Below are 72,089 nucleotides of genomic sequence, written 5' to 3' on the forward strand. Positions count from 1 at the left end.
CGCTTCGTATAAGAGATTCCAACGAACCGTCGGCGTCGTCCCGCCGTGTCTATTTGAGCCTGGCGAAATTCGGCATGAAAGTTCGCTCCATGTATCCTGGGCTTAAGGCGTCAGAGGCGCGTTTTAAAAGAGAAGGCGAAAGGAGGTTTGTGGCTTTGTTTCGCCTTTTTTGCATGCGCATGATGAAAACGGCAGGCAGCGTTAGTCTTTTATCGCGTGCCTCTCGTGTGTGCTTCTCCCGTAAACCACTGGCTTGTTCACGCTGGAGTTTCGTGCAGAGTTGCCGTTGGGTAGTAATTTTTTGTTTGTACGACGTTCTGAGCCATACCGAAAACAACGTTACCTTCCCGTACAAAAATGACTGTTGATTAATCATTGATATATTGTTGGGCAATTGTTGAAACAACGGACTTAACAAATTTTCAAGAGCAATTGAGTTCACTCAACCCTTGCACAACAATATTACCCTTGAGTGTTCTCAATAAACAATTTATTGGGTAATTTATGTTGATTTTTCTAGTTGTTTTTTTTTTGTTGTGTAACAGTTGAGTCCAGTATGCAATAATTAGGACTCGCATATGAAGACATTCCAAACATTTATTGCGATGCGTTCCAACCTCATTCCTGTCACTTTGCGGCAGGTAGGTTCTTCTTTCGCCTCGCTTTCATTAAAAGAAAATGATGTGTCACCGATGAGGTGGAATCGAACGTCGGCCGTCGAGCCCGGTACTCTAACCAATAGGCCACGAGCGCGCGCATACTCCTCTCATTCGAAAGCCAGTAAGCTCTGAAATGCTTGGCTCGTGCTCCGCGTGCCACTTCCTGGTGCTGTCGCTACAGCTGGCGCTTTAAGCGCCTATCTCCGGGACCGCCCCACTTTCGTAGCCATTTTCGCTACGTAAAAACTGCAACGTTAGACTAGATTCATGACCCCCCAAGTTCATAACGATTTATTTCTTCGGCGGTGTACAAATGCCATCGTCATTTTAACAAACACTAGATGACATAACAATTGGTACGATCCGAAATCAGCACGTTTCGGGGAGCAGAAGAATGCGAAATTCACTTGCAAACACGGTGACTACGCGCATGTGGAGTTCCCCAAAAGTAGATATGGCGGCAGCGCGGCCGGCGATAAGACAGGTGCCGACAGGCGACGACGCTACCTTCGAGAATCGGACGCGCTGTGGGAACTGTAGGATGCAAGCGCGCACACGCTACAAACATACGCGGGTGACGTCTTCGAATTTCCTGCGACGTACCCTCTGTCCGTAAAGCAAATATAGTTTTTTATCCAATGTCCGTGGTACTAGAGATTAAAGAACGGACGCGCTTTGAGATCGCAGCGCGCAGCCGCTATAACCACTGACTTCAAGGAGCTTCGGATTCAGCAACGGCCGCTACAGTATCACAGCTAATCGCTGTATCTGCGGCTGCTCCCGTATCTCGCCTTGCAAGAAGCATGCGATTTATTTGAGCCTCGCCAAACTGTCGTCTTCTGATCTCCCAAGCCAGCAGGTCTCTTATGTTCAGTTAAATACAAGAACACCAAAGGGAAATGAAAGAAGTACAGGTAACGGACTCTTATTATACCTTACTTGTCACCTCGTCATCTGCAAAGGTGCTGCAAACTATTTTAGAAGCTTTATTTTTGTAAAAATAGCAAAACTAGTAGTAATCTTCATTTTTAGGCAGCGCGACAAACGTCAAGGTAGCGTTCAGCTGTGTATGTGTGCGCGCAAGCGGGCGCAACCGAGCTTCGTTTTGCGCACACTTTTGCAACAGTACACACCGTTACCGCTAGTTTCGTAGTCGCATTTTTGGTCGTAGTATTTATTGTTTACGCTACAAATTAGGTTGTTCTTAAAAATTTATGGAGGTTAGTCGATGAAAAATTATTGCTAATTAATTAGCGGTTTTTAAGTGCCGTTATTTCGTGTTTTAAAGGTTTTTATAACTGAATACGATAGTGAAGCTGTGAACGGCTTTCGGACTCAGTTATTCGGTTCCAGTTGTGCGGTGGTTCACGCCTCGTGCTTTTTGATGAAAGTATTTTTTTTTTCAGACATCATGACGCACATGTTAGTGAAATGCTTTAACGACGATAAGTGGGACGTTTATCCGTTGATGTGGTTGGCTCACCCAGCTACTAGTCTTCTACTGATGTGCGAGCCTGGTTGTTTTGATGAGTTGCGCGGCAGAGGTCATGATGCCTGTTGGAGAGAAGGCACCCCGAAACAGTCGCAGCCGCACTTCTGAAGATAGGTAAGTAATCTCGTTTTCTTGGGAACGTAGCCTTTTTTTCTGTTTTGACATTGACGAGCGTGAGATGTTAAGCACACCGTTCACTTTCTTCAAGCAAACCGCATGCCCCGGAGCAAATGCGCGCGATACTAACTCTCGCTGCCGCCGTCACTTCGTTTGAAACAATCGTAGGCGAAAAGGCAGCGGCGCCCCATGTGCGTAAAATTGCATTGCTTCATTTGTTCCTGTCTAATAACGTTTCCTTCATTTGTAGGAGAGAACACAATTGGAACATAAGGATAGGCTTCTCTACCCGCCGTGTTTGCTCAGTGGCTATGGTGTTAGGCTGCTGAGCACGAGGTCGCGGGATCGAATCCCGGCAACGGCGGCCGCATTTCGATGGGGGCGAAATGCGAAAACACCCGTGTGCTTAGATTTAGGTGCACGTTAAAGAACCCCAGGTGGTCGAAATTTCCGGAGTCCTCCACTACGGCGTGCCTCATAATCAGAAAGTGGTTTTGGCACGTAAAACCCCATAATTTTAAAGGATAGGCTTCTCTGCGCAGTGATAATTGTGTACTGTTACGTTTCGCCTACAACGCGCGGTAATGCCGGCGCGGATGCAACGGACGCCGGGGCTTCGTTCAAAGCGGCGGACATTTTGGCCCGTTCGACGCCGCCGCAACGCCTCCCCGCCAAGCGTGTCCAGGCGTGTTTCAGTGCCACGTGTCTTCGTATGTGCGTGTGTGTGTGTGTGCCCACGCTTGTCAAAGCGCGGCAGCCGGGGAGCGGAGCTCCCCAAGTGAGGAGCCAGCAGGTCTGTCCGTCGGCGGGTTGGCGATGCGTCACTACACTCGGCTCACCATGTCTCTCGGCTCGACCGTGCGCGCCGTCGTGGGCTCATGCTCCGCCGTCGCGTGGGCTCATCCCGTGACCTTCCTTCTGGCCCGCGACGCCGAGAGTATAAGAGCAGCTGCCCCCGGACGTCAGGAGAGAGGCTCCGATTTGTACTGTTGAGTTACGTGCTCTCCCGTCGCTCCACTTCGGTCGAACTGACCGGCCGCTCTTTTGCTATGTTAGAATAAACAAGTTGTTCTGTTACCAGTCTTCTCATGCTTTGCCGGGACCTTCGAATGCTTCCAGTGCCCCAGGCCGCCAGGCCAACGCTACCCCTGGGGCTTGCGACCCATTCGCAATAACGGGCGCCAGCACCGAGACCCCAACAGTACAGTGGCCACGTCATCTTTCATGGGGGCTCACGTGGGCCGTCTAAGCGCTTGTTATCGCGTTCCGATACGTGAGAGGCGCGCTGCTTTTCAAGGTATTTAGGCAGGCACTACGACCTTAGGAGAACCGCGACAAATAATTGTGCAGCAGGTGTGCAGCTGTGCTACGCTTGTACCACACTCGTACCGGAATGCAGTGTTGCACTTCACGCTCACGCATTTCGTAACTATGGCGTCCGCCGTGGCAATTTGGGGCTCGAGGTCGTGGATACGATCCCTGCAGCGGCCGCATTCCAAAGGAGCGGAATGCAAAAACGCTCGTGCATTGTGCGTTGTATGCGCGTAAAAATTTCCAGGAAGTCAAAATTAATACGGAGTCCCCAACTACGACGTGTCTCATAATCAGATCATTGGTTTGGCGCGTGGAACATCAGAATTATTATATTTTTTTTTGTAGTGGCTCATCGTATACCATACGGTTAGTGTGATCACCTTTTGGGCCGTAGTGGTTAAGCGCGCCTCGATTTAGGTTGCGGCTAATGTTGCGGCGCACCGCGAAATATATTCGCCTCTTTGGGATTGGCGGAGAACGGCCAACCGATTAGTCACAGCTTCCGCGCGGTGACTGTACACGGATACACAGCGCAAATGAAAAGAGGTGTGGTGATGACGTCGGCAAAGAACAGAGCCGCCGACGGGCTCACCTTATCGCCTATCACCGCCAAAACTACTGCAGTAAGCATCTTTATCTAGCGCGGCGGGTTGCCGTTGAAGGCGTACTGTACAAATTTAATAGGCGATAACCGAAACATGCCACCGTTCTCTGCTGCCTCTTTGAGTTGGACCGATCGGAATGTGCGTTGCTTCCAGACGCGAAAGGAGCGCCAATCGGCGCGTTGTCGCCTCGAGCTAAGCGTCGCACTCGGCACCGTTTGCGCGGTGAAGAATGGCGCGTGCATGATGCTAGGTCACTGCGCGGACGCTACCGCGCAAAACGCGCAAGGGCGTGTACGCGACGTTCTGCACACAAATCGCGCGGGATTATCGGAGCCACGCCGGAGCCGCTAGCTTCAAAGAAGCGGTACATGCTCTCACTCGTACAGGCACGCTCACGCTCGCATCGGTCTCGGCGTATCTTTAGGTCATTCCTTCTGCTGGACTTCTACCCAAAGATTCGATATTTGCTTGGTATCGGCTATGCACTGTCGCGTGGCCTTTGGTTCTGCGAGAGAGCCGGGAATATTTTTCGCCGCTGTGAAACATCACTGTGAGTGCTTTAGCTAACATTTACCGTAGCAACCCATTTCTTCCTTTTCTCGACGGCGCTCGTAAAGAGTCGCAAATTTTTACTTGCCAGTATAGTGTGTACTTCTATTTCGTGCGTAGTTATGTGCAGTGTGTGGCAGATTCTTAATCCGCGTAATCTCATTTTCTGTTCACATTCCCTTCTCACAGGTTACGCATGCATCAAATTCCCAGGTGCTCAAGTGTTCTACGCCAAAAGCACCTTGGCGTCGTGTAAGAGACACCCGTTGATATGTGGCTGATTCACTAGCAAGCTCGCATCTCTGTTGCCACTCTCCATCAAGTGGGATTTTTAACTATTTTTTGTGCTGCTCTGTGGTGTACTAGCTGCCGCATGGACGCTGTGAAGGCTTACTTTCGATTTGCTCTTTTGATCTTTTGAGGGGAGGCATTTACTTTTGTCTGTGAGAATGTTTACCAGCGTAACCAAGTGATACGTGCGTACTGTAAACAGCAGCACGAACAGAGGCGGACGACGGACGACGAAATAAGTAGGAGCACACACGAGCACAAGCTCTACTAAAAGTTTACTTTTGATGACAGAGGTATTAAACACACTGGTGAACTTGACAAAGGTAAAAATCCGTGCATGCGTGGAAGAAACAGCCACGTGCGACAATAAAAAAATATGAAAAGCCATGTCATGTAGAATAAACGTGCGTGAAAAACGAGAACTATCGGAGAAATCTTCCGAAAAAGCAAAAGATTTGTCCGATAAGTGATACAACCCAACGAGAAATACTCTTTTGAGAACTGCAACTTTTTCCCACTAAGGACAACAGATAACTTGGTTATGCATTTGTTTCGTTTGTGATCAATAAATATTGCTTCTGCAACTCCTCTGGTGTTGCGGTATAGAGCAGAAAGAACGATTATTTCATCACAAAGACCAGAACACAAGAAGACTTATGGAAGCATTATTTATTGATCACGAAGAAATATTCATAAGCAAGATTTCTGTGACCCTTAGTGGGACAGAGTTGCTGCAGTACTTCTCAGTTAATATCACTTAGAGGACAAACCTTTCAGTTTTCATGTTTTTGTTAGTTTTTGACGCACATGTTTATTCTACAGAACGTATTTCGGTCCTTTTTTGTTGTGCCGGGCTGTTTCTGCTGCGCATCCATGGCATTTTCTTTGTGAAGTTGGCCAGTGTGTTTAAAATCTTTGTCTTCACAAATAAACTTCTAGTTGAGTCAACGTTCATGTGTGTTCCTACCTTAATTCATCCTTCTCGCCTCTGTTAGGGTTGTTCTCAAATATAAATGTACACCGAATTGGCGAAGGGTCCATAGAATTGATACATGAAGTTATTTACACTGTTTATTTCAGAAAGAACGCTATAGGGTGTTATCTTCTCTTTGTTTTTAACACTGAGTACATTTTTCTAGTTCAAGGAGGCCCCTGAGGAAGCCAATAAGAGTGGTGGTAACTTCCTTTGTGTGTAAGATTTATAAATTTCAGTTATTCTAGGCATGACATGGCACATGCCTGATTGTAGGTTGCAAGCATTCGTAGGAAGATCTACTTTTCGGTTCTCATGACGCTCCTTTGTACTGTGCTGCATTCTCCAGGCACATGAACCTTTTTTATGCTCTAAGTGCATGCGTTCTTTTTCTATATGTTGGAGCGAAAATTGTGAGCTTAAATATGCATCTATATCACTTTCCTTGTAATTTTTTCAACACGGGTGCTGTAGCTCCCTCCGTCTTTCAGTTACTGCTTTGTCCCAATTTTTATGCAACCTTTATGTATTTTATGCAGCAATATTCTGGTGCTATTTTAATAACATTTTACCTGCGAAATTGAGTTAATTGGTGTTTCGTATATGCATTTATTTGCGTTTTTCACTGTCTCACCAATCTGGCTGTCAAGTCATTGGAACCTTTTCTCATCCTTTATGACTATTTCTGGGGTACTTGATACTGAAAGTGCAGGTGACCATTTATTTGGGTGTTTGGAATTGTGTTAGCCGTGTGTTACTACCAATTTCCTGTGCTAAATAATTCTTTTTTCTCTGATCCTTCAAGGTATTAGCCTTGCCTTATCTCTTTATTGTCTGAGGTACCACTTAGTTGCGGGGTATAGGGAAAAAGGCCCCAAAAAGTGCTCTAATTAGCTTTGTGCAAGTCCAGAAAAATTACCTGAAAATGAGCTCACTCAATTGAGGAAATGCCACCAACAAACTCTTCTGTACCCCAAATTAACATAATCAAATGGTGTACTGTTTGTTCTTGACTTGTGCCCGGGAGATAAGCTGCATTCATTACACAAAAGCTTTACAAGTTTATTTCTGAAGAAAGCAATCCTGGCTTGTCAGAAACATGATTCAGGTGTTCACCATGCTGGACAACTTTCTAAGTGATATCTCGTCAAATAAGAGCTAAGTCGAGTGATGTTATTTTACAAATAATTGGGCAACATGAAAATATATATATATATCTCGAAGACAAAGGTCATAAATTTTTAGTGTAAATAAAGGTACTTCAAGTTGATCAGTCTCTCCTTTGATTTTGTTTGTGTTTAGGAAATTTATGAGCAGGCACCGGGGCATGCAAGTGCGAACAGCAAAGCAATTCAATATATGAATAAAAATCCACTAGCCCAACGAAACGTCAACCATATTTCAATGGCGACTTCTGAAATCTCAATGTCATCTCAACTGGGCCACAATGTGCTTTTCAGTGCTGTGGCAATAATAACGCAACAACAGGTCAACAGAACTACCACAACGTCAGTTCAACGCAGAATCAATGGTAACTCAACAAGCATTCAACGAAACAAACACAACGGGCCGTTTAAGCATAATGGATTTTCAATGGTAACTTAACAATTATTCAACATTTAGGTACCCAATGGTGTTTCAATTAAATTTCAATGACCAATATTCAAGAGTCCTCAACACTCAACCCAACAATTCTCCAACAAACTCTCAATAAATCCTCAATAAAAACTCAACATTGACCAACGTTAATTCAATGTCTTCTCAATAATTTTTTGTACGGGTTGGTTCTGTCCAGCTACGTGACATTTGCATATTTTAAAATCTGGGTGCATGATAGTTGGAACACCCTGTATGAAAAACGCGTGAGAAAAGGGGAAAAAAAGAAAGTTATTGTACTGAAATAAGGCGAAGGCACGCGATACCGGCACATGAGAAAAAATATGATGCCAGCTAGTTGAGAAATAATCATTTCTAAAGAGCATGAAAGTTTCAAACCATCGCGATAATCTTAAAATGTATGGCAAACGGTGTTCGGTGCATAATTACAGCGAAAACCGTCCGACACTTTCTTTTTTTTTCTTTTTAGTATTTTAATGTCCGACACTACATTTTTTGTGCAAAGTGCCATACTGGGGTAAATTTAAAGAAGGTGGCTTTCTAACTGCGCGAATCTTTTTATTTACGATAACATTTTAGGCTGAAAGGAAACACAGGGGCGGAGCGTACCGGAGGCGATAGCAAATGTGAAACATTTAACGATTATAGCGAGGGAGAGCAGTGAAGGCTAACGAAACGCGCTGCAGGTAGAGTAATGGGGACAACTGGTGATTCTGCTTATCCCGTGATTCTTTATGTGTTGTGGAGAATATAAGTGATGTGCGACTAGGTAATATAAATATCTATACCGTAGTTGAGATGACTATATTTAACAGCAGTATCGATAGGAAAATGTGTTGTGGAAGAGAACAGGTGCAACCTGAATAAGTGTCCAAGTTCGAAATTCCATCGTGTTTTAAGTTCTGCGATTTGATTTTACGATTTGACGAGTACAGTGCGGGCTCGTTAAACTACAAAGAACGTTACGCACTCCCAAACAAGACTGTAAGCTGTATTGAGATGTAATCTGAATGCATTGTGTGTCTGCGCAGACCACAAATTTATAACGTTCTAGATTTAATGGTGGTGTACTGAAGGCAGTGGGCATGGTGCTGGTGTGCTGGTGCAAGAGAAGACGACGACGAGGAGTGCTTGCTTCCAGTTACGATATAGCGACGACCTGTTTAGGCCTAGCGCTACAACCTATAACTAGTGCTGCTAGGCGAACACCCCCGTTGCATTTGGTGGAGGTGCTGGGTGTCTCTTCGACATCCTGGAACTCTGCAGTCGAACGCTACCACCAGCTGGTGCAATGGATGAACCGGGACCGTCCCAGGCTGCTGTTCCCGTGCCCCCCGCCATCGTCTGTTCTGGCGTCATGCGGCAGCGCGATCCGGCTATATTTAGCGGCACAGACGACCACGACGTGAAAGACTGGCTCGCCGAATATGACCGTGTAAGCGCCTATAATAAGTGGGACGACCGCGCCAAGCTCACAAATGTCATCTTTTACCTGACTGACGTGGCAAACCTATGGTTCCGCAATCATGAAGCCGATTTTACCACCTGGTCGGCTTTCACGGCAACTTTGGCAGAGGTCTTCGGCCGTCCCGCCGTTCGCCGGCTTCGCGCTGAGCAGCGCTTGCGTGGTCGAGTTCAACGCCAGGAGGAGACCTTCACTAGTTATATTGAAGACGTGCTCTCGCTATGCAAGCGCGTCAACTCATCTATGGACGAAACTGACAAGATTAAGCACGTCATGAAAGGCATCGATGACCAAGCCTTCCAGATGCTCGTCGCGAAGAGTCCGCGGACGATTGCCGAGGTCGTCCAGCTCTGTCAGCACTACGACGAGCTGTGCAAGCAGCGTGCATCAACGCGCGCTGCTCAGCAGGACACCACGGATCTATCTCCGTTGGATTTCGGCCGCGACGCTGCCGATATCTCTGCTTTAATGCCGGAGATAAAGCAGTTCATCCGTCAGGAAGTGGCACGCCAACTCTCTCTGGCGAATAGCACACTCGAGCCGTCGACAACCTTGGCTCCCTCGCTTCGCCACGTCATTCAGACCCAAGTTGCCGCGGCGCTGCCATCTGCCCCTCCTCCGCAGCCTGCAGCTGGACCGCTAACGTACGCTGACGTTGTCGCCCGGCCTTACGCTCCTCCGGCTCCTGATGCCTACCGGGCCACTGGCACCTTCCATGTGCCGCCGCCACCTTCACGCCCAATTGTCGTCCCTTACTCGGCCGCTGGAGCCCCTGTCATCAACCCGTGGCATACACCTGACAACCGACCAATATGCTATTTCTGCCATTTTCCTGCCCACGTAGCACGATTCTGCCGCCGTCGCAGCCCCCGTTTACCTGGCATATGAGGGCGCCTCAAGCTACAGGCCTACTCGGCTTCCGCGTCAGGACCTAACCTTCCTCCGGACTCATCTTACAGTCGCCTCCCTTTCGATGCACGCCGGTCACCTTCCCTACGTCGCCGATCCATCCATGGTTCACCGACCCAGCCCAGCCCGAGAGGAAAACTAACAGTCGCAGTTACAGAGGCAAAAACTGCGTTTACATCGAACAATTCAAGGCCTCATTCTGCCCCGGAACACGAAATTGAACTGTCCGTAGACGGCTTCACCGTACACGCACTTATCGACACCGGAGCCGCTGTTTCTATTATTAGTGAGAAGCTTTGCCGCAATTTCAACAAAGTGACCATTCCCCTTACCTCTCTTTCTCTGCGTACGGCAACCTCTCATCGCATTCAGCCTTCAGCGTCGTGCATAGCCCGGGTTGTCATTCGAAGCGTTATCTATGTTATAGAATTTGTCGTCCTATCTCGTTCCTCACACGACGTTATTCTTGGATGGAATTTCCTATGTGTCAATCAAGCTCTTATCGACTGCGCTCGTGCCGAACTCACGTTATCAGTGCCGTCTTTCGACCCTGACGACCATTCTTCTCCTAAAGTTGTCGCCGCCTCTGACATCGATATCGGACCTTTCTCCGCCGCTCTCGTTCCTGTGTCATGTAACTCTGCTGAGAACTCATCTGTACTGTTTACACCGTCGGCCACTTGTGCGCGCCGTCGGAACTTTCTGCTTCCGTTTGCTGTCGTCACTTTTTGCGACGGTTCTGCTGCCCTTTACGTGTGCAATCCGTCCGCCTGCCCATCATCCCTACTCCCCGGCGAGTGCCTGGGTACCGCTGAAGCTTTCGATAGCGTTCTCCCGGCCACCATGTTTGGTGATACATCATCACTTCCGATTTGTTCCGTCACTCCTCCCGCCGCGACTGATGCCCCTGTAGACGTTTTCGCTCGTGCCGTCGACGCAGAACTCACACCTGCACAGCACACAGAAATCAAGCTCCTCCAACGTTTTCGTTCCTCATTTGACATTGGCCAACCATCCTTGGGCCGAGCGTCCGCAGTCGTTCACCGTATCGACACCGGTCAACAAAGACAATTGCGCCAGCGTCCGTATCGTGTGTCGGCTGCTGAACGCCGTATCATCGACCAGCACGTTGACGACATGCTGGAGCGAGGCATCATCCAGCCCTCTAACAGTCCCTGGGCATCTCCGGTTGTCCTCGTTAAAAAAAAGATGGCTCCATTCGGTTCTGCGTCGACTATCGCCGCGCATCGACGATGCCTTGGACTGTCTGCAGGGAGCTCAATTCTTTTCCTCGCTGGATTTGCGCTCCGTGTACTGGCAAGTGCCAATGGCAGAGGCCGATCGCCAAAAGACAGCCTTCGTAACGCCTGATGGGCTATATGAATTTACGGTCATGCCGTTCGGCCTGCCACTTTCGAGCGAATGATGGACACCATTCTTCAAGGGCTGAAGTGGAAAACCTGCCTCTGTTATTTAGATGACATTGTGGTTTTTTCCACCGACTTTGCGTCGTACCTCAGCCGCCTCGAGCAAGTACTTGCGTGCCTCTCCACTGCAGGACTCCAACTAAATTTGAAGAAATGCCACTTCGGCGCTCGCACGCTTACTATTTTCGGCAATGTAGTTTCAAAAGACGGTATCCTCTGTTGCATCTGGGTCGCAAGCCCCAAGGGTAGCGTTGGCCTGGCGGCCTGGGGCACAGCTGGAAGCATCCGAAGGTCCGGTCAAAGGATAAGTCGACTGCTAACAGAACAACTTCTTTGTTATAGCATCGCAAAAGAGCGGCCGGTCAGGTCGACCGAAGTGGAGAGACGGGAGACCACGTTACTCGACGGAAGAAATCGGAGCCTCTCTCGGCGTCCGTGGGCTGCTGCTTTTATACTCTCGGAGTCGAGGGCAAGAAGGAACGGCTCGGGATGAGGCGCACGTGACCGCGCCGCACGGGCACGTTGAGACGAGAAGTGACGCCTCCGCCGGGCCGGCGCCGGTCAGACCTCCTCGCTTCACACTTGGGGAGCTCCTCTCCCCGGCTGCCGCGCTTTGACAAGCGTGGGCACCAACATGTACACGCACACACACACACACGAAGACACGTGGCATTGAAACATGCCTGGACGCGCTTGGGAGGAAGCGTTGCGGCAGCGCTGAACGGGCCAAAATGCCCGCCGCTTTGAACGAAGCCCCGGCGTCCGTTGCATCCGCGCCGGCTATACCGCGCGTCGAAGGCGAAACGTAACAGACCGCCCCGCCGGGAGAAGGAGATCCCGATGGTCAGGGGACTGCATCCGCTGTCCGGAGGGATGTCGCTCGATGATGCTCATAACCGAAGTCGGTCGTCCCTCGGCGTTTCTTGAGCGCAGCGCACAGAGAAGGCCTCGTTCTCACGTTCAGGTCCACACAGGACACTGCAAAGTGACTTCGGGAGAGTTGCCATTTTTTTCTCTTTCCCAGCAAGCGTTAGAACTACGCTGAAACTCAACCGCTCAGTCAGCAAGCACGACACAACCCTCACTAAGCTATGCCAGGCTCTTTCCCCTTTTATACTACTGCCTAGTTCCTTACAGTAGTCTAGCAGCACTCAGAACGCGTCCACAAATTGGGAAATTGCACTAGAAAACACGTCATCACTTTGAAACACTAAACAAAAGCAATATGTTAAAAATCCTGCCTCAGGAAGAAAACATCAGTAACAAACAACTTTGAGGCTGATTCCTACGTTAGGGGCCTCGACTTAAGCCATCGGCGTTGCCGTTGAGACTCCCCTTTTTATAACGCACCTCAAAGGAATATTGTTGGAAAGCGAGGCTCCAGCGCAGGAGGCGGCCATTTTTTGGAGAGATGGTGTGCAGCCATTGGAGAGGGCAGTGATCCGTCTCAATGATAAACCTCGAGCCGTCTAGGTAGCATGACAATGTCTGAACGGCCCATACGAGACACGCACACTCTTTCTGGGTGGCGCTGTACGCCTGCTCACGACTGGTCAGCTTACGACTAGCATACATGACGGGGTGTTCGACTTCTTTATTTTCCCGTTGGCACAGTACAACGCCCATGCCTCGCTCACTAGCATCGCACTGAACAACGAACCCTTTTGTGTAGTCTGGCCATCGTAGCACAGGCTGGCTTGTTAAGGCGCTAAAAGCTCTTTCCCTTGCCTCGTCCCAGACGACTGTTTGGGGCTCTGTTTTTCTTAGAGCATCCGTCAGGGGAGCCGCGATATCAGAGTACCTGGGGATGTACCTCTGATAGTAGCCGGCGACACCTAAGAACGACCGAATAACGGTCTTCCTGCGCGGTTGCGGGAAGTCTCGCACAGCGGCCACCTTTATTTCAGAGGGGCAGCGACGACCCCGTCCAATCACGTGACCGAGGTAGACAACCTCGGCCTGTGCTAACTGGCACTTGGGAGCCTTTACTGTCAAGCCCGCTTCGCGCAGGCGGGTTAGCACTGCCCGCAAGTGTGCCATATGCTCAGACCAGGATGCGCAGAATATCGCTACGTCGTCTAAATACGGTAAAGCGAATTCTTCCTGTCCCCGCAACACTTTGTCCATGAGGCTTGAAAAGCAGTATCGCGCGTCCTTGAAACCAAAACTCAAAACTTTAGGACGGAATGTTCCCATTGGTGAAATGAACGCCGCATACCTACTAGCCTCTTCTGTAAGTGGAACCTGCCAATAACCCCTGACAAGATCTAGGGTGGAAATAAACTGAGCGCTACTAACTTTCTCAAGGCGCTCCTCGATGTTAGGGATCGGATAAATTTGAACCTTAGTGATGGAATTAAGCCTGCGGTAGTCGACGCAAGGACGAGGTTCCTTGCCCGGTACCTCAAATAAAATCAAAGGGGAGGTATAATCACTCTCACCCGCCTCAATAACACCGAGCTGTGACATTTTCTTTACCTCAGCCTCCATAATATCGCGCTGGCGGGGTGACACCCGGTACGCCTTGGATCGTACTGGCTCTGGGGAGGTAAGTTCTATTTCATGAGTAAGGACAGAAGTCCTACCAGGCCTCTCAGAGAACTGACCTTGAAACTCTTGTAAGTGCTGGTGTAGTTCGGTTTTCTGCTCAGGCGACAGCGGTGCTTTACTGATTAAGTCACTAATGACTTGATCGGTGTCTCCCCTGTTCGTCACTGAGCCTAGTCCCGGAAGCTCGACCGGAAGCTCTTCAGGAACGTTTACCATCATACACACCACTGCTTCCCGTTGTCTATAGGGTTTGAGCAGATTACAGTGGTAAACTTGCTGTGCTTTCCGTTTTCCTGGCAGACTCACCACGTAGTTAACGTCCGACAGTTTTTGAACAATCCGTGCTGGGCCCTCCCACTGCACGTCGAGTTTGTTTTTTAGCGATGTGCGCAATATCATTACCTCATCGCCCACCTCAAAACGATGGGCCCTGGCTGTCCGATCATAATAAACCTTGGCCCTCTGCTGGGCCTTTGCCATTGCTTCACCTGACAACTCCTGTGCGCCTTCTTAAGCGTTCGAGGAGCCTAAGCACGTACTCCATCACGACAGGGTCGTCGCCCCTGCCTTCCCACGATTCTCTAAGCATGCGAAGCGGAGACCGCAGCGAGCGACCGTACACCAGCTCAGCTGGCGAAAACCCCGTAGCCGCATGCGGCGCTGTCCATAATGCAAACATCACCCCAGGCAGACACAGCTCCCAGTCAGTTTGTTGTTCAAAACACAATGCTCTCAACACGCGCTTCATGACGGATTGGAGCTTCTGAACGGAATTCGACTGTGGGTGGTACACTGAGCTGTTTAACAGCTTTACCCCGCACCTTTCGAGAACGGCTGTCGTCAAAGCGCTAGTAAACACTGTACCCTGATCTGACTGGATTTCCGCAGGAAAACGAACTCGCGCAAATATGGAGAGTAGTGCATTGACTATCTCAACTGAGCTGAGTTCTTTAAGCGGCACTGCTTCGGGGAACTTTGTCGCTGGGCAGATCACAGTCAAAACGTGTCTGTACCCCGTGGTTGTTACCGGCAGAGGTCCCACTGTATCAATAACGAGCTGTCTAAAGGGCTCCGTAATTATAGGTACCAACTTCAACGGCGCCTTCGATTTGTCCCCTGGTTTGCCCACCCGCTGACAGGTGTCACATGTCCTCACAAAGTGTTCTGCATCACGAAAACACCCTGGCCAATAGTACTCTTGCAAGAGACGGTCCTTAGTCTTCTTAACTCCTAGGTGTCCGGACCACGAACCTCCATGCGACAAGCGCAACAGATCCTGACGGTAGCACTGAGGCACGATCAGCTGATCGAACTCCACTCCCCTGCGGTCTAGATACTTCCGGTACAGGACCCCACTTCTTTCCACAAAACGAGCATTTTTCTTGGCGATACCTTCCTTGACATTGCAGCGCATGTTTTCTAGGCTGTCATCCTTTTTTTGCTCGGCTATGAAAGCCGACCGGCTGACTTTTAGCAACCTATTAAGTCCATCTGACGTAGGCGCGATGAGCAAATCTGCAGATAGCTCTTCTAACTTTCCCGTGTCGGGCATGTCCTACAGGCTCAATTTTATTCAGTTCGGACGTGCTCTGAATATCAGCTTGCTGCGCCTCCGACCCTTTCTCATTGTTCGACAACGTCGACCCCGCCACTACCGCCTTTGCAGCGAGCTCCCGAACTCTCGATCTGGTTAAGGCCTGAACGCTAGCCTCACCAAACAAAAGCCCCTTCTCGCGCAGGTGGCGATCGTACCTGTTCGAAAATAGGTACGGGTACTGAGGGGGGGGGGGGCAGCATAGATGACACTGCGGCCTCCGTCTCAAGTGCTCCGAGAGGTCCTTCAATAAGCACTTTTGCTACGGGCAGACACACGCTATGAGCTTCCACGGCTTGCTTGATCCATGCGCACTCGCCCGTGAACATATCGGGTTCTACGTAAGAGGGGTGAACTACATCCATTGTAGCTGCGGAATCACGAAGCACTCGGCACTCTTTCCCGTTTACGAGGAGGTCTCGCATGTAAGGCTCGAGAAGCTTCATGTTCTCGTCAGTGCTGCATAATGACAAAAACACGACTTTTGTTTTTGTTTCCGGACACTGCGCCGAAAAGTGACCCGGCTTCTGGCACGTATAACACACGCGCGTTTGCCTCGTCTCGAACCGCTTTCTGCGTTCGGCTTCGGCTGCCGCCGTCTCCTTACGTTCGGTCGGACTGCTTTCACTCGCATCCGCACTACGTGTGTCCCCCTTTGCTCTCATGGGCGTGAACTTCGGCCTCTCAAACTTGGAGCCAAATTCACCCTTTTGACCATCCTTAGCTCCGCGAGCCCGACGCGTCACAAACTCCTCGGCTAGCTCGGCGGCTTTAGCCACCGTACTAACGTCTGGCCTATCCAAGACCCAGTACCGCACGTTCTCAGGTAACCGACTATAAGACTGTTCCAGCCCGAAACACTGCAGAACTTTCTCTTGGTCACCAAACGCTTTCTCTTCTTTGAGCCACTCCTGCATGTTTGACATAAGCCTGTAGGCAAACTCTGTATATGACTCACTTCTGCCTTTCTCATTTTCCCGAAACTTCCGACGGAACGCCTCCGCTGACAGCCTGTACTTCTTTAGCAGACTCGATTTCACTTTGTCGAAATCCTCTGCCTCCTCTCTCTTCAAGCGAGCGACTACGTCAGCCGCCTCGCCGGGTAACAAAGTGAGCAAGCGCTGTGGCCACGTTTCCCGAGAGAACCCCTGCTTCTCGCACGTTCGCTCAAAGTTAACCAGGAACAAACCAATGTCCTCTCCAAGCTTAAACGGCCGCATCAGGTCAGTCATTTTCAACGATACTTGTTCGCCTGCACCGTGTGCCTCACTTCCATTACGAGCACGTTCCATCTCTACCTCGAGACGCTTCATTTCGAAAGCGTGTTGAAGGTCGCGCTCTTCTTTCCCTTTTTGCTCTTCACGTTCGCGCTCCTGTCTTTTTGCCCGCTCCCTCTCCTCAATCGTCTCAAGGCATTCCGACAGCTCGTCATCCTCAGCTTCTAACTAAAGAATAGCCCTTGGCAGTTTTGGTTTTCTGAATTTGTCTGAGACATCCAGACCCAACTCTCTTGCAAGCTCCAGCAATTTCGGTTTGCGCAACGACTTGCAATCCATGGCTGCTCTGAATGCTGCTTTCTCTACTGCCTACTATTGTCTTGCCGCAAACTAACCCGGCAGCAACGACAACCACAATTACCAGCTCTGTTTCTGACACTAACAAAAGCCTGGCAAAACTCAGAAGAAGAAAGTAAGTCCCGCACTCACCAAACCTCGCAGCCAAGAATTCAGCGCAGTCGTTCTGCTGCAGGCAACCAGTCATCACACAGGGCTCGTTGCACTGCTCCCGGATGGTCGTTGTGCTGCTCAGCATACAGTCGACCGCATATCTTCGCTGCTGGCCTCCGTGTTCGCGATCTCACCGCTGACAACCAGTTGTTGCATCTGGGTCGCAAGCCCCAAGGGTAGCGTTGGCCTGGCGGCTTGGGGCACAGCTGGAAGCATCCGAAGGTCCGGGCAAACGATGAGTCGACTGCTAACAGAACAACTTGTTTATTATAGCATCGCAAAAGAGCGGCCGGTCAGGTCGACCGAAGTGGAGAGACGGGAGACCACGTTACTCGACGGAAGAAATCGGAGCCTCTCTCGGCGTCCGTGGGCTGTTGCTTTTATACTCTCGGAGTCGAGGGCAAGAAGGAACGGCTCGGGATGAGGCGCACGTGACGGGGCCGCACGGACACGTTGAGACGAGAAGTGACGCATCCGCCGGGCCGGCGCCGGTCAGACCTCCTCGCTTCACAGTTGGGGAGCTCCTCTCCCCGGCTGCCGCGCTTTGACAAGTGTGGGCACCAACATGTATATACACACACACACACACACACACACACACACACACACACACACACACACACACACACACACACACACACACGCACACGCACACGCACGCGCGCGCGCGCGCGAAGACACGTGGCATTGAAAAACGCTTGGACGCGCTTGGGAGGAAGCGTTCTGGCAGCGCTACAAGATCCAACTGGTCGGCTTGCCCGTTGGGCATTGCGCCTACAAGAGTACATCTGCGTTGTTTATCGCTCAGGCCGAAAGCATTCAGACGCAGACGCTCTATCCCGGTCACCCCTGCCCTCTGGTCCCGTCCACTCGTCTATTTCCACCTGCGGTGCCTTCACCCTCAACATTTCCGACATGCCATCAGAGCAGCACAAAGACCCATGGATCTCTTCGCTTATTGACTTCCTGTCTAACCAGTCGCCAGCACCTGTCTCTCGGACGCTTCGCCGCCAAGCCGCGCACTTCATCATTCGGGATGACCTGCTGTACCGCCGCAACTACATTTCGAGCGGCCGCAAGTGGCTCCTTGTTATACCCCGGCACCTCCGCTCCGCCATCTGCGCCACGTTCCGCGATGACCCACAATGCGGCCACGCTGGTGTATTAAAGACATACTCTCGCCTCCAGCTTCGGTACTACTGGCGCGGTATGTACCGTTTCGTTCGCCTGTATGTCCGGTCATGCCACATATGCCAACGACGCAAGACGCCACCTCAATATTCCACCGCTCCCTTGCAACCTTTACCATGCCCCGCGCGCGCTTTCGACCACGTCGGCATTGACCTATACGATCAGCTTCCCACCACTCTAAGCGGCAACCGCTGGGTTATTGTTGCTATTTACCACCTCACGCGGTACGCTGAAACTTCAGCCCTAGCATCTGCCACAGCAAAAGAAGTCGCCAGTTTTATCCTACAAAACGTGATTTTACGCCACGGAGCACCTCGAGAATTACTGAGCGACCGCGGTCGCGCTTTCCTCTCTGACGTCCTTTCAGCATTGCTAAAGGAGTGTCGAATCATTCACCGCACTACCACAGCATACCATCCTCAAACTAATGGGATGACAGAACGTTTCAACCGCACCCTTGGTGACATGTTGGCCATGTATGCTTCATCTGACAACTCGAATTGGGATCGCCTTCTACCTTTCGTCACCTACGCTTACTATACCGCCACGCAAAGCACCACTGAGTTCCCCCCTTTCCTTCTCCTTTACGGGCACGAACCTTCATCCACTATCGACACGATTCTACCTTACCGGCCAGATGCTTCGGAGTGGACGACTGTCTCTAGAGCGGCTGCTTACGCCGAAGAATGTCGCCAGCTCGCTCGTTCGTTCACATCCCAGGACCAGTGTCGCCAAAAGCTTCGCCACGATTCATCCACTACGGCTACGTGCTTTGCGCCTGGCTCGCTGGTCTGGTTGTGGGTTCCCTCTACTCCTCCAAGCCTTTCCTCCAACCTGCTCTCCAAGTACCACGGTCCTTATCGGGTACTGAAATAAACATCCGTGGTCAACTACCTCATCGAGCCAATCGAAATGCCATCCGACCAGCGTCGTCGGGGCCAGGAAATTGTCCACGTCTCCAGGCTCAAGCAGTGCCATGACCCCCCTGTGGTCTCCTGACCTTAGGTCGCCAGGATGGCTACCTCTTCGGTGGGAAGTGATTGTACTGAAGGAACTGGGCAGTGGGCATGGTGCTGCAGAGAAGAGGAGGACGAGGAGTGCTTGCTTCAAGTTACGATATACCGATGACCTGTTTAGGCCTAGAGCTACAACCTATAACTAGTGCTGCTAGGCGAACACCCCCGTTACAGTGGATACAACGGGATTATCGTGACATCAATTAGTTATATTAGAGAGATATCATTTAGTTCAGACGCTAGAGTATAAATTGAATTACTGGCTACTGAAATAGCTGAATCATCAGTGCAAAAACCCAATGTTAGGAATTAGTCCAGTTGGGAAGCACATATTTGTAAAGTATAAAAAACAGTGGTTCAAGAGTGAAACACTGTGGTGCATCCTGGTTAACTGTTTTAGTGTCAGTCTAAGTATCATCGTAGTAAAATGTGTGGATTCTGTCATGAAAACAATTTTCCAATAAGTTAAGAGCTCGCCCTGTAATCCCATTGGAATGAGGTTTATAAATGAGATGTTATTATAGATAAATTCATTATGTGGTCTAAAACAAGTTAACAGCCTACAAAGCATCTGGTAGATTAGGTTAATTAGGCTATGTATGACTAAAAAAAGTAATACTGGTATAGCTTCCTGAACCGAAACTGAATTGACAACCCTTGAATAATCTAAATTTAGAAAATAAATGTTTAGGTGATACTTTAGCAGTTTGCTTATGGAGCCAAAAACGAATAGGATGGTAATTAGAAATAGAAAGCGTGTCACCCTTTTAGATATACTAATTATCACCACTTTCTTCACGAAGTTTGGGGAAAAAAGCCAATGAGAAAGCAAAGATAATGAAAGTAAAGAGTGCACCAGGTACAAGATTAGCCACCATTTTAATATGACTTTCGGAAATGTAAGAATTTGGGCAATACATTTTAGGCGAAGAACGCCTAGCAACACTTCAGCATTTACAGGAGGAACGCAGAACGAATGATTAAATGCATTCAGGATGAACTCTGATGTCGCAAATCGGTTATTGCAGTCGTAGAGGAAGACCAGCTTAAAAGACCATTTGAGAGTTGTAATATTTTATTACGATAGCAGTTATATAGATACCCCAGGCGCCTTTCGACCATCGTCGTTGCTGTCGCCATGATGTTTTGTATGAAGTTCAAGTGTGATAACATCGCGGCCGCCCGCCGCATGCTGTTTTTGCGAGTGAACGCTTGCGAGCGTGAGCCGAGGATCAGGGCTCCATCGCGCGCGCAAGGGAGGAAGGCAGGCAGGAAGCGCGCCGTCTTCCATCGCGCTCAAGGCACCGGGAGGGGGGGCGAGGTTCTACCCTGGCGGGGTCTGCGTATGGTGGAAATGAACGTGGTCGCGCGTGCCCTATTTTGTAAGCGATCTGCGATGGGTACAGAGCCTAGGCGTGCAGAGGGCTGATAGCTTCGCGTGGGCTGCCTTCTCGACGCTTAGTTCGCGTTAAAGGGATAGGCAGCACGAAGGTAAATTCGCTCGCTGCTGCTCCGGCTCTTCCTCACGCCAGCGTTTAAACAGCAAGTACTCGTGACCACCGAGTGAGATATGTTCGTTTTTGCCTGTGCGCGCGTGACACCATGCTTGTTAATTCAGTTAGTAAGCGAATGTTCACAAGCTTATACGGTCGATAAAGCTACTGTCTTTACTTCGTATAGTTGTCTAATAATTTCCTCCAGAATAGATACTTCGCCTTTTGGCCGAAATTACGATATTTTTGTTAGGGTTCTTCCTTTTCCTTGGAAATAAATTTTCTTACTACTGTGCTATTATAAAAAACATCATAGCGTTTGTACATTTGTTTTATTGCTGCTCCTTTTGCCGTTTAAGGCTGCCCTCTTTATTGCGGATGACATAACAAACACTTGACTTGCGTTCGCACCACCCTGCAATTGTCACCTAAAGTTTTACTTTCACGGTTGGACGGTAGCTATTCTTACGTCCCGGGTACTTAGTGTACGCTAAACGGTTTCGTGAGAGGAAGTATATACCATTTGTGATAGTGGACGTAACGTTAGCGAAGGCAGTCAGACATAATGACAAACAGCTTTTGATTACGAACAATAATATATAGTTTCTGAATTCGGCTACATTCTTGATGTTTTTGTTCGTATCTCCTGTGTGCCATTATCTGCGGCGGCAGCACTTTGATGATACGAAATGCCAAAAGGCTCGTGTATCAGGACTTAGGGGCAACATAGAGAACCCCACAGCCACGTATCGAGCCCCCCCCCCCCATTCGTCCAAGGCACCACTTCTCACACACCTTTCTAAAGCGTCGACAAATCGATCTACTCGGCCGTGAACATTCTGCTGCCTTTTACAGCCAAAGCGGTGTATGACTAAGTTTCGTAGATTGTTCGGTGTCGGTTAACAGAAAAAATCGTGTGGGCCGATCGTGGTATTAGTGCAAAAAGTATCCAAGATCAATGGCACGTACGTACCCCTGCGGACTTGGGAACCTAAAATGCACCCTTCGGAATCTTCGGAATGGGCCCACGTGTGGGGAATGCTTAACGCCTGCTTCACCTCCACCGCGGGTCGGCCCAGCATTGCACTACCTTCGGGATGGATCTACGTAGGGAGAGCGTTTAACGCCTGCTTCACCTCCACCGCGGGTTGGCCCAGCATTGCACTACCTTCGGGATGGACCGATGTGTGGGGAGCGCTTAACGCCTGCTTCACCTACGCCGTGAGTGGGCCCGGCAATACAATACCTTCGGGATCAGCCTACGTATGGGAGTTCTTAATGCCTGCTTCACACCCACAGTGGGTCGGCCCGGCATTGCACTACCTTCGGGATGGTTCCACGTGAGCGGAGCGCTTAACGCCTGCTTCACCTCCGCCGCGGGTGGGCCCTGTATTACAATATCTTCGGGATCAGCCTACGTATAGGAGTTCTTAATGCCTGCTTCCCCCCACCGCGGGTCGGCCCGGCATTGCACTACCTTTGCGATGGAACCACGTGTGGGGACGCTTAACGCTGCTTCAGCTCCACCGAGGGTCCGCCCGATATTGCACGACCTTCAGGCCGACACGCAGCGGAGGTGAAGCACTTTGCTTTTCGTTTGGGAGCTTTGACTGTCGTCAGCTTTCACTGCCGTTCCATCTTCACAGAGTGGAATGGTTGTGAATTTTTTCACTGCTTTCGGATGGCGGTAATTATCGGCATCTCCTGGGGTGTGGAGGCCAGTTTTCTCATCGTTTCGGTGACCGCGCGATTAACTGAAGATGAATTCATCTCTCTATCTATCTATCTATCTATCTATCTATCTATCTATCTATCTATCTATCTATCTATCTATCTATCTATCTATCTATCTATCTATCTATCTATCTATCTATCTATCTATCTATCTATCTATCTATCTATCTATCTATCTATCTATCTATTGCCTGCGATACTTTAGTGGTGCAGGTGGGCTACACCCAACCGCAACTCACATTCTGTCCCCATCTATTTTATTTTATTTATAATGCCTAACACAATTTTAATGTCACCATCTATTCATCAAGCCCTCGCATCCCTGTTGCTTCGTTAGTTCAACCTTCTTTGTTTAGAGTGATGCGGGGGCCAGTAAAGGGAATCGGTTCATAGTGGGTTGGTCTGTGTGCTCGTGGAATGAGTTGTGGCTGGAGAAAACGCCAGCTGCGTTTAACTTTTCCTTTTGCTTCATTATTTCCTTGAGGGACGACTCGCCGCGACGCTGGCAGATGCTCAGAACCATATGTGCGCGATATGGGTTAGATAAGGTGGGAAATAAAATATTGCGAAACAGCGTCCATCATCAGACCCTGCAATAACCGTTCAACCGATAAGCAATATGACTGTCACCTGTTACCTCAACTGGTTTTTCCCTTTTTGTACAGCACTTTTCGCGCAAAATTGGCAACTGGAAACAAAGGTCGCAAGGAGATGAGAAATTAAGCGACCTACTAAAGGAGAAAGCCAAGGCAGCAGCCAAATAAGGAGGAAAAGCGAAATTTGTTTGTGAAAATATTTATGGATCAACAGCTTTTTATTTAATAAGGAAGTAGAGAAAACGCCGCCGGAAGTGGAGAACAATTCCGTGTGTTTTGAATGACGCTTCTACAGTTATCAATCACGCCGCCAGACGTAGCCACTTCCCTGCTGGGCGTATGGGGGGGGGGGGGGGGAGGTTTCTAATCTTTCGCAGTGGGCGCAGTACGCCCACAGAACACCTATACAAACTTAGAGAAGGGAAACTGTACCTTCCACAGTGCTACGGAAATAAGCGTAGCGGTGGCGTCGTGAACTAAAGTATGCGACCACAGGTGGCGCTGTACAACAGGAAACGGTAAAGCCCCTCAATCTCCCAAAGTAGCGCCATTCACTTCCCTCCTCCTCCGCTCGGCGTGGCCTCGACGGTGGCGCCGCCGGTGGTGGGCCTGCCGTAGCAGACGACGGCTAACACGCTACGGGAGGAAATCCGCAGAAAAGTTCGTTCGAGCCCTGCGGAGTAGTTTTTTCAATCGAGATCTTTCTTTGTCAGTCGGTAACTGGCCTTTAGAATTTCGTGTTGGAATTGCGGAAGAAATAGAGAAAAGGACCATTATTCAAGGCGTATTTAAGGCGTAAAGCAGGTGACGTTGAGAGTTCGTGTTGCGGAAACAGGACGCAAGCACGCGGCGTACTCAAACACGCGCGTAATTGCCAAAGTTTCAGGTGTTGACAGCGTGAAAGTATGTGTACGTGGTTTCGTAGGTTCATTTACGTACCTGCAGGATACTTTTGTTCGGCCGGCGCGTGAGAGATTGCTGACCGCACACAACTGGAATGGCTGTGTGCGGTCAGCAATGCCTGGCAACAGGGCCGTTTTTTTCATTGCGCGGTGCTTTGGTAATCGTGACGATATATTGTTTTTTTCTTTCACAAGTACTGCTCCAGGAGGGCACATGTAATGGCTAACGGAGGCCTCTGAAGAGCACGTGACATTACAATAATGCAGGCGTCGCCGGGAGTGTTCGCATACAAAATTGGCTGTCCACGATGTTATACCCCCTTGGCATGCGCAGGCTTCGGCGAGCCCCATCCAGCCCTGGTTCTAGCTTCGGTGTTCCCGTTGCGGCTTTGGTGCCCTGGAGGCGCCGTCAGTAATACGAAATAATGACAAGGTGTTACAACAAGTAAATAAAATTTATTGAATAACTACAATCGCGCCGAGGCGCCAACTTCTAAAGCAGCGCTAGCGCGCCCGCGCGAGTATTATGAAACGCCAACGAGGAATTTACCGGCCCACGTACGACTCTACGATCAAAGTTCACGTTAAACATCCCCAGGCGAGCTAGATAAAGTTATCCGGAGCCATCCACTACGACCTGCATCCTAGCTTTAGTCGCTTCGGAATGTTAAAAACGTTAATCACCACAAACCAAATCAATACATGCGGGCGTACATTCGAAGCTAAAAGACTGCATCGTAAGTCATATTGAGCCTTGCAAAAGCGTCGAGAATGTGCTAACTTCTGCTGGAGCTCAAAACACACCCTGAATAAAGTCGCTTTTATGTCACAGGCCAGCTGCAGATGCGTGCATTTCACCGCAAGACGAAACTACATGAAAGAAAGAGAGCACATTCGAAAAGAAAGTCAAACAACGCGCTAAAAACCACGCAGAGCATGAACAAACACTTTTTCAAAGTGGAAGGCGTGAACTAGGCTCGAAATAAGAGGTTGTGAGTAGCCGTGGCCCTTACTTCACTAAGCCGTGCGTTCTTTGCCAGTTCCTCGATGTCAGGCCGCCCGATCCTGCGAATCCACACTTCTTTTTGCGTTGCGCCCGCCGGACGGCAAAGCAAAAAGCTTTTTGCCCTCGCTGTGTCTGTTGCAGCAACCGAAGGTGCAGCAGCATGGCGTCGCAATTAAGTTCTCGGCCCTACACATTCTATTACGCTAACGCACTCCGTCAGTCCGTCTGCCGTACTTTCGTCGCGCAGGCCCAACAATGGAGGTCGGCGCGCGCTAGAAAAAAAAAACAAAAGCGCGGCGCCTGCTCCGCGCTGGAAAGAAAAAATATACAAAAGCGCGGCGCCTGCTTCCACGTGAACACAGGTTGGCCAATGGGGAAGCGGAGGAGGCTGGGGCGACAGGAGGCGTGGAGGAGGACGCGCCAGGGTGAGCGGGGTGGCGGCAAGATCAAAGAATGGCGCTACTTTTGGAAAATTGAGGGGCTTTAGGAAACGGAAACGGGGTTTTCCGCTTTACCAGGTGTTCTGTGGCTTCACTGGGTTTCTGGCTGCTGCGCCTTGATCGTGCTCCCGCCAGTTTGGTTGCTGTGTGGCAAACGTAACGCCTACATATATATGTAGGCGCTACGTTTGCCACACAGCAACCAAACTGGGGGGAGCACGATCAAGGCGCAGCAGAATACATGTAGCGCTGAGTCATATCGAGTTAAGGCACACTCTGAATTGACTTTTAAGGGCATCCCGAGCAGTTTTTCCTTTATTACGCCGCCGTTACCCCGAGTTGTGCCGCCGCGCTCCAGCTGTTGCATTTCGTCTAGGGCTACTGACAGAATGCGGTTTCCAGGTGGAACGATGGCCTCGACTGGAATAAACGCACACGACACCAAAGATTGAGTAAGCCTGAAAATATTTTATTTGCATTTTACAAGTACAACAAAAAGCACACGTCTACGCATCCACACAAACGCGGTTACATAGTCAAGAACATAGTCAAGAAATGGCTCATTAATAAGGGTAGCACAAACGCACACGAAAGAAGGCCTAAGCTACAAAACGTACGGTCGGCTGCTAAGTATAGTAATTTCCCTGTCACCGCGTGTCACTTTTATACAGCATCTTTACAGCACTACCAGGCCGGGTAGTTAGGCGGAAAGAACGCAACAGCTTACGGCCGTCAGCTGCCTCTTCCTTACGGGTGTCATAATTATCCTAATCTCCGCATCAACGTCGTGCAAGTCCGCATACAGGTATCTGTATCTGAACCATATGTGCCAGCTTAATACATGTGCAGTGAAATTATGATAACCACTGCGTCTTATCAAACGTATTGGTTTTGCAAATGCGCATTACAGCTGACGGAACGACATACTGTAAGTGAAGCACAAGAGAACAAGGACAAAAGGAGGATACAACACTTGAAGAAGAAATGAAGAATTAGTAGGCGTACAGCAAACAAGCGATGACGGAGAACACGCAATGATGCATCGGCTGTTCTGTGACATCGGTTTGCGTACTTACGGTGTTATGGAGGTCAACGGCATAAAAACGTACCTTCAAGCGTACTCCCTCAACCTCCGCCGCATTCATTATGATAATCGACGCCTAAACAAAATGAGGCACTATTTTTTGCCAAGAGTAGACCTCTTTACAGCAAGTCTATGTAATGACTCGCAGACGAAACCAGCATGCTTTCGAAAATGTTTTACCGCCGTAGTATTCGAACGCCAACGGCCAAGAAACACATCGATACCCATAGGCTGTCGGCTGTCGGTGGTTAATCAAGTACAAAAACCTTGACGCTATGACTAAAAAGCAGCTTGAACCATCAAATTAAAAAAAAAAAATCAGCTGCCTATTTGCCTGAGGTAAAAAAAAAACATCCTTAGGCACCTCGATTGTTTATGTCAATGGTTTGTGTAAAGTAAGGAATTCAGCATGTTCAGCGCCCCGAGCAGAAAAAGCACAAATTAAAGTATGCGACCAAATTACAGTAGCTCCACTTGCGCGCTTACGCTGAAACACGCCTCGATTGATTTTTCGCCCTCTGTGGCCATTTGTTGAACTTGAGAGTGTACGGGGCCTGGTACGTCTAGAATCGCAGCGTACTGCTCTCTACACGGTTGTACGGGACTGGTGACCACGCATCGTTACGCAACTTCACAAATAAGGACACGAGTCGGTTTTGCTATTTGGTAGAGCAGTAAACGAGGAATCCAAAAGAACTGTGATTGTTTCACAAATATACATTTCTCTACAATTCTTTCAGCGCTAATTCAAAAAACGTTACTAGAAATCTTTATTTTGCACTTTCGTTTATCAACTTGTTCTTGGCAAGGTTCTTCCTGCGCCTCTTTCATGCGCGAGTCCACTTGATATGGTTCTTTGTTTGCCACGTAAAGAAGAGGGGTATCTCACAGGCGTAGCTGTGAGGTACACATTATTTCAATTCTCTTTTTCGGCTTTACGCGTCTTTATGGCTAAATGTTGGGCGGGAGGGGGGGGGGGCGGAGAGTCAGCGTGGACTCCGCCAACAGGTGCGTGCCTTGAGCGGCCGCGCGCCGTATCTTGAAGGGGATCTGCTGAGAGCTCATGCCTTTGTGCACGCAGTGTTCTCACCGCTTTTGCGTTGAAGCGATAGACCGCACGAAGGTCACTTCGCTGGCTGCTGCCGCCGGGCTTGCTCACAATAGCGTTTTGACAGCGTGTCCGCGCTCATGGGGTGTGATGTGTTCATGTATGCTCGCGCGTGCTGACACCATGCTTGGTATTTCATTTAGTAAGCGAATGTTGCCAAGTTTATACGACCGATAAGGCTACTATTGTTAGTTCGTATAGCTGTTGATGCAATTGATGCTTCGCCTTGCCGGCAAAAGTGCAACTTTTTTGCACTGATTCCCGTTTCTGTAATCGCTTTCTCTCTTCATGACACTTTACATCTCCTGTCCCCTTTCCCCTGTGCAAGGTAGCAAACCGAACTTTTTCTGGTTAACCTCTCTGCCTTTTCTTTGTTTCTCTCTTTCTCTGATGCAGTGGGGCTGGCGTCGTGCCGAAGCGCGAAGCACAGAACGCGGTCCTGACAGTAGAGGCCCCACGACAACCCTTCAAAGTAAGGAAACAAATACTGAGCATACAAGCTTGTCTGCCATTAACACGTACAGCCGGGAAGCTGCTGAGTAACACGACGGCAGCCGTTATACAGTGATTACCTCAAAGTTAAGACTCAAGGCTGCATCGCTGGTTGCAGTTTATCTCGTCGTTAAACTTACTGGTTTTATGTGCGCACTTGCGGTATACAAGTCGCAGCTTGTTATAACACGCACCGACTACTTTTCGCAACTTTCGAAGAACAAATTTGTGTATACTACGAACCTGTGTAAAGGCACACATATTTTAACTTGGTGAACATGATGAGGCGTGCTTCCGCACGCTTGTACATTCATCGGGAAGTGTGCTATACTCAGCCGTTCAAGGGCACTAAATTTCCGTCCACATGCCTTCTAGGGACTGCAGTTTCTTGCATAATAAAACTTGGACCAATGCTCCCCTTCAGGCACTTGACTTACTATTATTGCACTTGACTCGAAGCTATCGAAGGCGTCATCCTCCGATGCACTGTCAAAACGTTAACCACTTCGGCTGGCAGCATCGCTAGGTTACCGTCGTCGCCCTCTGGATAACTTTTACGTTCCGTTAAACATCTTGGAGCACGTCACCGGCGTTGTTTCTATACGATGAATGATATATCTATAGCGGAACAAACATACACTCCACTGCATTTGAGTAGACGTCGGGATCACTTGATGGCAAAATTTTCGTTCAGGATACGCGAGGGGCGTCACAGAGATGCACACTTGAGGACGGGTGGTGCTGGCACGCAATTTCTTGAGTCGAGGTCGTGTGCCAAGTAGATGACTTCTACAGAATACGGAGATACGCAGGTAGACGGAAGCGTGGCGCCGTAATTAGACGCGCCTCTTTGGAGTGCTTCAATTTCTGGTGACTAGAGCTTGGCGCTGCGAACTCTGTGAGCTGAAATGAAAAGCCATGCGTGAAAATCGTCATTTTGTGCATGCATTGGAGCGCTGTGGGTGATCGTAGAAAGATACAAACTACAACTTGGAGTTGCAAGCCCTGTGACGCTATGCACGACAATGAAGACACATTTCTTTGTGCAGCTAGATTGTTCCTGCGTGATAAATGATACACCTAAAGCGCTCGTTACAGGGAATGGGAAGTCTCTGCCCACCCCAATATGGTGTCGCTATAACATTGTTAATGACTTCACCTTTCGGGCGAAACTGTTACTTTCTTCGAATCCTTCAAAAACAAATGAAGTCAGACGTATTTATCGGCCCTATGAGCGGCTTCCGTTTCCGTCTCATTTCCCCAGGCGCGCTAGATGATATACAGGGGAGTCTGCAAGGGAACAATGCCCGCTAGCCTCGCCCAAACATTGGACGCCTCGGCGGAGAAAGAGCTAGTGTCAGCACCCCATGGCGGCCGCGGTATCAAAATAAAAATTAAACTATTGTGGTTTTACGTGCCAAACCCGCTATCTGATTGGGAGGCATTGTGGACCACCTGGGGTTCTTTAACGTGCACGTAAATCTAAGTACACGAGCGTTTCGCCCCCATTGAAATGCGGCCGCCGTGGCCGGGATTTGATCCCGCGACCCCGTGCTTAGCAGCCCAATACCATAGCCACTAAGCAACCACGGTGGGTAGCGGCGCCGGTATCTGCGCTAGGCTTTTAATGTCAGAGGCCATGCGAAGCAGACACCGCAACGCGCAAATGTCGTGCGTATATACCGGTAGCGCAATGATGAAATGTTTTGTCTCTAGTTTTCAGATCGCAGACACACATATTTTTCATTTATTTAAATCAAATGAGCAATAATTGCATTCTTCATGAAATCAGCCAACAGCCATTGGTGAGTCTAGCTGGTTGCGATGACTCTGCGTGACGACATTGCGAAGGAGAGAGCAAACAATTTTTCATTGCTTTTGACCCGAGATTTTCAGTTCCCTGCTGCATGCAGTGACAAAATATTTGGCTCACATGTTCAACGCTTTCTCGTTAAGAGATAGGCAACGTTTTTTTACTGTGTTCAAAAAGTGTTTCAGGGCCCCTTAAGGCCTTACATACTGGGATACATAGCGCAAGAATGACACAGGGACAAGCAGGAACACGGGACGAGCTGCTTGTCCCTGTGTCATTCTTTAGCCACCAACACTCCCAAATTTCTTCCCCTTAAGGCCATATGGTAAAATACGAGCCAAATATATAGACTTAGGCATCTTTAGCCAAGCGAGGCGTGGCCGTTGTCAGTACCCCCTATGAAAATGACCATTGCCTTTATGTTTCTTTTATGTTTCCTTCTTGTGCCCTATGTGACCTTTATGTTTCCTTGACCTTTGTGTGACCTCCGGGACGTCAACTTTGTGTGTACCACGTGTTTACTCATCCTAACGTATACCTCGAGGAAGTGACCTTTATTAGACCTCTAGGATGTGTCCTTTATGTTTACGGCAGGATGTTAACTAGATGTGCACTGTGTGTTGCCTGAGTGTACACTTCAGTGCACATGTAGGTGACATAGAGTGCACATAATAACTGTTTGTGCATATAATACAGGCAGATCTATCTGTACTGCGTGACAGCCATTGATACAGTCAGCAGAGTCATTGTAAGTACTAAATCTTGACTTATCCTTTCATTTGCCCCAAAAAAACAACCGTTATTAAAATTCTTGTAGGATGTGTCATTTGTGTTTACGGCGGGATGTTACCTAGGTGTGCACTTCAGGGCACACGTAGGTAACATAGAGCATTAATCTATATGGTGCACTCTATGTTACCTACATGTGCACTTGAGTGCACACGTAGGTAACAATGTGCGCAGTGAGCATCTTTTGCAAATTGTACAGTCAGATCTATCTGTACTGTGTGTTAGTCACTGGTGGATTCAGGGAAGAGGTACTGCTTGCCCCCTCACACTAGAGGCATGCCGACTGGCACTAATTGTGGCTATATCGTGCGGAAAATCGAACATGCCATGAAATAGGATGGTGTATACTGCCTTATGCCATGCATTCTCGTTATATATAAAGTATTTAATAGTTTTTCAACCTGCTATTCTCCAGTAGCAAGTCAGATGCAAAAATCTGAAGTATTTAACCTAATATGCAAGAATTGCATGAAAGTTTTGCGACAGCTAGGCTATGAAATAAAGTTGATTGAATGTTTAAGACGGTTCTCGTAGCAAGCGTCCTTCATGTTCATCGCAGGAGATCGCCTGGATGCTCCGCTTCGCCTGCAGTTTGTGAAATAATCTACTTATTTTATATATCTGGCTTCTGCAAAAGTGCAGACATCAGGGCTTTTGTCACTGGGGATGATTTGAAGTTTATGATGTGCTTGCTGGTACAAGAGAATGATTTATTTTGCTGCTAGCACAGTGCAGTGCGACTTTTACCACACAGCTAGGCACTATATAGAACATCTGGCAGTGAGCGCACTGTGGCTTATGCAGTTTGTAAAATTCTTTTCCTTGTACCCTTCATGAAATCACCTTTTTCAGTACAAGAAAATGAGCATTATGGCTTCTAGTTGTAATTAATATTATCACAGAAATATGAGCACTATGTTACCTGTGTTACCAGCAGGATGTTACCTGTGTGTGCACTCTACATTACCTGGCTGTGTACTCTCTCGAGTGCACATCCAGGAACCAGAGTGCACCCAGTAAATATCTTTTCACACATGCTACAGATAGCTCATCTATCTGAGAGATGTATTAGCTACTGGCGTATCAAAATAAAAAAAATGAGGGGGGGGGGGGGGCGCCCGCCCGATCTATATTGGCAGCATTGATGGCGACGCGCCATCAACAGTACATATGCACATCAAAGCCTCATGCAGCGAATTATCTATCACGACAAATAACAATTGCGCGGCGGCTGGAGACGCGGTGGCACGACGCGCAGTGTTGGGTAGTTTGCGCTACATGAGCCGAAAAAGAGGGGGGCCCTCCGGGGCCAATCCGTCGCTTTGCTGCGAGCGTACATGAATATACAACCTACCATTTAAGTAGCTGCTGGCGGTGTTATATTGGTTTCATGACAGCCTCATTACACGTAAATATCTAATAAGTACGTTACGATTGTCTCTATATTACGCTCGTAAGATTTCTTTGCAGTCGTCATCGGGAAATGCCAGCGCTGCCACCTCCAAAGCTGAACTGGAGCTGCCGCTCACTTTCAGAACGCCTAGTTCAAAAGAATCTAGTGAAATTGAATATCTGGAACATTTCTGATACTCTAAACTGAAAAAAAAAGAAAAAACGTGACCATTGGGAGACGCTGCCACGGCTCCACCTCAAAACCGTGCACGGTCTTCGAAGCACTTTGTAACATGTTGCTTTTTCTACGCTATTTCTTTTTTCAGCCGTCGGCCTTGTCATGATACGTTTTCTCTACTACTCACGCAAATTATACACAAAAGTTCGCTCACTAACCAATGCGGAACCTGCGGTCAATGCTATAAGTGCCTTTCTTTTCAAAACTGCGTGCGCTTGCTGTAGAAAGATAGGAAAGTGGGCGAGTTCGTTACGATTCATCGTGCTTTTAGCAACAGCGCAATAAGAACGCGGAAACAAGGAACAATCACTCCGAAGAAGCAACGCCGTGTTGCTGTGTTTCTTCCTTTTGTCCTTGTCGCTTTCGCGCTGACCACAAGTACGAGTCATTGCTTTGTTTTAATTAGCAGGGGGTAGAAGTAGGGCAGCGCGGATCCCGTAAATGCTTGCTTGGGCGTACAACTGAATAATTTATAATTGTCAGTTGGCTGAGTATGAAAGTTGTATGCGGAGTATGGCCGTATTTGTTTCATTACGCGAGCTTGCAAGCAGTACGCCTGTTTCACTTTGGGCGAAGTTCCGCTGCCGCTGTAAGCCAGCCATCGCCACGTTTTTTCGCCTTTATTCCTTACGCTACGAGGAAATGTGGTTCCAGCTATTCAAGATAAGGCCTCACATTCTCAAAAACACGCCACTGGGCGCCATAAGAAGCGTGTATATGTGTGATTCGGAATTTCTGATCGGTGGGTCTCGCAGCTATCGCGGCTTCCCGTACACCGTCCGCCATCCCAAGAAGACGGAGCTGCACATGCTGCGCGCTGATTCCCTCGTGTTCGCCGGCAAAAGTTCGCACATAGTTTGTCTGATATCTCTGTATATGCTTTTAAAAAACAAGGCAGCACACCACGGCACTTCAAACATCGATAAGTTGTGTTTAAATAGCAGCCTTCCATCCAGCTACGACTTTCCCTGAGTAAGAAAATAAAATCTTGAAGGCCGTGCTTTTGCAAACTGCATGCCCTGAAAGCAAATGTAGATCTCGGAGGCTAAATTGACTTGTTAGCCGCAGTGCAGCACTGCGGCAGTGTGAAGGTTAGGTTGCCTCGGTTGCCTCGATGTGCGCCCGCTCTCCGCGGGCGCACAATAAAATGGCGGCCGCGCTAGCAGACAACGTGGTTGTCCTCACCCTAAACGGAGAGCGGGTGCGCGCGTAGGCACCCTAGTGACGGTTATGCCCGGTAAAATTACTGGATGATATATTGAGCTGGGCCACGTTGCGTTTGTGTGAGCGGTGAGAATGCTCGTTGCAGTTACACGGTAATTGAATCATATTTTGGAAGTGCCTAAACAAACTGTGATCCGTATCGTGTGCATTAACCATCAGGAAACCTCTGGACTCGTGTAACGCCATTAGTTCGCCTTATGTTTCCTGTGATACACCGGTGTCTTACGTGTACTACAGCGCCCGTCCGAGCTGCCTTTGTTCTCGCCTGTCCGCGTTCGCTCGTGAAATGCCTGGCACTGTGGCTTCGAATTATAGTGCGTGGAAGAGTTTGTTGAAAGTTGTGCTTTTGTGCGGTGGTGTTCATCGGCAATTCGACAGTGTTCGTGCTGGAAAGAGCGTCGTCGCGTGGTGCCTGCGAGACGAAGGAGCGCTTGCTGTTCACATCTTGAAGGTAAGCAGGTCTGACGCTTGCGCGCATTCTCGCAGCTTATGGTTCATGTAGTAAACTTTGTGCAACGACAACAGAGCACTTTCGGAGAGTATGTTGCCCATGTTGTTGTGCCCATTTAGCAAACCGTTTCACGATGGGAGTTTCCGTGAAAATTATTATTTCTTGCCGCTTGCTTTCTGCAGTGATGTGCTACCACCGCTGATTGTTGAGACTTAATAGGCAAATATTTACGTAAACGATGAAAGTTCCCGTTTCCTCGGTAGTTTCCCGGCAAGAAATTCTTCCGTGGATATAATTTCTGCAAATTACGTGTGTAATGCATGTAGTTGTGTCGTGGGCATCGCGAGTTGGAACGCGACTGCGGTGTTTTGACAGTGGAGCAGATATTTGCATGTGTGAAGATTATTTTGTTGATACAGTTCAGTTTGAAGCCCAGCTTCGCGAGAACCTGTCTGCATTGTTTATGTTCTTCGTCGCGTTCGCGTATTTCTCTTCTATATTGCACGGCAAATATAGACCGATATTACAACAGCGAAATTTCTTTTTAATCAATGCATGTCAATAAGGCGCTCCTTTTCATTAATATTTTCATCTGAAGAACATGATGTCAGCTCCTGCGATTGTTGTCATAATATGTGGGTTGTAGCACTGCGTAAATAAGGGCTGCGATTTTGTTGCGATGCTTTCCGCTCGATGTTTGCCTCTCTTGTAACCCACCGTCCACGGCTCGCTGTACTAGTCAATAACGATGGCGGAATGTCAGTCCGACCACTGAAGAAAAGGAGTAGCATCGGAAAAGGCATCGCTACAAAATCGCGGCCTAGGTTTTAGACCGTTCATAATCGATTCTTTTGATTCACTACGTATTTAGGTTTTGGTGATAATTTCCCAGGTAGTCTGGTGTTAGCTGCTGGTTTTATTCCCGCCTGAATTTTACAATATAACAATGTAAGCACATGAGATATAACTACGAGACATCTGTAAAACGCACAGATTTATGTGTGAGTCTCTTTCTTTCAATGCCACATGACACTGTAAATCACACGTTTGAAGCTTCACATCACAATAAATTAAACCTTTCTTACTGTTGAAGGTTATGCGGATTCTGGAGTCAAGCCTACGACCTGTAGGAACCTGCTGCACTGCTACATATTGGATCGCACAACGATGCACTTGACCTGCATGCTTTTACAAGGTGCGTAAAAAACTGTCGCTGCACTTAGTTGTAGGATATGCTTGTGCAATATGGAATCATTTTTTGTGTGTGCCATTTCCAGGATTTCTAGTAGCAGATCACTTGCACAGTATCTTTTATTTATCCGGGGAGCCCTCAGTTGACGCACTGTAACTAAATTTGGTCCTTCTGAGACAAATATAAACAAAGCTGGAGTGACTATGCAATATATTCTCTAGACAGACTATATATTATTCGAGCCAGGTTGCTTTTTTAGAAACATCATTGAGGAGCATGAGAGTGTCTATGAGCCACCCGAGAGAAACAGAAGGCTGTGGTTACCTGAATTATTATGTAGTCACTACTCGCACTAGTACCTGCACACCTAAATTCTTCCCTTTTCTCGGTCACAAATATGCATTGCATACCATAATTCATCTCCTAAAAATACCCTCATCAAGACAATAAAGTTTGCTGCTCTATTAGGTAGCTGCCAAATTCCTAGTCACAGTATGAGTGCTCAATTTTTCAAGCAAACAACAAGCCATTAACTTTTTAATGTGGCAAGTTCAATGTGTGTCTCAAGAGCTCGTCGGCTTCAGGGTGGAAGCCGGTCTCTTTTATATGTAACAGAAATTTCACTCGTTGATAATGTGGTATAGAATGCTGCTGAATCATAAAAGTCAGCCCAGTAAAGTAGTTGCAAGCCCACATGGTAGCACAGCTGAAAGCGGAGCATTCTCTGTTGCATTGCATTTTTTTCTCCGTTTCGCTGCACTTGTTCATTTGATAAGACAGAGCTGGTCCTATGCCATCATCTATCTCAAATGTGGAGAACCTTTTTTTACCTTCTCATCTTTATTACTTATCTGCCTAATACACAAGCTTCCAATGACATGCAAACAATGCGGAGTACTGCCTAGAACTTATGCATTCATCTGTGGTTTGTGGTACCATACGCTCACCACCTTAGATTTTCGTTATGTTACATCGAGGCTTGCTTCACGCTCGAGCTACACTGCACTTGGTGCAATTTTGAAACAGCCACTTTTTGACATAGTGTAATTATTTGTTGCACTCTCACTGAATTGATATTTTCTAGTGTGAATAATGCGCTCGCGGTGATTGTACGAAAAGGTTTTAACCACCTAAAGACATGGTTTAGGCAGAAAGTCTCCTAAGTAATGCTGTCACACAAAAGTTGTATAACAATGCGCTACGTCGCAAGATCCATACATAACTAAATTTCTGGCTTTCAAGCCCTAGCTTTTCAACACAATTGTGTGTGCAACAAACATCTTGCTTTTTAACCACTATTCTTGTAGTGACAGACTTTTGTCTGTTTAATATAAGCGCTCCAATCGGTCTTACTATGTCTGGTTAATTCCAATGGATTCTTGACTGTTGCTGTAATGGTGGCGGCTTCAAGGCCAACTAGATCTCCCAGCCTCAGCTGAAAGCATGGACACAGTGGTTGTTTCTTTTGATGATTGTTGTATGTGTGACTTGGCAGTTTGGGTGTCAACTTGTACTGGTTTTGATTGTGGTGGGTTAGAGATGAAATGAGAGCTCATGGCATGTTCTGCACTGCACAATGCGATGGTTTGGCTGGCATCCTGTATCTTAGTTTGTCTTGGACTGCTGTCTGATTTGTTGAGCTGTTGGCCGGATTCTTATGGATACAAAGCTGTATACTGGGCTAGGCAATCATGCCATTGTGCTTATTAGCAACACAAGATATACACAATAATATTGTCAGGCATGCTGAGGCATGTGGGCTGGCGCTATGTAGCACACTAGGGAAAGCACACCAATGATGGCATGGCATGGTAACGCTTTTCGCTTGCACCGCTGTGGTGTTATCAGATTAAGGTAGCAACAATGACATCTAGGCTTCCAGTTCCTGCACTTGCAATGCAGATAGTAGAGTATGCTATTCGCTGGTAGTGGAAGTTTGCAAAGCATTGATTACATACTAAGCTAGCCCGCCTCCCTTGCGTGCCAGCATATCGCCCGCCTGTTAAACACCACCGCTGAATCTAATAGCAGCATGCAGTTGCAGGATATCAACGCAACTGAAAACTCTTAAAGGATACAGCATTGATGGAAGGTATTGCTTAATACAAATGTCGATCGCCTCCCACATTTTGCTCTATGACGAGCACGTGATGAAGTATAATGCAGTTCGTCTTAGATTAAACACCAGTTAATTCATCATTTTTCTGTTCAGAAAGCATAAGATTGCAATAATGTATTCACATGAAGTTTATTGATAGTGTGTCCAATTTTGATAAAGCCTAAACAACTCGCCACGCGAATAACACCTTTTCGTGCTTGTGAAGCAGATGCTGCTACCATTCAGTTTGCTGTAGGTACACATACACAGCATGTTTGCCCGCCACCTTCTGTGGCATGCTGAAGTCAGTAAAGTGTTGTGCTAAACGTTCTGTAGAATGCACACCTGCAGCCTGTAACTGACAATAAAGATGGGTAAGAACTACAATAACTGTGAAAATGCGAAAAATGCACAGGATATTGTAATGCCTTTCAATTTGGCATTAGAATGTGTGCGCAACTAACTTTTAACCACAGCACCTTATGGCATAGACAGTAGTGTTGCTCGATGGGAGGCCTGTTATATTAGCAAGCTTTCCTGGTAAATATTGGCAAGTTCTTGCTCACGGCATAGGGAGGGCCTCAACTTTGGGAACCTCGATGCTTGAGGTAGCACACAAAGGTTTATTGGCCAGTTGCCTAGTCCTAAAGTTCATGTAATACTTAGCAGCTGCTGCAATAATGTTTAAAATAATTTGTGAGCAGTTTTATACCTGAGTGGAATGGCAGATAACAGTGCTCAAATAACAATTAGTTAAAAGCTTGCTCGTTTCCCTGATCTTTATATGTGCTATTTCTGACTGCTGCAAGTTTCTTAGCTGTGTGCATACAGGCCAAGCTGTTCTTGCTTATATGAATATTTTTGAATAAGTGAAAAAGATTTACTTTTGTTTTGTTTTTCAGGTGCCCTGTGAGCTCTCATCCAAGCAGAGGTCTGCTGTGAGCAGACGTGGCAAATTGAAGTAACATACAGATAGTCCAATAAAATACTCGTAATTTCAGACAAACCTTTACAAAGTACAGTGAAAACTTTCTTTTAAAAGTACAAACACCAATACAGCGTGATCTTTCCATCCAAACATTACATTTTATATTAGTAAGAAAGACATAACTAGAACAGCAGCAGCACTGCGGTGAGGAACGTACAATAGTATTCCAAGTGTTATACTGAAATATTCTATGAAGTCTAATTAGTTTGTAATTTTAGAACAAGCTAGCATGACTTTCTGTGCCATAGCAGTGTTCTAATCTGTATGCTGCATCTTGTAGGGAACAGTAACCTTGCAATCTTCATCTGTGCATGTCTACATAAAATACAGGATTTAATCACTGGGGCCACATAAAGGATGCATAAAGGTGGAACACACGAAGGAAACATAAAAGCAGTGGCCAAATTTCAACATGGAGGAAACATAAAGGACGGTAACATAAAGGATACACAAAGGAAAGACACATAAAGGAAACATAAAAGCAGTGGCCAAATTTCAACATGGAGGAAACATAAAGTACGTTAACATAAGGGATACATAAAGGGAGGACACATGAAGGAAACATAAAAGCAGTGGCCAAATTTCAACATGGAGGAAACATAAAGGACATTTCCTCATGTGACCTCAAGGAAACATACAGTAAACATAAAGGACATAACCATTTTCATAAGGGACGGCTGTCACCACAGAAGCCACTCAGCATTCCTGTCAAAAAGATGGCTCTTCGCCGTCTTAGACGTCAGTCTAGAAAGCGTCGTCGACAAGTCGTCGTCCCATAGTCGTGATAGTCGTTAGGCCATAGCCATTGCCATGGAGTCGTTATCATGCCTCCATCATTGTGTTTGTGGTCATGCTGTCGTAGTTGCCATGGTACCATCATCATCATGCAGCCATCATTATAACGCAGTCGTCGTCGTTGTCATCGTCGCCGTCTTGTCGTCCTTGCCGTGGTGTTAACTCCTTTGCGAAGTGGATGAGTGCAAGTCGTATGAACGGGATCGTGTGATCAGTTTCAAAACCAGGCGTTCGCTTATCTATTTGAAATCAAGCCTTGCGGTGGTCGGTCGGCAAACTAAACCCATTGCTGCGCGACAAACGCGGAAACTTGCCTACGATAGGCGTTACTGTACGTGTAGAACACACAACGAAAACGAGCACGTTATCCCGCGGGAACTCTTGTCAGAGTACCTGAGTGCTTCACCTGCACATATGTCCTATCCGAACCACCACTGGCTGCCGACGTGGCCGCGGCTCCAAACTCATCCTACACGAAGTGCTTGACAAATTACTTGTCGGCCGCCTCCCTTACCTATCGATAGGAGATCCTGTGCATGCTGCTCTACTCGTCACTGAACTTGGTTCTATTTGCTGACTTTCAGCTGCGCAACCGTTGTTCAGCGACGACTCGCCATGTTTTAGCGCCAACCGCCGTTAACGCTAGGCACCAGTCTCTGCCGCAATAACGACGACATCCCGCTGCTGCGCGACCCTCTCACGTTCTTGAAGTTCATCAACAGTTACGGATTGTACAAGGAAAGCCAACTGGGTGAATTAGAACGTATCCATAGTAGCAGCGCAGTAAATAACGCACAAAGAAAAAGATTGCCAAGCGGCTGTCCGAAGCATAGACCTAGAGCCTTTGTAGAAAATAAAGGGATGCATTATATATATGTATACGAACAAAGTACTTTATTCGAAAAGAAGCGGGACATATATGCCACGAACAACACAGACGACAAAGTGAGAAAAAAATTCACCGATGATTACGATACTCCCTAATGTGCAATTTCAGTGCAGCTCTATACGTGTTTTAATTTCGCGATATATTGAGGCAAAGAGTTAGAGAGACATGTAGCAAAGTCGGCAATCTTTGAAAATCTGATCTGCAGGTGAAGCGCGTTGGCATTTATACAGGACTCGTCGAAGCTTGCAGCGTAATTACTGGTGCCGCGTTGCTTCCAGAAAGTATTACACAATTCGCGTCGCGCATGCAATCAGATTACAAAACAATCACAAACCATGATTATCGAAACAAGAGCGAACGACACCGAGCCAAGCAAACCAAACAAGCGTGAGCGAGAGCCAACGTGCGCAGATGATAGTATGAAACGATCAATTACGAGTACGCATCGAGTGGTTGGGCGGGTCCGCATGACACTAGTTTCCCGCGCGCACGTCACTGAAGGGGCCGCTCTCATTCGTCTCTGCCGTTCGCTGCTCGCGTGTTTCATATCCCGCTCCACTTTCGCTCTTTGATCTTTCACTGCTCTCGTTCGCTCGGTCACGCCGCCGACGCCGACGCTCGCTGCAGAAACGAGCGCCTAAGAGCTTCTCTCTAAAAACGTAAATGATATATGAATACAGGGCTTTTACACCCGAAGAATACAAAAACATGCTAAGAGTGACCCAGGAACGTAAGACCAATGTTTCTTGTTCGTAGTATAATGCCACCTTTGCTTTCGAATAAAGTTTAATTTGGCGGTATGCGTTGTTTCCCTTCTGTGTACGATTTTACTTCGTGCTGCTGCTATTCACCGACCAATCACCTCGGAGCCATCAGTTATAGAACTGGCATAACCCCTCAAAGAATGGTATAGGCTTACAGTGCGAGGTCTGAGACACGATTGAATAACGCTCCGTGGCGCTCTGTAAACAAGTATACGACCTCCGAGATTCTACGGCGTCCGCGAGCTTGAAACAAGGCAAATTAGGTGGGCAGGTAGCTACTCACAAAGTGGAGGACTAAGGCAAACAATGTTTCGCCATTAAATAGCAGTGAAACATACAACGTATTGCCAAGAAAGAAAACCTTATTGGCAGTGGCAAAATCAGCTTAACCGGCAACCTCCGTGACTTTGTATGAGAAAAGTCTATGAATCGTCACGATACCTATGCAGAGTCGCACAGTCACAATCGCGCGCGTACATTCAATACAAAGTCGCGAGCAGCCTCATATTAAATTCTCTTACTGACGAACGCAATGCATGAATGGAAATACTGAATGTTGCGCGCAGATAATTCTTCAGCTTTTCCGATTCTTCCAACGCTTCTCGTATACCCATGATTATTTAGAAAAATGTTCGGATAGTATCACACTTCATTACTGTATTTTCTCCTGATAGAAGTGACTTTAAAAAAGTATTGCCGAACTCATATTTTATTTATTTATTTAAACAGACTGCCAATCCCAAAAAGGGATTATTGCAGGGAGTGCAAGAAACATACAGTACAAAAAATACAAATCGAACAGTGAGTATACAGGCGGACTGATTTCTTGTGGAGTAGTGAAAGTATTACAATGTTGTTCATGGAGAACATGCAATATTAGTCATCAAGAGTATGTCACCAATATGCACAAATACAAGGGGTGGTACAAAGTGGATTAGGTTACACTTTTCTTTTGTGCATTATACAATTTTTACAGCGAAGAGAATGATTTAGGGAAACCATAAACAACAATTCACAAGCTTTTGGTGCTATTTGCAACACAGTGGAATGAGGTGGACAAGTCATGTCTGCGAGGCATGTAGGTGAAACTCATAAGATTGTAAAAAGGCTTCTATTGATGGACTGAGAATAATATGTGAAGGTAAGTTGTTCCACTCTCTTGTTACGAGTGGAAAGAATGAAAGTCTAAAACAGCTGGTGCTAAAACGGTAAATTTGTAGTGATTGGGGATGATTATGACGTGTCTGCCTAGTTTCATATTCAGTCAAGTAGCGGGAGCTACATATAAACATCTTATTTAGTATATGGTAGATTACTTTCACACGAGCAAGTGTGGCACGATTTTGTAAAGTGAGTAATCCGGCTTTGTTAATTAGTTGGGATGGAGAGGCAGTTAAGTCGTACTCGTTGCAAATAAATCTGATTGCCTTTCTCTGCACTGTCTCTAGCATTATTAGTTTATTAGTACGTGGAAACCAGGAGACATTTGCCTATTCTAAGATAGGGGTAACGAATGGGGTAAAGGCGAGTAGTTTAATTTTTGATGTAGTTTGATGGAGACGCCTTCCGAGAAGAAAAGTCTTTTGAAAGCTTTAGATGTTACGGCTTTAACATGAGAGTCCCTCCAGAGATTGTCTGATATCACTAGGCCAAGATATTTGCATTCATTAACTGTTGTTAATGGAGTCCTCCAACTGCGCAAGGGTATATAGAAACGTTGTGTTCTCTAGTAATACGCATGACGGCTGATTTGCTTCCATTAATACTCATTCGCCAGTTGCAACACCAGTCTGTTATTCATTTGGCGCATGATTCAGTATATTGTGATCTTCAGGTGAGTTGATTTCTTGATAAACTTTGCAATTGTCAGCAAATAGTCTTATGTTAATACTGACAATACCAGACAGATTATTAATGAATATTAGAAATAAGACTGGCGCAAGGACATTACCTTGCTGAGCACCGGAGGTAACCGTGGTAATTTATGAACAGTCGTGATGCACTTCGACAAGTTGAGTCCTGTTAGATATTTTTTGACCCATCTCGTAATTGATCCATCACCTATTGTCAACTGAAGCTTCCTAATCATTTTTGGATGGGATACTCTAGTGAATGATTTGGAGAAGTCAAGTAGGATTAGGTCTACTTGCATTTGGAGATCGATACATGAGGATAGGTCAGGGATAAGTTCTATTAGTTGGGTGACTGTAGATAGCCCTGGGCGGAATCCGTGTTGAACAGGTGATAAAACATGTTTCTGCTCAAAGCACAGAGTTATGTGTTTGAGGATGATATGTTCTAGAATTTTACATGCCGTTCTAGTTAATTACTTTGCATGACACGAAACACTGAGCTCTAAGTCACGTCTTCGTGATTTTTTCTTTAATTTTTTTCATGTCTTCCTCATTCTATTTATCAGCCAATAGAGGCTATTCAATTTTTCGTGATTATCAGTAGAGCTGTTTCTATAGCCTTGAAATACGAACTGCTTTCAACCAGCGCTTGTCATGGCACGCGTCAACATCGATATTGATGGTACTTCGCACCGTTAAGTTATTCAGCTTACACGATATAGAGCCTGGATGCGTTGCCTCAAACAAGAACTGGTTGACGCTCTGTCACTTTTACCAAGAGAATTTCACCGCACACGAACGTTGTTGCGAAATTTAGAGCTTGTTGAGGCTAGGATCTGTGACGCCACTTCTGCGAGACAACGCAAAAATTTCACCCGTATGAAGTGGAGTTTTCCACGTTTCCCGAAGCTATCTTCATAATAGGGAGCGTATCTCGGATTTAAGTGCGTTTTGTAGTTCTTTCTCTTAGGGAAGCTCATGCCTCAGTGGAGTAATTTTGTACGTACTGCTATTAATAGCTATCGCAGGAGTATCTTTGGCGTCTTCGCTCTCGTCGTGGTCCCGCTTCCGACATTCTTCCGTGGCTCCATTGTCCTTCCTGAAGCCGCGCATGAACACCAGCTTCTCTAGGTGTGAGAAGGGAACTTCGCAGGCGATAGATAGTATGTAGCTGAGGATGTAACTCCAAATAAGGACGACGAAGCAGTTGGATACCTGCGCCATGGTGATAAAGGTAACAGAGAACATGGAATGCATCTATGGCACTCAATTCTGCCAAGTCATTTGAAAAACAATAAAAATGGGGGGGGGGGGGGGTAAAGTGGTCTGTCAGAAATCTGACATTGCCTAAAAGAAAGCGATGGAGTGGACAGCTGATATGCCTGACTACGTGTGGTTTAGTCTGTTAACTTGACAGTTTTCGTTTGCGTCCGTAGACTGCCTAGTATCAAACAGGATCTTCCACGTCGCATAGCTCCTCATATATTTTGGGACATTATGGCGGCCATCGAAGGGAGAAGTGGGTGAAGCGGTGAGTCCTGTTTCTTTTTTTCGAACGGGAAAAGTCGATAACAGCTCTAAAAATGGGTGTAATAGGTCGATATTTATGTGCACTGGCCGTTTCGATAACGAAACACCGATTTCCGTGCCGTACAATTGCATAAACCTTGATGCTATCATGTACACTAAGTAGGTTGATTTACACAGTTTGCATTGGTGTTTCCGTAGCTTGCAAGAGAGGTATAAAAAACAAGGCAAACGTTCTATAGAATAACGCCATTGACAAAATGGTACGAGAAAAATGGACCTAGAAAGAAACATCAGGTTACAATGATTATTGCTTCACCTAACTCAAGCTCTGGGAACAGCGGTCTTAAATTTGGAATAAGTCTACACATTATGTTATTTTAAACATCCAAATTTACTTGGGATCTCCTATAGTCCTCCAGCTACGAAAAACCCCTATGATGTTTATGAATGTCCTCCTGACAGACTGGTCCTGCTCGTTTCGTCGCTAATAGATTCCGCTTCTCTGCAAACTTGATATTGTTTTATGATTATTGTGTAATTAAGATATATAAACGCCGCACAAGACAAAACGCAGAATCGGTTACCAATCCTCACGTGGAAGAGACCCTGCATCTAACCTATTCATGAGAAGAAAAGAAAATAAAGGAAAAAAGAAAGAAAGAACATGGAGCCCAGTACAACACATTACGTGACCCACACACAGAGAAGCATCACCATCAACGAGAGTAGAGCTTCGTGATCGAAAATAGTTTCACAGCACTTTTACGGGCACCCCACCATATTAAACTATGGCGTTAGTGAGGAGCGTGCATTTTGTTCCGAACTGCTCCTCATTACCTCACATTCTGCGTATTTCTCTGATTCGGCCACCACGCGTCATCTCCAAAACGTGGCAGTGAAAGCTCCCAGCCCTTCAGAGCGCGTGAGCACGCTCTGAAGTGCTCGGAGTGCAACGTAATCTCAACGCGGTTGAGCTGGTCTTCCGCGGGGCGTCTCAACAGCCGGAATATTTATAATGACTCGATACCATCCGATCACGACGTACATTACCACTAACACGCTGAGGACACACATTCGTCAGATTTCACGGATGTGGCGAATATCACGTCATTCGCCAAAGTCGTCGTCAACACTCATCCTGCCTCCCTGCCGGGGCTTCGTACTCTATGCACGCTCATCATCAGCCTTGCTGCTATCTTTGCTCACAACCTTGCACTTCTTAAACAATGGCCGACATCCGCAATCTCTGCAATGTATCCCAAGGTGCCCGGTGACTGCTTTCGAAACATTATAATCGTGCTGCTTTAATCTTTCGTTCAAACGTCGTCCAGTCTGTCCTATGTACTTTCTGTCGCACTGAAGTGGAACAGAATATACCACTCCTTCAGTGCACTCGACGAACTTCTTTCTGTTTTGTGTTTCACAGTCTCGTTTCTGTGGGCACACGGGTTTACCTTAGCACACACGCTCAGCAATTTTTCCGGTGCGGAAAACGCCACTTTTACAGTGCATATTTTACCAATTTTCTTTATACGGTGCGCGATCGAATGAATGTACGGCGTCACCACTATTTTTTCGCGTGTGCTTGGACCGCAAGGCTCCCTGCCAAATAATGGGGCCCTGGTTCCGATTTCCGTGAGCTATGATTGTGCCACAGACACTAATACATGGAAAGGATGACCTACGGCCCTGAGCCAGCGTGCTTGTTCCTGAAAGCTGTCAGCAATGCTATGATGGCGCGATTTTTGTAACACGTTTTTGTAGGAAGACTTAACTATGGCTCGTTTTACGACTTTCGAATGCATAGGTTCGAATGACAAAAGAGGCTTATTTGAGCGCGGTTCGTATTGCCAACAACAATGACTCGAGCCCAGACTAAGCTTTAAGTCAAGAAACCTCATTGATCCACCGTCTGGCTCTTCACTTGTGATCGTCAATGGTTCTAGATACTCTTTGAAAATTCTTTCTAGGCGTGTCAACGCCGACTGAGTCTTGTTTTCAACATTTTCAACTAAAACTAAGTAATCATCAACAAACCTGAAGACACGACCAACCCGTGAATTCATGAGGGGCCCCTCCAGGGTTCTGTCAATGTTGGCTAGGAACAAGGCGCTCAGAATCGGCGCGATAGACGAACCCATACATATTCCTTGTTTCTGAAGGAAAATATCTCTATTCCAAAACACGTAAGTGGATCTTAAATACATGGACAACAACTCTAAAAAGGCTTCAACATGCATGTGTGAATCATTTTGACAAACAATGTTTCCGTAATTGTCAATACATTGCTCGCTGCACAGCAAGAGCTCTTTGTGAGGAATAGAGTAATGTGAGTCTCGTCCTTGTGTTGTTGTGTTGGCCCTCTTCTTCTACCCTGTCTGTTTGCGCACAAAAAGTTTTTTAATAATGAATCTTTTCCAACTAGGCCGACTCGCAGTTATGCTTCGTAAAACGAATCATAGTTAAGTTTTCCTACAAGAACGCATTGCAAAAACCGTGCCATCATAACATTGCTAATAGCTTTCGGGAGCAAACACGCATGCTCACGGGGGTAGGTTATCTTTTCCATGTATTAGTATCTGTGGCACATTCATAGCTCAAGGAAATCGGAACCAGGGCCCCATTATTTGGCAGGGAGCCTTGTGGTCCAAGCACACGCGAAAAAATAGTGGTGACGCCGTACATTCATTCGATCGCACACCGTATAAAGAAAATTGGCAAAATATGCAATGTAAAAGTGGCGTTTTCCGCACCGGGAAAATTGCTGAGCGTGTGCGCTAAGGTAAACCCGTGTGCCAGACAGAAACGAGACTGTGAAACACAACACAGAAAGAAGTTCGTCAAGTGCACTGAAGGAGTCGTACATTCTGTTGCACCTCAGTGCGGCAGAAAGTACATAGGACAGACTGGACGATGTTTGAACGAAAGATTAAAGCAGCATGATTAGAATGTTTCAAAAGCAGTCGCCGGACACCTTGGGATACATAGTAGAGATTGCGGATGTCGGCCATTGTTTAAGAAATGCAAGATTGTGAGCAAAGCTGGCAGCCAAATGACGCGAGAGATAATCGAAGCAGCTGAGACTGCGCGTGTAGGTAGTGTGTGCGTAAGCATGCCATCCGTCTCCCTTAGTGCAAAAGAAATAGATTTCTTCACGCGCTAATCTGAAATTTTCTATCCTCGTCCATTGTTTGTGATGCCCAGTGCAGCAAAAGTGACCACGTGACAAAGCCGGCTTGGCATCGGTGGATGACCCTGGTTGTAAAGTTTTTTTGTCGCTCTCCCCCGTTGAATATCTTCCTGTATTTATTGCACTGACAAGGGAATAAAACTATAGCTACAAGTAGCGCGCTGTGGTTTGTGTTTCTCTTCTGTGTGTCTCATTCAAATGTTGCGCAATCCAACCTCAAATATGCTATACCAACACGCCCAATCTTCAACCTTGGCAAGTTTCACCCCCATTTTCATCAATTCCTACCTCGTGAGCTATGCGTAGAAACAAACAATTAGACCCAATTGAAATAGATCAACACGTTTCCTGAAAACACACGCTCTACGCTCATGTCAGAATGGCATCGAAGTCATTCTGGATCCGAAAACATCAGGATCCGAAAACAAGAAAACAGAGCCGGCTTTGTACTTCATATTTTCATATCCATTTGTACTGTTGTTTTTCTGCTGAAACAGACATGTAAGCACTGAAAACTCTAGGTGACTCACCATTGTAAAGTGAGAATAGAATCTTCGTTCTCTACTAATACGGTTCATGACGTGGTAGAAAGGCACGTGGATGAGATACACGCCGAAGGAGAGCCGTCCAAGTGGTGCGAATCCTTTCCACGAGAGGAACCCGTTTACAATTCCTGCAGCAAAATTATTGAAAGAAACAAAACGACACTGAACCAGACACTGAACACCGAACGAAGCATAAGAGAGAAAAAAAAATTGGACTGTGATAAAATAGCTGCAAGTAACATATTATAGTCGAAATATGTTTTGAGAATATTTGTGTTCAACCGGTAAGCGCAGTTGTAGAGACGTAACAGATGTAGAGACGCAAACTACAGGACGATAAAACGAACCAAACTCACTGATTATATTCATCGCTATTATTATTGGACATATACTCAGTGCAGGACGAAGACCTCGTCCTGCGACATTGCTGACTTTTCAGGCGACTAAAACTTGTGCCTCCAAATTTTTTTAATCTCTTTATAGCACGTAATCATTTACCATTATCTTTTGCGTTTGCCTTCCTTTGTTCGCCGTTATTTTATTGGATTAGCATTATATGCCTAATTCAGCCATTTTGACCCTGCCTGCCTGCCTGCCTGCCTGCATGCCTATCTATCTATCTATCTATCTATCTATCTATCTATCTATCTATCTATCTATCTATCTATCTATCTATCTATCTATCTATCTATCTATCTATCTATCTATCTATCTATCTATCTATCTATCTATCTATCTATCTATCTATCTATCTATCTATCTATCTATCTATCTATCTATCTATCTATCTATCTAATCTAATCTTACTGATGAGCACCCAGTGGCCTAAGTTGTCAACCAGCTTGGGCAACTAGGTATTTGCTCGTAGTCGTGTAGCCGCTGTGGTGGTTCCGCCATCCTTATTCCAGCTTCGTGAACTGCCGCACCATGCCGTCGTCCTCACGCCTTCTACACCGACCCCGTCCCCCAGTTAGCAAGTGGGGCACTAGGTATGTGCTTGTGGTCAAGTGGTCGTAATACCGTCGTGGTGGTTGCATCGTCGTTATTCCACCTTTGCCATCAAACTGTCGTCATGCCGTCGTCATCATACAGGCGTCCTGTATTCGTAGCCAGACGGCCGTCGCGATGCCGTCTTAGCAGTTGTATCATCGCCTCTATGGCTTTGTCATCCGACCTTCGTCATGCCGTCGTCGTGACGCCAACTTCGTCAAGCAGGCTTCTTTATACACTCGTCATCACGGCATTGTCATCACGCACTCTCTGTTTTACCATTGTCCTGGTTGATTTGTCATGCCATCGTCGTTATTACGTCGTCGTCATGCAATCGTTGTCATCACATCTTCATCACGCTGTCGTTTTATCATCGCCATCATTTCGGTAACGTCATCATATTGTTGTCACGCCGTCGTAGTCACGCCAACTTCGTCATTGCATCGACATCAATCCTTATCCTTCATCCTATCATATTTATACTGTCGTCATTCAGTCGTGACTATACCACCGCTGTCACTTCCTGATTCCGTTGTAGTCAGAGAGTCGCTATCATGTATCCGTTGTCCTGCCATCGTCGTCATGCCGTCTTGTCGTGACATCGTCGTCATACATTCTCCGCAATACAGTCGTCGTCACGCCATTGTCGTCCTACACTCGTTGTCATCTCATTTGTCCTCCTACCGTTTCCACGCCATCGCCATCATCGTGTCGTCGTCATGCATTCGTTGTCATACCGCGGCGTGATGTCATCACAGTCGTTCCGTCGTCATAATATAAAATTCAACATCCGACTCTCGTTATGCAGTCGTTGTCACACCACTTTCGTCGATACACCAATCATTTCTTCTGCCTCATTGTTTGGTAATCATGCTGTCATCACTAAAGATCGTTATCCTGCCGCCGTCGCCATGCCATCAGGATTATTACGTCGTCGTCACACAGTCTTTATTATTCATCCATTGTCATATTATCGTCATCAGGTTATTGGAGTCTTGCCATCGTCGTCATATTCTAGCTTCGTCCTTTGATTGTCGCAATACCATCATCGCCATACACTCCTCGTTATCCCATATTCTCGCGTCGTTGTCATCACGCTGTCGTCATTTCGTCATCGTCATCTTTTAAGCAGTATCATCTCATTATCATAATGCCGTCGTCATTATACCACCTCTGTCGTTCCTTCAAGGTCATTCAATTGTCGTCACTGTGTCGGCATCCTGCAGTCCTCCTCATGCCGCTATGGTCATGGGTGATATTAGCCAGTGAGGGCCATAGCAAAGTGTGACGATACCGGACTAGCTCACATTTAGCCCAAGAGCAACGGAAGTCTCAGAATGGCCTCTACAGTTGGTAAATAACTGTGACTTCAGAAATACGGTGTATCGCTACGTCGCTCGAACGATAATCGTATTATTATAGACAGCGATCGTGAGATGAGTTCTGCCCAATAGTTGTTATTGATCTGCTAATTTTCTTCCTACAATCACTGACATCACCAACGTCACTACGGGCTTGCTCGTCTGGATTGTAGCCGTCTGAAGTATGTTTTCGAAGAACGCAGTTAGCGACGGTGTCTTCTATCAAGGAAGGCACGACGCCTCAAATAGCCGACGTTTATACTCCTCCGGATTGGCGTTTCGAACACACGCACGTGACAGCCGGCCCGTGCCACGGGCTGTAGTTCGCTCAGCAGCAGCCGATAGGCGCCCCAGAAGTTACACGGTAGGCAGGTTCAAGTGAAGAGAGTAAAGTTTAGTATCCGGATATAAGTTGGTGCAAAAAAAAAAGAAAAGAACGAAAAAAAAAGAAATTGAGTGGCTTTTCGTGCAATAATAGGACCGGAAGATGTCGAGATAGTGTATTCACGGCTCTCTCACTGGTTGTACCGCCAACATATGCAATCTTGCTCATTAACACTCTTCGGCTGCACGCTGAAATAGTTGCACTAGCAACGCGCAGATACTGTGGGCTTTGATGAAAAATATATTTATGATTTGCTTCGCTACGGTATTGTTGCGCTGTCTCGTATGAATGTATGAATGACACCGAGATTTCGGCGGACACCTTAGCGTCTATTTCTGGCACCCGCCGCGGTAGTCCATAGGGCATGGCCTTGAGCTGACGAGCTCGAGGCTTTGATCGCGGCCTCGGCGGCCACTTTCGAAGGTGGCAAAATGAAAAATTCGCCGACGATTACGATACTTCCATGCGAAATTCGAGCGCAGCTCTATACGTGTTTTCTTTTAATTATATATTGTCTGGCGCGGAAAATCTGTCTCGTGCGGCATATTCCAAGTGTGGTGCGACTGCCTCGCTAATCGGGAGATCGCGAGCGGCAGTGCGTGGGTGACACGTGGGCGCGACTCACAACAGCCGCCGCATAGAGACCTCTGCTCATTCAGCGAGTTGCTTCCATATATGGTATCTGTGGACGTGCTTTCCGCATGCCATCGATGAACAAACGATGGCGTGCTACTGTGGCGCCCTCTTGTAGCCGTCGTCGCTGCAGAGACCGTCTTGCGCTGCCCTGCGCTTTTCTTGTCACGCTTTCGCCACACTCTCCTCCTCCGCCTCATGGTTCCGCTGCCCCCTCCTCCTCCGCTTTCCTTCACGCGCTGTCTTCGCTATCGCCGTCTTTCATCTCCCGCTGCACTCCGCGTTCGCTCATCCTTCTCTGTGCTCGTTCACTCGGTTACGCCGAGTGACGCCGACTCTAAAGTTAGAGACGGGCGGTTCAGAGCTGTGCTTTGAAAAGGCTCTCGTGTACTTAGATTTAGGTGCATGTTAAAGAACATCAAGTGGTTGACAATAATCAGGACATCCACACTGCAGCGTTCTTCATAATCAGGTCATGGTATTGGCCCGTTAGGCCCCAATAATCAATTTTTAATTTTTCCGCTCTTGACTCACATGACGCACATGAAATTTAATACAGAAACTTGTGCCAACACTACGAAAACCAAATTTGGCGGGATTAAATGTATGCATTAACATATGATAAACACGATGCTTCGGACAACGGCCGTCATAAACCAGTGTAAACAATAGTATAAGCTGTACTAGAAGGGAGACTTGGGTGAGTTGGTAGTAATTCATGTTTTGGAATGTAACAGCGCTAAATGGACAATTAAGTACTTCTGTTCTTCTTTGCCTATGTCCTTGTCCGTTGAACGCTGTTACTTTTGAAAACATGAATAGGTATAACTTGGTGACATAAGAAAAAGGCGGAAGTTCATCGCCTAAGGAGGAGCTACTGGCGTATCTAGACGCCGTAGTAAGAAATAAGCTATCGTTATAGAAAGGTCAAGATTGCAGTTGCAAATGCTCCTGAAATGTAATGCGTATAGTCGTTTTACAGCACCATTCCCATGGGCGCCCCCTTCTTTGGTCAGGTGACACTGCTCGTCATTAAGCACCTTCAGATCGGCGTTTGCTCGCATGTTTGCAATGGCCACGGCGGCTCCAGGCATGGCTCAGACCACCGCTATTTTGGCCTCTATGGTGAGCAGTGAGGGGGTAGACGACACAAGAATAGGCTGAAGGTGCAGAAGGCGCTTAGTTTATCTGTGCGCTGAAATATTATCGTCTGCAAGCTTACTCTCTGAAGGCAACAAATGTAGCCACCTAATGTTTGCTTTTACCCTTTATATTCTAGTGATCACAAGGGTAGATTTGCAAGGTTTATTACTGCCATGTACTTGTTCTCGTTAATCACTCGTTAATTGTATGTGCAACAATTTCGTCGGTGATTAGGTGGGTGCGCGCGCGCAGAAAATGCCTGTTTGTGACCTGGGGCGATATAACGTAAAACTATTCAAAACTTTTCAATTCCAATTTTGCAATCAGCCCTCCGCCATTGGTCAAAAACTTTCTTGGACCACCCCCACTTCATCTGTCCGTCACGCGACGTCACGAAAACCGCGATAGCTCCCCATCTGATATGAGGTGTATACACTGATCTTGCATGATTTGACCGAACAGGTGGCTAATAGACCTGTTTTGTTACATTGTTTGGCTCTTCACTAGACGGATCTGTGCCCACTGGCCTAACATCCAGATGGGAAATTTCACTTGTCTGCATCGCTGTCGACACGAACGCCCATTAGGACATGCGCCAGGGACAGGCACCGCTAGGTAGTCTGTATATTTGTGGGGGAAAATACGCGAAAACACATAAAGAAACGACGAGACAGGACGTTTCTTGACATATTTCCGCGTCTTTTCCCTAGCAAGAAGTATAAACCAACTAGCCTAGCAACTGTGAGCATAGTTTCTGGATATGAATACCAAAGATTCAGCTAAAATGTATTGATGTTAGAACATCATGGGGGCGCGTGTAATGGCAGATGAACAGGCATTCGAACGGCACAGGAAGCTGTGAAGTGGACAGTCCCGCTCGGTTGCCGCATGTACCTCAATCTTGCCAAGCTCTCCCTTAGATGACGCGGACTCGACATTGGAAGTTACCCCCACTTCACCTGTCTGTCCCGCGACGTCACGACAACTGCGAGAGCTCCCCATCTGATATGACGTGTACAGACTGATTATACATGATATGACAGAAAAAAGAAAAATAGTTACTTCTGATTCGACGCCTATTCGCGATTAGACATCGGCTATTGGTCAAAAGTTTTCGGTTTGCACCCACTTCACCTGCCTGTTGTGATGATATGGTACGCGGAAGTAGGAAAAATAAACATATGAAGGCAGTGCGCCGTGCGGTAGCGAAGAGGACACAGAGTCTTGGCAAATACCCGTGAGTGAGGACCCTCATCATCATCATCGACACCGAGTTGTGAGCGTCGACGGTGGCTCCTCGAAAAGCGTGGCGCGAGAGAGTGTGGCCCGTGGCGCGAGCAGCGCGCGAGGTTCGGCGTTCGAGGGAAAAACAGCTTCCTCGCTGGGCGTCCGGCCCATAGGAGCTATCGCCGCCCGCGTCACTGCGCCACGCCCGAATCAACGCTGTCACCCGCTAAGAGGCTACCTAGCCCAGTTCTTCCGCTGGGCAACTGGTCAAGGAGGGCTGGCGGTCCTGAACCTGGGTGAACTAGCGTTCGGGTGAGCGGCCTCTGGGCTACCCCTCCAGCTGTGGACGCGACCCGGTGGCTGCTGCTGTGGGCTCCCGAGCGCAAACCCCGCCGGAGGGAAACCAGGCAGGCGGAGGCTCCGGTATATCGACTGCGGCGCAGGGACACCTGAGCCCCCTCCGACCCTGCTGTCCGACACTGCTGTCCGACCCTGTTGGCCGGCATCGTTTCTACGAAATCTTCGACACGTATTTCCGCCTGAACTGTAGGCCGATCACATTTTACCAATACATATATATAGCTGCATGTCGTCTAGAAGGTATTTGGGGGGACTGTCGCGTGTGTGTGCCGTTTTCTATGTGTTATGTGCGTCAATACAAGTCTGATGTGTGTTTGTGCTTCTGCGTGCTGCTTCTGCCTCTTTCTGGAGTGATCCTGCACCCAAGAACATCCCACCTGTCACTCAACGTCACGAAACCGCGAATACTTCCCGCGTCTAAGTGACGTGTACGCGTTAAAGGTGCATTAATATGCAGAACAAAACTGAATTTTCTTCAGAATAGCCGCACGCTGCCCCGTTCCGAAAGGAATAAAATAAGGCTGTCGCCGATCGCTCAGGCACTGGCTACTCGCACCAGCCGGAAAGCATGGGTTTATTTGCGTATTATGAAACATTTTGCGTGGCCGTGTAACGATTTCGAGCGCTTCCGGCACGTTTACGACCCCGTTCTTCCAACTCTTCTTTGCTGAGGATCCGTTTTACCGTTATTCTTAAGCTTCGGTTGCATGCCGCCGCGATTTTCGACCAGGCACCGCAAGCTAAGTCAAGGAAAGTGGGCGAATCGCAGACGCCAGCACTACCCTCTTCATCCGGTTATCGATTTTCAGTGCACTGGCTCGGCCCCATGGAATCCCTCTCCACGTGAGCATGCTCCTCGCATATTGTCAGCCAATTAGATAAGAGAAGCCGCTCAGTGTAGGAAATGTTATTCGTTTATTCAGCAGACAAAAGTGACTTCATATCAATGAGAAGAGCGTTTGATTGGTCTGTTCAGGCAACCCTGCGGTTCACCGCCAGATACTTACGTCGGCGGTTACACAAATTTGACGTCAGGAAACTGAAATAAAAACATATTAGGTTAGTTATACGTTATAGGGCCCCTGCTCCGATCATGGTTGTTGGTTTGTCGCCAGCGCTGATAAGATTTGAGAATGGTTTTCTGATTACTTATGGCGCACATTAAAATATATTCACGTACACGTGGGCTAAAACGTTGCATGTGGCCCGGAAATCACTCACCTGCCGTTTTATCTCAGGCGCAGAAAGGAAACTCGCGGTGTCCGCCTATTATTACACGTTTGACTGCGCTGCTATGGGAAGCAGAAGTAGCTCTAGTATGTCAGTCACGTTTACGTGGGGAGGACGTAGCCCTGACTTCCGTGCTTATCGAAGTTATTCTGTGATATTCTGTTATATCGGTGGTGGTAACAATGTGTTGTTACTTGCAGGCGGTGTTAGCCTGGCAGTTATAGCCGGCTATCGGTCCACCTGCGCGCAGCTTGCCATAGCACACAGCGAGCTACCTGCGCTCCATTTGTTCAATGTTGCGTAAAGGTAATTTCAAAAAGCTCTTGCCTCGGTGACGCCAATTTCGAGTAATACATGCTTCGATATAACATGACGTATACTGTTACACGGTTTACCAAACTTGCAGACTTACTGTTTCCACTGTAGATCTGGCTACCACAGGTACTTTTCTGATGCCCAATCTAAATTTGTATACTTCCATGCATTCCATCTTTTATGACCGTTCCCATTTGTAGGGAGTGCACAAAGGGAAAGTCCTGTCTTGAAACAGAAAGACGTGCATTTGCATCGATATCACTGTCACAATATCTAATTAAATGAAACGTGCTTTGTGCCGTCATTAGTTGTTTCAGCTTTCCAAGCAACAGTGCTTTAATTGTTATTGGTCAATGGGAAAATGTTGCTCTTGTCTTTGATATCAAATGGACCTCGTGTCCGACAGTGAGGCTGATACGTCGAGGAAATATACATGCATCTGGTGCAATTTGGTGCTAAAAAACGCTGTATCAGCAGCTATGGCAATTTGCAGGCTGTCCTTCGAGCTCTTTCATGGCTCAAAATTCTTTCACTGGAGATCAGTTGGCTATCCAGTGGTGGCCGCTAAGCTTGTTGTGATCGCCTTGCGAAAAGGTGTGCATGACAAGCGGCCCTAAACACAGGCGCTGTGTAGCTGTGTCCGGCGGCAGCTGACCGCGGCCGCGTGGGCCCATCTTGAAAGCGATCTGCGATGGTGACAGAGCGCGCCCCATGATGATATGTTCGTGTGCGCTGTGTTCTCGCCGCACGCATTGAAGCGAGAGGCAGCACTAAGGTCAAATCGCTCGCTGTTGTTGCCGCGCTTGCTCACTCTAGCGTTTTGACAGCGAGTGTGCGCGGTCATCACATGAGATGTGCTCATGGTTGCTTGAGCGCGCGTGACACCATGCTTGTTAATTTAGTTAGTAAGCGAATCTTTACGAGTTTATATGGTCGATAAAACTAGTATCCTTAATTCGTCTAGGTGATTATTAATTTGCTGTTCCAATCGACGCTTCGGCTTTTAGGTGAAACTGCGACTTTTTATGAAAAAGAAAGAAAGCCGAGATAATGTATGATAAGAGGCGAGTCAAGAAGGTTTAACGCATTTTTCATAGTGGTAATGTTCGAGCAAATGGAATAGCTTCTAAAAATTAAGCTTTCCGAATAGTTTTGCCCGAGTTGGCGCTAGGGTAGCATGTTGCTGAGGCGTATACTAATTTGCTGCGAAAGAGGGTGTTGTATATTCGGAGTTTGAGATTTACAGCAGCGGAAAAAAATTACGGCAGACGGAATCCATCCTGCAATTCATATTTTTAAGTATGTAGTTAACATTCGGAATTGACGGTGGTGTCAATGGCAAATAAGTAGGCACCTTATAACAGTCCTTATTTAGGCGATGTTTGCAAAACAACGTTACATATACATCAGGTATTTAACATAAATCCTAGCGTAAACTCATTACAATGGACGTCAGCATACATGATAAATCGCCCGGGTCAAGAAAAAGTAGCTTTGTATCCAAGACGAGGAGAAGAAAATGGCGATTTCCATTGCAGACGGCACTTGATGCTTAGAACATTTAAAAACATGCTTGAAAGACTTTGCATTGAGGCTGCACGCATCGACGCAGCCTAGTAAGTTTATCGAACGCAGTCGTAAGCCAGGGTCATCTACGGCGAGCGTCACGAAACCTTTCATGGTGGCAGCCTGCGAATGACACTAACAACGAGGTGCATTCGCTGAAACCCTAAATTTGCCCCTATGACACTGACTCTAAAACATTTTATACTTTTTATGTTCTGAGAACTTTTATGTTCTACAACGAAGAAAGGTGAGAAGTCGGTATGTCGAGAATGATTAACTTGTTTCTGGAATTATTTCTGAAACCGAAGGTGCGTCTGGTGAACCTCCCTGCGTTGCCTTCCCCCCCTCTCTCTCTCTGCCACGTGAAACGCTTTCCATGAGTTCCTTCGCTCTCTGTCGCAGTTTCTCTCTGTATTTGTGGAACCAATTCTTGAGTGAGTGAGCACTTCGAAATATATATGGTGATTATTCTTAAGATTTTCGGACGTTTTAAAAGTCGCCTGTCGCACATAACGTAGTTCTCCTTCTTGAGCTGGATTATTCAGAAAAGCGGGTATTACTTTCACGAGAAATCTAAACATATATTCAGCTAATCAACAAAAATTCAGTAATTAGCTTGTTTAATAATTACAGTACATACTGCAATTTACCGATACCCGCCGTGGTTGCTTAGCGGCTTTGGTGTTGCTCTGCTAAGCACTATTTCGTGGGATCAAATCCCTGCCACGGCAGCCGCATTTCGATGGGGGCGAAATGCAAAAACAGCCGTGGGGTACTTAGATTTAGGGGCACGTTAAAGGACCGTAGATGGTCAAAATTAATCCGGAGGTCCCCAACTACAGCGTGCCTCTTAATCATACCGTGGTTTTGGTAAGTAAAACACCATAATTTATTATCTACGAATTGAACCGGTGAGCTTGCAGGGGATATGCACTCGGAATTAATTTCCCGAGTTACGCCAGTTTGGAGATATGCACCATCAAACTTGCCATAAAAAATGTACTATCGTCGCACGCACTTTTTTAACAAAACGCTCATTCATGAATTGAAGCAAAACAGTAGCTGGAAGCCCGCATATTTCGTCCCACACATTGGGAAATAATATCATGAAGCTGGTGTCATCCTCGACATTTATTCCAAGTGGATACGTGTTGCAAACTCACCAGCTACAATTTGTAAATTGCAATATGTGGCGAAAGCAGTTATTTCGGAAATTAATTTGAAAAATTTTCTTATTTAGTTGATTACATGTTTCCGTTGGTCGTGCTAGTAACATCGGTCTCTTCGAAAAATCTAGCTCAAGGACAAGAATTACGCCATCTGTCACAGGCAACATTTACAAATTCCGGAAAACTTAAAGATTATCACTTCGCATATTGTGATCGCTTTAAGAATGCGCTTCGCAATTCGACGTTCCAGTATTTTCATAAAGCAGTATTTTCATAAGCTCCCTAACAATTTCAGTTCCACATCATGCTGCGTGGCAATCCATGCTAAAAAATGCTAAACTATTTGGAAGGGAAGCATATCTGACAGGAGACGTGTGAGAAAAGTCTCCCCGCTGAGCCATTATGGAAAGTCAACTTGTCCAGCTGCGAGCTCGGTGTCGTGAGCACATGAGAGTCCGGGTGTTAGTGAGTTTGCCAACGTGCCTACCTAAATGTGGATCTCATATCATGTAAGGCAACAATTACCCGAGTCGGCTGGCCCAGCTGCGCTAGAGCCTGTGATTACATGATTGGGGAGTCTCAAATTGAGTGAGTGAGGGTTGGACAATTTCAATTCGTTTTGTTCCGTCATTTCATGAGCGTCTGTGGCTGCGCATGAGTCCGCGAGTAGTCAGTATTGGAGTGGGTGAGCAAATACCGTTTTTGCACGATTATAACGAGTTTCTCTTTTCTCTTTCTTCCCAATATCTATGGCCTCAGAATGCGCCTCGCATTATATTCGGATTCGGGAAACAAATATAAGGCGTTTTTTTCTTCTTTTCCACTGTTCGCCGCACTCTGTGCGCCCATGCCACTTCGCCTTGCGCAGGAGCGGTTTGCTTGGAGTTGCCACTGTGCATTTCGCGCCGTCATTCTTGTCCTGGTTTCGAACGCTGTTCTTGCTGCATCGGTGTGTTTACAGAAGTTACAGCGCATCAATCGCAACCTTGAGCAAGACGATGGGCGCTGTCGTGCAAGCGTGTCAAGCGTGCGGTCTTGGCAGTCCCGCGCTGGATCACCGCACAATCCGCTCAAGCGAGATTCCCGCGAGGAGACGGATCGCTTAATCAGTCCGCCGACGAGTGTGATGTGGCTGAGCTGCAACGAATCGTGCCGCAAGCAGCTCGTGAGCGACCTCCTTGTGTGAGGAGTGATTTGGTGACACTGAGCCCCGGCATACTCATGTGCAGTTTGAACCGGCAATCCGCCTCGTCGCGGGAATTGTATTGCGGGCATTTCTAACGTGCCCCTTGCTGGTCCAATAGCCTCGGTTAATATCGCTGAAGGCGACGCATTTCTTACCAACAGTGACAAAGATATCAGCCCTCGTCCTTTCAGTTTATTGCGCAATGTCAGTTGGGAGCAACGGTAAATAAAGCCCAGCAGGCATCTGCTCTCATGCGTCGTTTCCTGTTGACTTGCGGCATTCCTTCGCCTCACAGCTGCTGTATAATATGTTTTTATTTTTATTGCAGGCTCATAGTCCCTCCTCGCGTTATTGGCGTTACGTGCAAATACAGTATTCTCCGAGTAAGTTTGAATGGAGGTGTTCTTTTTTTATTTACACAGTGACACGCGCTTATATCGACCTTTCGTTCAACATGACTATCTACCGATAACGTGATGGCGGATTGCATGCGTTTCGTCTTACCTCCTCGACCGGTGATGCAGGCGAACGAGAACCATGCGATGCAGACAGACCAGAGAATGCGGTCGCTAAAGGCAACAAACATCCGGGTAGTCTCAGTACGCCGCTCTTCACTGCGATTCCACGCCAGCTTCATGAACAAGCAGCACAGGCCACAGAACAGGGCAGTGCACCATAATAAAGCCTGGATCATCTGCGCATGGGAACAAGATAGGAAACACAGTGGTGAGACAGAAAAACAAACTCCCTCTTCATCCTGTTTCCTTTTGTGAAACGCTATCCGCGTTCATGTGGGCGCCAGTCGCTTAACGTGAACACCATACATGTGTGCGAAACCTTTAGGTTTGGGTTCTCTATAGTCATGCGATTCTGCTGCTTGAAAGCCTTGGTTTCATGTTTTCCATGGACTCCTCTTTTTGTCTTCAAATTTTGTAACAATGCATGTTATCGTTCTTGAAAGGTTGCGACTTTAATGGTTTACACGCGTACTGCTAACCTTCTCGCATCGCAAAACATGCATAATTCGACAGCCAAGGGATCGTAAGTTATATGGAAACTCAGTGCTGGAGTCTGAAGACTTTCAGTTAGGATTCAAGTACACGGTACATAGGCTGCACAGTCATCACAGAAAAGCAGCCCCAAATGACAGGACAAGATCGTTAAAGGCGCACAGACGCGACGCAGTGTCTGCGTGCTCCTTTCTATCTTGTCTTGACCTGTAGCGCTGTTTTTCCCTGATCATGAACCAACTAGCCCGCCAGTCAATTCTCGTCTGCACAGTCATGTTTACTTACGGAGCTATTTTCTCGAAATACAAATAGCCCCGTATGTTTATTCCAAAATTTTTTAAACATAGAATATATTATGCGATCAACAGGCAAAGCTCAGAGAAATGATTATTGTGAGAATTCCTGAATATAGATTAAAAGGCAACTGTCACCGAATGCGGGTTGAGCAAAATTGCGGCAAGTGCAAAAAGAAAAAAAAACAAGGGGAAGCCAAACTCGCATTACGGTTACGAGTGTGTAACGTGAATGCTTAAGCGTTAGGGCTACGGCATTGGCTAGGCGTTTTAGATCCAAACCTTCAGCTCGCCGAATCGCCTTGGGGTGTGAAGGTGCTGCTTGCTGCTACACATTTCAGTGTAAAGGGTGCTTTATAGCGTTCTCGTTTAAACAACTCATGTCGGAGATACGAGAAATGCACCATCATATGATCACGAAAGGACACGACGTCGTGGTTCAGAGGCTTCCTGGCCACTGCGGCATCTCCGGCAACGATCTTGCTGACGAAGCTGCTAGGAAAGCCCACGAAGCAGCAACCCTTGTTTCTGTACCTTTATCACGGAGTGACGCAGCCTAACACTTAAGCAAGCTAGCACACTGTATGACAATGGAGAAGTTGGACACACCAGAATTCACCCAAGATCGATTGCATTCTCTCGACTCATCCATACTACTGCGGCGGTTACCAGGGCTGTCGCGAAATGAGGAAACAATGCCGTGCCACTTACGGTTGGGCGTCGCATTCACCAATGCATATGCGTTTTTGATTGGAATGGCTGATAGCGCCGAGTGCAATGCCTGCGGCGTCGAGGAAACTGTAGAGAATCTACTGTGCTACTCCTCATCTTTTGAAAATGAAAGAAGTGACATCTTCACAGCTCTCAATCTGTTAGATAGAAAACTGTTCACCTTGAACAAGGTCTTGGGACCATGGCCTCGCATATCGCAGCTACAAAAATCCACAAAAGCGCTGCTGCGATATTTGAAAGCTACCGGATTGAGTCACCGTCTGTGATCCGGACTGAGTGACCGAATGATATCCCCAGCGGACTTTCTCTTCTGCTTTTAATCCTTCCGCCCCCTTTTCCCTTTCACCAGTGTAAGGTAGTCAACTGGGCTCAGTCCTGGTTAACCTCCCTACTTTTATTTTTTATTTGTTCTCTCTCTCTCTCTATCTCCGTTAAACTACTACTCTCCCCTGCGATGCTCGAGAGCTCGGCGGTTTTATAAGTACACTGGTGCTGCCGAAGGCGGCATGATGACGACGGCATGGTAATTGTGGTGATGATTATGAAATGATGAAGATATCAAAACTGCGGCCCGCCGTGGTGGCGTAGTGGCTTCGGGGTAGTAATGCAATGACCCACGGCCCGGGATGAATACTGGTCGCTGCGGCCGCATTTCGATGGGGGTGAAATACAAAACATCCGTGTGCCGTGTATTGGCTTCACGTTTAATAATCACAGGCGGTCAAAGTTAATCTGGGGTCCCCCACTACGACGTGCCTCCTAATCGTCTCGTGGTTTTGTCAAGTAAGGCCCGAGAATTTAATTTTGGAGTTTAACTACGACGGTGTGACGACAACAGCATGAGGACAATAGGATGACGACGAGTGCATGACGCCGATGGCCTGACAAAAACAGTATGACGACGACTGTATGACGATGACGGCGTGACTATGATGGTACCAATCGGGTGACGAAGCAGGAATGATGACAATGGAACAACCACGACGTCATCATGACGACAAATGTGAGCGATTGTATGGCAATGACTACGTGACGACTGCGCAACGATAACTATCACAGGAAAACACCGGCATAAGCGCGATTGAATGACAAAAGCATGATTACAATCGAATGACGAGGAAGGAATGACGTCGATGAAATGACGAAGGTGGCAGGACAGCCCGGCAGGATGACAGTGGGATGACCACGGGTGTATGGCGACAACTGCGAGACGAAGGCTGTCTGAGGATGACTGGATAACGACGACTGCGTGTCGAGGAAGGCGTGACGAAGACGGTGTGACGATGACTCTATGACGATGACTGTGTGAGGATGATGGTACGTGCCCAGTAGGATGACGACATATCCAGTGACACATACGCAGCGGCACATGCCCATGGCAACTGTAGAGTGCACTATCTACTGAATTAGTCCACCACTGCCGACAGTGCCAGTGGCACAAAACTGAGAAACTAGCTAAGTTAAAAATGGCAGGTTCTGTTTAGATAGTTGACATGTACAGCTCAGCACACACATGATCTTCATCACGCACACGTTTCAAAGAATAACGATCGTCACTGCATGCTCAACTGAACAGGTAGTCATCGAACCACGGTCTACAAGCACCCCCAGTATTCGCATTCTTATTATACAAATCTTAAACGACATAGTGATGGTGAATAGCTTGGTGGGTAGGTGCTACTGTATACGGCTCTCCTATAAGCGCCAAAAGGTAATTGAAAACGATTGGTTTCATCTGTGTTTAGAAGGTCGTGTCGCTCAACTCATCTCTTCAGCTCTGTTAATATTAGTGGAAATTCCGCTACAGGAGGTTTGGTCTCGTGGGATTTAGTTCTCTTGTGATATCACATGGCATAACTCGCGCAAGCAGTTGGTCTCATCTTTTAGGGCACCCTACATGAAGTCAAAAGCAGAGTAAGACAAGATTGTGATCATCATATCGTTTGGGCGTAGCAGCGCACTGACCAGGACAAAGCGAAGAGAAAAAATAAAGGAAACTCGCTGCATTCACTACTACTTTGTTTTATAGCAAACGTTCTTCTTTTACTTTTTGAAGTATACTTTTCAAGATAGGACATCTATCTGTAGATAAGTATACATCGGCAAAACATGCCAGTGTGTGAACACAAGACTTTTGGAGCACAAAAGGTCACTCAGCGGAAACATTCAGTCCGACATTAATGGGTGTTGTTCACATTGTGTGTGCTTGCCGCGTTTCAGTGACACCACAGTTCTTTCGCACCATAAGGATTAGCTGACCAGGGAAATAATAGAAGCCTTCGACACTACCAAAAGAAATGAGTACTATATCAATCAACCACCTGTTTTGCTGAGCCACCTTAAGGTCATCTTTTTGGAAGAGCACAAAAACAATTTGTTAAGAATAAAAGTAAAGGTATTAAGCCTACAACGATTAGAGCACACCTTGTTAGATACGTTGCCCATCTTTGGCGCCCGAGTGTGCGCGGTTATATAAATTTTAAAGTGTTTTTAATCTTGTGTTGCGTAGCTTTGACGCCCGAAGGGACGTGGGTACCTAAACATGAAGTGTTTATTCGGATGGGCGGGGGAGGGAGGTTGGATAGGGTAGAGGAGAGACCGCTGAAGTGAAAAGACACCTGTTTCAACGTGTAGACAATTAAATGTAACCTGAATACGAACAAGACGCGCTCGCTGGGCTTCACCTGGGCCCATAAAACTACTGGCGGAATTAAGCTCTGCCCGCCACCAGATTTTTAGGCTCATGAAAGCCCGGAATCTTCAGTTCCTGGGAACTCAGACGGACTCTAATAATGCCATCTTCGAGTAAGAGTCGTTGGAAAATAAAGCTTAACTGCGTCTCTTCATCTAACTCTGCTTTTCGTCCTTGTCCTGTAGGATCGAACTAGTAGCATTATACCCTATGTCAGGAAAATAGAATTTTTTATGTACCATTTGGCATCGTCATTTTATATAGATTGTATATGCTAGATTAAGTGAGATATGCGCTAAAGTAAATACCGTTGCACCATCTGGCAGCGGTGCAGTTGAGTGCCGCATGAAGAACATAGATAAACATACAAAGTGATTCACCTCATTCGTATTTTGTATCTTTTTCGGGCTACCAAGCAGTTCTCCTTGGCAAAAAGCACATTTTTGCGATTCGAAAAGTATGGTCTACGAATAATCATGAATGTAACATGACTAACGGCCACGTCGTTTGCTATAGAGGACTCCCAGATAAGAAGCAATATGGTGTAGGATTGCTAATCCATAAAGACGTAGCTGACAATATTGAAGAATTCTACAGCATTAATGAGAGGGTAGCAGTAGTCGTAATAAAATCTAATAAGAGGTATTATAAAGGTAGTACAAGCCTACGCTCCAACTTCCCGTCATGATGATGATGAAATAGATCAGTTTTATGACAATTTTGAATTAGCGATGACAAAAGTGCAAACTCTGTATACTGTTGTAATAGGCGACTTCAATGCAAAAGGGGGTAAAAAGCAAGTGGTGAAAAAGCAATTCGCAACTACGGCGTCGATTGTACGAACGCTATAGGAGAGATGCTCGTAGAATTCGCGGGAAGTAATAAGCTGCGAATAATGAACACCTTGTTCAGCAAGCGTAGCAAAAAAAAAAAAAAAGTGGACCTGGAAAAGCCCTAATGTTCAAAGAAGAAATGAAATAGATTTCATACTTTCTGCCGATCTCAGCATAGTGCAGGAGGTAGAAGTGTTAGGTAGGGTAAAGTGCAGTGACCATAGGTTAGTGACGCCTAGGACTCACCTCAATTTGAAGAGAGAAAGAGTAAAATTGGTAATAAAGAAACTGGTTAACCTGGACGCAGTTAGGGTAAAAGCAAACCAATTGACGCTGGTATTTGCAAACAAATATGCAGCCATAACAGAGAGATCAAGATGACATAGAGGTAATGAATGAAAACGTAACTAGCCTGGCTTCAGAAGTAGCAGTTGAAGTGGGAGGTACACAAAGGCAACGAGTAGGCAAGCTGTCCCTAGTAACAAAGGACCTAATAAAGAAATGACAAAGAATGAAAGTGTCCAACTCAAGCGATCAAATTTATTTCGCGGAACGGTAAAAACTCAACAAGCAGAAAATAAGGGATATTCGAAATTATAACGTGAGAAAGACTCAGGGAGCAGCAAAAAATGGAAGCAGCATGAAATCAATGAGAAGGAAACTTAGCAGAGGACAAACTAAGATGTAGGCACTGAAAGGTATAGCAGGGTGACATCATCAGCTTTCTCGAAGGTACAGTGAAAGAAGCTGAAGAATTCTACACTGAACTATACAGTACCTCCACGAACCACGATACCTGCATTTGATGCAGTAATGAACAGGTTACAGAGGCTCCTTCTCTAACTAGCGATGAACTTATAAGGCCCTTGCAAGGCACGAAATGGCGGAAAGCGGCAGAATAACGGCGGAAAGCGGCGGAATAACAGTTGATTTAATCATAGATGGAGGAGACAAAATGCTTGAAAACTGGCGGCCCCTTATACATACTGCAGAAGGGCCCCTTATACATACTGTCTAACGACTTCAAGGGTCCCAGAGAACTGGAAGAATGCCAACATCATACTAATCCACAAAAATGTAGACGTTAAAGAATTGAAAAATTATAGGCCCTTTAGCTTACTTCCAGTATGATATAAAATATTCACCAATATATTTTCCAATAGAACAAGGGCAACAATGGACTTCAGTTCACCAAGGGAACAGGCTGGCTTCAGGAAGGAATACTGTACAATGGATCACATCCATGTCATCAATCACGTAATTGAGAAATCCGCAGAGTACAACAGCCTCTCTATATGGCTTTCAGAGATTATAAAAAGGCATTTGATTCAATAGAGATACTAGCAATCATACAGGCATTACGTAATCAAGGACTACAGGACGCTTACGTAAATATCTTGGAAATATTTAGAGAGATTCCACAGTTATCTTAATTGTTAGCAAGAAAAGCAGGAAGATACCTATAACGAAAGTGGTCAGACAAGGATACAGAATCTCTCCAATGCGATTCACTGCGTGCTTGGAAGAAATATTCAAGCTATTAAATTAGGACGGCTTACGAGTAATGATCAACGGCAAATATCTCATAAACTTTGAGTTTGCAGATGATATTGTCCTGTTCAGCAACACGGGGTACAAACTTCAACATATTATTGAAGACCTTAGTGGACAAAGTGTAATAGTGGGGCTGAATATTAATATACAGAATACAAATATAATGCTCAATTGCCTGGCAAGGGAACACGAGTTCAGGATCGCCAATCAGACTTTAGAGTCCGTGAAGGCGTACGTTTACCTAGGTCGATTACACACAGAGGACCCTGATCAAGAAAAGGAAATTTACAGAAGAATAAAAATGGGTTGGAGTGCATAAGGCAGACATTATGTGATCCTGACTGGAAGCTTACCATTATCACTAAATAGAAATGTGTAGGATCAGTGAATTCTACCGGTGCTAAGATATGGGGCAGAAACTTGTAGACTGACCAAGAAGCTCGAAAGCAGCTTAAGGGCCGCACAAAGAGCGATGTAACGAAGAATGATAGGCGTAACGTTAAGAGACAGGAAGAGAGCGGTGTGGATCAGAGAACAGATGAGGATAACAGATATTCTAACTGACATTAAGAGAAAAAAATGGAGCTGAGCAGGCTATGTAATTGGTACGTTATATAACAGGTGGACCATTAGTATTACAGAATGGGTGCCAAGAGAAGGGAAGTGCAGTCGAGGACGGCACAAGACTAGGTGGGGGGATGAAATTGGGAAATTTGCAGGTGCTAGTTGGAATCGGTTGGCGCAGGACAGGGGTAATTGGATATCGCAGGGAGAGGCCTTCATCATGCAGTGGTCGCAAGATAGATGATGATGATGATTAGGATGAATATTTGTCTATCTTTTCTCTTTAGGGCATTGCAATCATGATTCTCAGAAAGCTTTGTTACTTTTTTCAGATATAAAACAATTTGTCAGTGAAAAACAAATTTTGGGCTAGACATTGCGGACAGAAGATCTAAAGAAAGGGTGGCTGACTCGCCTTGGAGATCTTGGCCTGGCCGTACTGTTGAACCAAGGTGAAGGTAATGCATCCGGAGAAGAAGCAGACGGCGTGGTAGAATGGAAGCTCGTAGTAGTACGTTGTTGTGTCGAGTACGACTCTGCGAACGTGAGAGACAGAAAAGAAGCATGTGCCGGCGGATTAGACCCAACTACACACTGATTCCCACAAAGACTATTTCATTGCTGAAGTTAACTCCACAAAACAGAAGTCAGCTGACACGCAAGGCTTGTATTCTTTTATGGCAGGTTTCGAAAACCTAGTGAGTCATGAAGTGTTAAAGTAAATTCTCCCTATGCATCGCTTACAGATTACCAGCTTACGTGCTTTGTCATAACCAATTCATTTACCAAACGTTTAACCTGATGAGGAGATGCAATAATACTACTGCTGAACGCAGCAGAACAAGCATGTATGCCTCAAATAATTCTGGTATTATTTGTGCGCTCACATGAACGGATATATCCTGCCGGAACCGTCCTCACATTCATGGTTCTGCTCGTGTAATTTAAATGAAAACTAATGATGACTACTTATAGTCCAGTGTAAGTGTTTGACTACCAAAAAGAGCAGCAGTGAAATCCCACTATCTTTTTTTGTGTGTGACAGTAGGCTCCATGCGGTCGATGGTTGTTTAGAATCCTAAGAGATTGACAGCATACGCCATGCCTTGATGGAAGGACTCGCTATGCAGTTCCCCACCGTTGCCTTGGCCTATAGTGATACAGATTTTGAAGACATCGGCACACATCGTTTGATATTTATTTGATATACTTTATATTAGTTTGATTTGAAATTTTGTTTGACATAGCAGCACCTTATCAACACTATTGACGTGATGCGCAGTCGCAGTCGCTAAATCACTGTAGCGCGCAGAAGCTCTCCGTCGTCTAATGTTAGCTTAAAGAGCCGTTCCCCAGGCACCATCACAAATTTCGGTTATGCACTGGACGTTGTAGGGTGCCGTCTAGGGAGCGTTTTTGCTTAGTAATTATTCAAATTACATTATCAGAGGAGAGAGGAGAAACTGAAATATCGCGTTGCCATGCTGCCAGGCGGAGAGTTGCAATGCCAAGGAAGACACACACTTCTTCCCCCACGAAGAAGCGCCCGCAAGCAACTCTTCTTCCCTGCCTTCTCTCACACCGGAGATGAGGGACCGCGTAACGTTTAAATCACGAGCCCCGCCTCCTTTTACTTTTACATCTTGTCATATGACGATTTACCAAGGTAACGTGCCATAATCGGCCACGTTGCAGGCAGTGCGTCTTACGTAGAGGGGTTTGCGCGTGTGACTTTGACGCTGGCTTGAAGCGAGGCTCCCTCGACGTGAAAGGCCTCTTCGCAGGCCTTCGCTTTGGAATTGCATCTGTTTTCGCCTCGCACTCTAAAAACAGTTGCACCCTTTGGGGTGTATATTTGCACGCAACAACAATCATCATCTGTCTTGCCCGCATATCCTTTCTTTAACGCTGCGAGCCCGGTACTTCCCAGTAACGAACGGCATGCGCGTTATCAGCATGACATAGCATTGGCGGCAGGAAAGTAGCGGGTGCGGCGTTTTCAAGAAAGGAGACGCAAGCAAGGCTGATGACGATTATTGCTGTGTGGCAGATATATACCCCAAAGGGCGTAAACGTTTTTAGAGTGCGTGCAGCCATTTCATACCTCGGAGACACGATTGTCACCACTGGATCTTTCAAATAGTTTCAAATACCGAAACATGGCGAAGAGTGCTTTAAAGACTTCGGGTTTGTACACCGTGATCTGCTTCTGGCTCTCGGCCCAAGCGGGAGTAAAGCTAAGCGTGGGCGTGTCTCGCTCCCACGCATGTCTGCCCACAGCAGTGGCCGCGCCCTTGTTGCATCTAGTATACAAGCATACGAATCGCAAGAGCTTCTTACAGGGTATCTTTCGCTCAAAAGCAAATGCACTTGGAACAACTATCAAACGCATTCAGAGAACACCCTTTCGCGGTTTTCGAAATTGCGTTCAAGGTCAGCTCTGGGACGTGCAATTTTGGCAGTGTTCCTAAAAGGAGATGCCAACCTATCGTAATGTTGGATGTGTTATTACAGAAGCTGGCCAGCTAATGGCAAACAGTATGCATATATCAGTAAGAAAAGCTTCGGGAATGCGGTCTCCCTAGCGGCGCCATTGCGAGGCGTCAAGATTCGAGGTAGACAGGTGTCTTTCTTTTTTGACAAAACTAGATATTTCGCAATCCCTCCTCCCCTTTTCGACCTCCCCAACCGTATTCTTAAAAATTGGATGAGTTCTTATTGCCTAAACAGTTGCAAATCAAGAAAAATTAGAAGTACATGTTCACGTTTATTTCTGGCCATCAAGAGTACATTTCCCCCCCAAAAAAACTGAAAGAATTAAATATTTTTTAAGCTACAACCTAATTTGTTTAGTTATAATTGGCAATTTCTTTGTTGAAATATACTGAAAACTTAGAAATAACTCTAGAGTATGACAACCTATACTCTAGGTTATGCGCTATGTTTGTCATGCTTAATTCGGAGTTTTGAAGTACCAAAACAGTGCAGCATATATGATGCGCTGGTCATTACAGAACTAAGCCTGCAAGAGACGTATTAATTGAAGGTACATCTTATTTTAAATTTTTTGGCCCTTCGACATTGGCGGGGAACTCCCCATGCCGCCGTTATTGCTAGGATCGACAACTCGGAGTACCCGTCGTGGTTGCTCAGTGGCTATGTTGGGCTGCTGAGCACGAGGTCCTGGGATCGAATTGCGACCATGGCGGCCGCATTTCGATGGGGGCAAAATGCGAAAGCAACCGTGAACTTAGATTTAGGTTCACGTTAAAGAACCACAGGTTGTCAAAATTTCCCGAGCCCTCCACTACGGCGTGCCTCATAATCAGAAAGTTGTTTTGGCACGTAAGACCCCATAATTTAATAACAACTCGGAGCGACGCCAGATAAGAAAATAGCAAGAGAAAATTAAATGGAACATTAGAAAACACGGACCCGTGACCCGTATTATCGAAACTTCTCTTGCGCAAGTGATCTCAACGACTGGCCATTACCGTGGCGATCGCCACATTATCACGCCTATCGACATCATTAATCTCGAGTGGCCGGACACCGGCCACTGAATAAGAGAACTTGTGTTTAAAAAAATGAAGTGTATACTGGCCCAGTTTTGTTTACAAAGAGCCGTTTCCCACAAAAGTTAGTCGTCAGTTGACATTGTTTCACATTGGAAGAGCTCGAAACGAGTGTGAAAACAGGCGCTGGTTTCAACGAATCTTGAAAGTTCAGAGAGCATTTGCAGCGACCTAGTTTTGCTTCAACACTATAATCAGAGTTTATTTTTTTTTCTTTCAATTATTTATTTATTTTATTTACTCATTTATTTACGCATACTGCAGCCCAATACAGGGCTATATCAAGAGTGACAACATTACTATACATCACACATTAAAAACACGCATAGACAAAAAGATGAATGATGAAAAAGAAGCGCTTTACATGTTAGCGAAGTGCTTACCAGTGGTAGCTATATAATGTTCTAGTGATAGTAAACGAATGTTACCGCGCAGAAAATGCCAAAGCTCTATTGTATGTGGAAAAAAACTGTATTTGACTGCGTTAGTACGAGCATAAATAGCTGTTATGCTCAAAGTGTGGGAGCAACGGGTACAACTTGCGTTATTAAATGTGTTATAGGTACAGTCAGAAAGACCAGAGGCGGAGTTATTAATTGCATATAAATGTTTTAAGGCTTCAATGCGATAACGTGAAACTAATGACTCAATGTTCGAAGATCGTTGAGCCTGCGTTGGTGAGAAACTGCGGCTGTAATTTTGGCGAATGCAAGGGATAGATTTTTGTTGAATGTTATTTAGCCAGTTTATTTCACATTGTTTGTAGGGGAACCAGACGACTGGTGCCTCTTCTAGAACAGGGTGAATTAGTGTTTTATATAATAGCAGTTTTGTATCGCGGGGGGGGGGGGGGGGGGCGTTAAGTGCGTCGTAAATAACCTAACTTTTTTAGTCATATCATAAGAAGCCAACAAACACTGACACCAAGGACAACATAGGAGAAATTACTTGTGCTTAATAAATGAAATAAAGAAACGATAATTTAGTCGAAATGAAAGTGGATGAAAAAACAACTTGCCGCAGGTGGGGAACGATCCCACAACCTTCGCAATTCGCGTGCGATGCTCTACCAATTGAGCTACCGCGGCGCCGTTTCCCCATCCAATTTCTTGGGTATTTATGTTTCCTAGTAGAACCCTGGAAGTGTTAGCCAGCGCCACCACAACACA

At 46.6% G+C, this 72,089-nt stretch overlaps 1 long non-coding RNA gene across 1 annotated transcript; it reads left to right on the forward strand.

Moving 5' to 3' along the window:
• The first annotated feature begins 33,159 nt into the window (after positions 1-33,159).
• On the forward strand, positions 33,160-38,554 carry LOC126520223 (uncharacterized). The gene is made up of 3 exons (XR_011890868.1): positions 33,160-34,258; positions 35,352-35,453; positions 38,451-38,554. It is a non-coding gene; the product is annotated as an uncharacterized lncRNA (long non-coding RNA).
• Positions 38,555-72,089: the final 33,535 nt, after the last annotated feature.

This window comes from Dermacentor andersoni, chromosome 1 (genome assembly GCF_023375885.2).
Source record: "Dermacentor andersoni chromosome 1, qqDerAnde1_hic_scaffold, whole genome shotgun sequence".
In the NCBI taxonomy this organism is placed as follows: domain Eukaryota; kingdom Metazoa; phylum Arthropoda; class Arachnida; order Ixodida; family Ixodidae; genus Dermacentor; species Dermacentor andersoni.